At 36.5% G+C, this 72,089-nt stretch overlaps 2 protein-coding genes and 1 long non-coding RNA gene across 3 annotated transcripts; 2 read left to right on the top strand and 1 right to left on the bottom strand.

Moving 5' to 3' along the window:
* Positions 1 to 4,484: 4,484 nt before the first annotated feature.
* Positions 4,485 to 8,009, top strand: LOC134804649 (uncharacterized). Its single transcript, XR_010146172.1, has 2 exons — positions 4,485 to 4,619; positions 5,836 to 8,009. It is a non-coding gene; the product is annotated as an uncharacterized LOC134804649 (long non-coding RNA).
* Positions 4,613 to 12,230, bottom strand: LOC134804640 (mucin-2-like). Its single transcript, XM_063777751.1, has 3 exons — positions 11,780 to 12,230; positions 10,581 to 10,727; positions 4,613 to 5,694 (listed from the first exon to the last, which is right to left on the bottom strand). The coding sequence occupies exons 1-3, from the start codon at positions 12,011 to 12,013 to the stop codon at positions 4,636 to 4,638; spliced, it is 1,440 nt and encodes a 479-aa protein (XP_063633821.1). The 5' UTR covers positions 12,014 to 12,230; the 3' UTR covers positions 4,613 to 4,635.
* A 10,705-nt stretch (positions 12,231 to 22,935) lies between these two features.
* On the top strand, positions 22,936 to 50,955 carry LOC134800334 (juvenile hormone epoxide hydrolase-like). The gene is made up of 6 exons (XM_063772837.1): positions 22,936 to 22,947; positions 23,082 to 23,228; positions 27,061 to 27,406; positions 27,933 to 28,164; positions 28,391 to 28,565; positions 50,806 to 50,955. The coding sequence occupies exons 1-6, from the start codon at positions 22,936 to 22,938 to the stop codon at positions 50,953 to 50,955; spliced, it is 1,062 nt and encodes a 353-aa protein (XP_063628907.1).
* The last annotated feature ends 21,134 nt before the right edge of the window (positions 50,956 to 72,089 follow it).

Here is a 72,089-nt window from a genome sequence, read left to right as displayed (position 1 = left end):
GTACTCGAACACGTGTGACAATATTTTGTGCCTCGACCTTCACAAAAATGCGATCCGCCCTAACTCACTTAAATACAAATAAAACCCAGCCCCACTTGAACTAGCGAAGTTCCAGATTCCTGGCAAATTAGATTTATCACAGAGCGGTTCGCTGATTCGATTCCCGCGCGTGACACGGACGCCCACGAAGAATAAAAACGTGTAGAAGCGAGAGCACCAGGATCTACTTAAGAATAGTAGATTGTTAACCAAAGGATGACAGGCACCTATTTCTGACAAGATAGTTCATCCATTAGTTCGAGTTTGAATGGGTGCGTTTTACCCGAGTTAAACACTCTCCTTTTCATTTCGAATAGGAAGAAAGTATAATAAAATTGTTATTATGATAATTATTTAATTAATCTAATACTTTTTATAACTTCAAGCTACATTGAAATTTATTTCTCTCTCATTTATATCTTAACGAATAATTTATTCATGCGAAAATTGACCCGGGTATTCTTATGAATTGTTGGAAATCCTAAATTCACTGTACCTACCTACAGTTTGTGACTTTGAATAATTATAATTATTTTCTTTCTTTACTCTTTTTAATAGGTACGACAGTTATTCCAGATGGGATTATTGAACTTTCAAACATCACAAAACAGATCGAATGCATTTCGGCTGCAACTTATTTGGGAACTGTGTGGCAGGCATGCATCTAACGTCATTTTCACTAACTAACACAATACTTATTGCGCAAACGTTTGCATTGGCAAAGTACATTCTGCTTAAAGTCAGCAAGGAATGAAAGCGAAAATTCTTTTCAGAAATCTTATTTACTGTTAAAGGATGGCTCACGCTAGACCGAGCCGTGCCCGGGCCAAAGCGTCCGACATGTCATTTTCTAGGTTAGCTGATTAGTGATCACGTGGTGATTTCCATAGAAAACGAAGCGCCGGAAGCTCTGGCGCGGCCCCGGCCCGGTCTAGCGTGAGTCATCCTTAAGGATCGCTTCTGCTCGGCTAACGTTTATTTTATTCTTTCAAACGTGTCGCAGTAATGTGACAAACATTGATTTACAGCTATTGGGTACGACTCGGGTCTGGTTTGAAACGTGCTGACAATTTCGCAAAAAGAGTACTCACAGTGTGGGTACATACATAAAATATAGTTTCTAAAGCATTATAAGTTCTTCTAGATATTGTATAACTCTGTACCTACCTTGTTAATTACGAGCCTCGTTATTTTTGATCCGACGTCAAAAATGTAATAGGTTCTATTTTCGGGTGTGACTCACTTGGTTGGTGTAGTTTTTTATGTATGGTTTATTAACATTGGTCAATTATTCAAACCTTGGCTAGGCCCCCTGAGCGGATCTAAGTAAAGGTAATTTCATATTTTCTGTTTTTGATAATTTTTGTCGTAGATTATCAATTAAACATAAGTACAAGTACCTACCTACGACGAAACAAACAACGATATAAACTTTAGTTTGGATATCAGTATAGTACTTACGTACAGGAGCAGTACTGAAGCCAAAAAAATGTAACACAAATACAGCCTAGTCATTTCTAGGGTTGCACCGACTCAATTTACATTTTTACGTTTCTATTCAGCATTCAGAACTTGCAGATTGAATGGAAGTCACCGTTTCCTCTGTAAATAAAATGATCTGGATAGGAATCCAGATCATTTTATTTGAATCTATATTGAGAACAGGAGTTCTCAATATAGATTCTTTATCGGCTAACTTCTTTCTATTTTTATTACCTCTGTCATTATACCTAACAAGGAATGTCAGTGCCACTGCATACATAGTATCTACCTGTGTCTATATGTAATAACGTCCTTCTAGCCTAGTCGGTAGTGACCCTGCCTGCGAAGCAGGAGCTCCCGGGTTGGAATCCTCGTAAGGGCATTTTTTGTGTGTTTATCACAAATATTTGTTCCTGAGTTATGGATGTTTTCTATGTATGTAAGTATTTATATATAATATGTGTATATTATATATATCGTCGTCTAGTACCCACAACACAAGCCTAATTGAGCTTACTGTGGGACTAGGTTGCTGATCTGTGTAAAATTGTCCTATAATATTGCTTTATATAAAGCATTACGTTTTGGGAACTAGACCCCTACTTCGGATTGGATATAGGTAAGATAATTGCTAATAATATTTTAACCTGTTTTTTTAAACGAATTATAACCTTCATTTATTGTCTTGCTATTATAGTCGGATGAGAATATAGGTAAGGTAGAAGTACTAGTGCTCGACGCTGCACTAGTATTCGACATGGACACTTTATGTCAAAGTGACAAGGATTAAATTTGTATATAGAAAAATCTTCGCCGTTCAAATTTAACCTATATTACTTTGACATAAAGTGCCCATGTCGAATACTATTAGTGCAGCGTCGAGCACTAACTAGTACTTCTACTTACCTTAGGTATAATAATGTTATTCTTCCTCCACATTATACATTTTCATACCTGACTTTTGAGGAATCGATACTTGGCAAATCAAAATGAGATTGCTGTTCCATGTATGGAAGCTCGGAGTAAAGTATGGAAGGTAAGCCACCTCTGAACCCGCATTAAACCGACTGTAGACTGTATCACTGTCACCTTATCGGGATGAAGTCGAAATAGAATTTAAATGTTCTATTTTTGAATGACATCTCCATGATGCTGTACCACAATCGAGAGAGTTGTCTCCGCCATTCTAAGTCTTTTACGCCTTATTGGCTCAAACAATAAGAATAAAGAAATCGCTTTCTATCGAATCAGTTTCCAAATGCTTTTTTCCAGGACTATTCGCTCAGTTTTCTCGTCACGTGCCAACCCTAATGTACTGCATAAGGGAAAAACAGCTTTCAAAGGATCGCTGTGACGTCATTAGTGGATTCCAATACAGTTGAATCTGAAAAGCAGTAAGTATATACAGATTCAATAGTGTTTCCTATCTTTGGGATTTGGTCGAAATAACCTCTCCAATTAATAGAGACGGGTATTGACTATTGAGTGAGTCGAGTAGTTTCCTTTATGGTTTGTGTGTTGTTACTTGTTTTGGTTGATAATTATGGAGGTACTTGCTGGAATCCTGAGCTTTATTAATTAGTATCGTATTGGAGGGGTCCATCGATTTGTTTGGTAACCCTTGGCGGAAGTTCCCTTTGTTGAAATTTTTATTTACCAGTCAGATTAATCTCATGCTTAGCACACTAAATATTTTGTAGGTATTCAATTCGTATTTGAAAATTTGTCTAATACAAAAAAGTTTTCTTTTCTAGTCTAAAAATACTTTATACCGTTTAAATTATGTACTTAATCAAAAGTGATATTTAGACAGTAAAATTAACTCTCTAATAAATTTAATGCTAACTCCATTAATATAATGTTCATTATTATTGGTCAGTTAACGACCATTATTCAAACATGCTATTATTTAGAACCCATTGAAACTGAACGTTGTTACGATAACAGTAAAGTTCAATTTGCCGTGGGAATAGGCGGTAGATATTACTATATAACAAAGCCCATAATTCATACAAGTTTGCCTATTTACTAGCATGGAACATGAATTGTATACTGTTACACCCTCGTATCTATTAATTGTGACAGTCAAAAAGGATTTTTAACAAGCAGATAATAAAGTATAATTTCCTATTGATGCAAAGTAACATACGATAATTATAAAGCACGTCGACGTTGCCGTTTATCTAAACAATGGTTAGTGTAATTTGGAACTAAGTAAAACTATCATATCTCGCTGCTAGTTTCCTTTTCGTTTTGAGATAAATATGAAAACCAGATACCTACTGAAAACTTGAGAAGAAGGTACCTACATAAGTTAACCAGCGATCCGGCGCCCCTTGCCCCCAGTAAATTAATATTTTGTTTGGTTTTAGCTAAATTTTGGAATTTATTGACTTAAGAATTTATTGACGCAATGAAAAACATACACTCCAAAAGTTAATAATATGTTTACTGTAACTCTCTCGGGGAATTAATTTTCTGATGAAATCTTTTTTCTCAAACATACTCCAAAATGTATGCGTTAAACGCCTTCTACACGGTCGCCGACAAGCCTTCTAACCGTCTGACCTTGGTCTGTCCTCTGTATGTGGGTCCGTCTGAGTTGGCTGGCTAGACGGTCGCTGACCACAGTGTGTTCAGAACTTGCGGATGGACTACACGCGCACAAAATGGCCCCTAGCCTTTCGAAATTGCAAAAAGTTGGCATGGTTTTAGTACTTATAAGTACTATAGACAAAATAAAAGAAAAAAAGAAACGAATATGGATGAAACGGTGGTTAAAAAAAAGGCAGCTGTTGAGTCATTGGAACTTAATAAATATGTTGGACTACGGGGACATTCATAACTTTTTGAGAATGGAGAAAAAAGTGTTTTATGAATTGTTAGAAATGGTGCGTCCTCTAATAACCAAAAAAGACACAAACATGAGACCTGCAGTGTCTGCCGAGGAACGGCTTATCGCGACACTTAGATATTTAGCCACCGGAAGGGATTACAAAGACCTTAGATACAGTGCAATAATTTCACATCAACTGTTGTCGGAAATAATTCCAGAAACTTGTTGGGCTATCTACAAGGCATTAAGAAAAACAATTAGGGTAAGTTCAAAATTATTTATTTTTTAAAAACCAATAATTCTTTTAATAGTTCGTTTGCCGGACCGGAGTATACGACCGTATTGTCGATGATATTTACACCCTCGTTATCCATAGAAGAGGCGGTGAGTGATGAGTGATCTTGGGATTCAGGCACATGTATGGTAGGTGGTTCTGTGTAAGTAGGATGTGAAACTTGGATATGAATGGGAGAATATGTGATAGGTGAAAGTGATGCGGGATTAGGGTTTTGCATTTGTGTTGGGGCCGGCGGCGACTGGACGCGAACAAGTGTACAGGATGGCGAGCGATTCGGAGTTGGAGGTGACTGGATGTGATGAGGTGCATAGGTGACAGGTGTGTTTTGGGAGAAATGAAAGGATGGCGAGGGATTAGGGGTTTGCGTTCGAGTTGGAGTCGGAGGTGACTGGATGTGATGAGGTGCATAGGTAACAGGTGTGTTTTGGGAGAGATGAAAGGATGGCGAGGGATTAGGGGTTTGCGTTCGAGTCGGAGTCGGAGGTGACTGGATGTGATGAGGTGAATAGGTGACAAGCGTGGGATGAAAGGATGGCAAGGAAGGCGGAGGTTGAGTATGGGTGTGAGCAGGTGAACATACTACAGGTGAAAAAGCTCGTTGTATAATTTGTGGAGCATACACAAATTTACGTTGGTGCATCTGGGGTTGAGGTGATGGATTGAAGGAAACATCAGATGACGAGTGAGGTGACTGGGAAACTTCTGCCGAGAAAGGAGACTGTATGAAATAGGGAGAGGAATTGTATTGAGGAGCATGGGTGTGATAAGCATGACGAGGATTAGCTTCTATTTTTGAATCAGTGGTTAAATTGTTTCTTCTGGCGAGAAAAAGTACATCAGAAATAAGCTTTTCTGCTATTTCTCGCTGATCAGATGAGATTTGCTCTAATGTATCGCCTACGTATATTCCAAATGGGTTCGTTTCCTTTTTATTTTCTTTCAATAAGTTCTCCGCTGTATTCAATAACTTCTGTTGTTGTATCTCTATGGCATTAAAAGGTTTCTGTTTTTTTCTTTTTGCACTAGTTTCGATTCGGCCCTGAAACAAAATAAAAAAGTAAAATTAACAAACCGCAAACCAAGTAGTTTGAACGCTGTAGATTGATACAGTCCTTCCAACTGACCCTCTGTTCCCTACCTTACGCTTCACAAGTAATACATATTAAATTTTATTTTACAGCTGCCATCTACGCAAGAAGAATGGAAAGCAACTGCACAGTTATTTGAGGATCAGTGGCAATTCCATAATTGTGTTGGCTGTATGGACGGAAAACATATTTTGATACTAAAACCACCTGGAAGTGGATCTGTATATTATAACTACAAAGGCACTTTCAGTGTTGTCTTATTTGCTGTAGTTAATTCTAATTACGAGTTTATGTATGTACACACTGGATCAAACGGAAGCATGTCAGATGGAGGAATTATAAAAAATACATTGTTTTATGAAAAACTCATGAAAAAGGAAATAAATTTGCCAGAGTCGTATCTACTACCCGGGACTGATGTTTCTGTGCCCTATGTATTTTTGGCAGATAGTGCTTTTGCGCTTGATGCTCATGTTATGAAGCCCTTTCCCGAAAGAAACATTACAAGGGAACAAAGAATATTTAACTACAGACTAAGCCGAGCCAGAAGAGTGGTCGAAAACGCTTTTGGTATACTTGCGTCTCGATTTAGAGTATTCCAGCGACCCATGAATCTCAATCTTGAAAACGTAGATGCAGTTGTCCTAGCAACTTGTGCCTTGCATAATTTCTTAAGGAAGAAGTCAAGAACCTATTTGACATCAACGTGTGTCGATAATGAAGACACAGATAGAGGTGTAGTAAACAATGGTGCTTGGCGTCAAGATGGCAATGTACTTACATCTGTCCAAAATAACTTTCAGAGACATATGAATAACGGAAAGCAGGTTAGAAACGTTTTAACCGGTTACTTTAATGGTGAAGGTAGCGTCCCATTTCAATATAGAATGGCAAATGTAGTGCCTACGTGAATCTATAATGATGTGTGAATTTATTCTACAAATATAAGTACCTACGTACTTTATATGAGGAATCCGTTGTTTAATTTTCGATGTAATTCAAGATGCTTCCTGTAACAGGAGCAATAAATTAAACTAAAGGCTGTACTCCTCAAACTGACCAACATTTGTTCAGCAACTTTTAAAAATTATGAATCCTTTAGACTTCCTCTTTTTCATACAAAATAAATATTGCCTTCATTGTACGCTGACATCAGTGTGTTTGACGTTACTTGTCACGCTTTTAACATGACAAAATTTGCAATACATTGCGTCTTAGAATAAACTTTAAAGTGTAATAAAAATCAAACCATGAGTTATTTTCAAAAGTTGCTGAACAAATGTTCGTCAGTTTGAGGAGTACAGCCTTCAGTTTAATTTATTGCTCCTGTTACAGAAAACACACTTTATAAATTTTACAGTTAGGTCAAGAAATGAATGCTCAAAAAACGTTGTAGAGGGAAATGCTAGGAACACAATTTTTGACTCCGTAACTTTGTTTGGACTAGTTAGGAGGTGAACATATCAAAAGTCCCTGGCTGTAGCCCCGCTGCTGGGGGGTAGAGGGGGGTAAGAAGGTCGAATTTTTCGGTTTTTCATTGATATCTTGGAAACTTTGCGTCTTAGCGACATGACTACTAAGACAAACCGAAAGCTGATAAAATTAGTTACAAGTTTTATTCAGTCAAGTTTTTCGACATCATGAATAGTTTTTGAGATACCCGCTCTTGAAAGTTTATTTAGGGATTTTAATTTTATCTTGATATCTACGTCAGTGAAGCTGTTAGGCCATGTTTGGTATCATTTTCGTATAAATCGGGGGTGCTGAATTCATTTATGGTATCACATTGACACTATTCCGAAGTAATACCAAAGTTTAAAAAAAAAATATTTTTTTAAATCCCTCTTCACGCTTAAACCGCTGAACCAATTTCGTTGTAATTTGGTATAGAAATAGTTTCAGTCTCGACACAGAACATAGGATAGTTTTAATAACCAAAAGCATCTTTTGAGGGTGTGAAAAGTGGGGTGGAAGTTTGTATGGGGAGTCAATAACCGCTGAACCGGTTTAGATGAAATTTAGGACGGAATACATCTGTGATTTAGATGAAAATGATACCAAACGTGACTTCAAACCTTACCTTGAGCAGTATTAACCTCAGGAATTCAGTTTCGTCGACGAAGTTGAATTCCCCCCATACTCCATTTCACAACTTTAAAGGATGATTATTGAGATAAAATGTATCTTATGTCCTGTCTTGGGACTCGAAATATCTGTATACCAAATTTCAATTAAATCGGTTGAGCGGTTTAAGCGTGAAGAGGAATTTAAAAAAAAAGGTATCTGTTTAAAGTTTATATGTTTTTTCTTAGGAATGGTGTCAATGTGATACCAAAACTGAATGATACCAAACACGGTCTAGCAGCGTCACTAATGTAGATATCAAGATAAAATTGAAAGCCCTAAATAAACTTTCAAGAGCGGATATCTCAAAAACTATTCAAGATATCGAAAAACTTGACTGAATAAAACTTGTAACAAATTTTATCAGCTTTTGGTTTGTCTTAGTAGTCATGTCGCTAAGACGCAAAGTTTCCAAGATATAAGTGAAAAACCGAAAAATGAGACCTTCTTTCCCCCCTCTACCCCCCAGCACCAGGGCTACGGCCGGGGACTTTTGATATGTTCATCTCCTAACTAGTCCAAACAAAGTTACGTAGTCAAAAATTGTGTTCCTAGCATTTCCCTCTATAACTTCTTATTGCTTGGCCTAAGTAGGTACTTTTACATATGGTGCTACTTTACCGCCCTAGAGTGGGATTAAGGAATATACGCGCCTTTGTCAAAAATTTAAAGGGCCATGTACTGTAAAACTTTGTACAGTCACCTGCAATAATAATATGTTACTCTTCGAATGCCGCAAAAATATGTATGTGACACGCCCTTAAGGGGCCCACTGATGATTAACAGTCCGCCGGACGGTATCGGTCTGTCAAAACAAAATTTTGACAGTTCCGAACAACTGACAAGCCGATACCGTCCGGCGGACTGTTAATCAATGGGCCCCTTTATGGCTCTACAAATAAGATCGTGTCTTATATTTTTACGGCCTTCGTTGTGTAACATATTATTGCAGGTGACTGTACAATACAAATGCGAAAAGGTAATTCGCGACACATGTCGATTTAAAACACTCCCTTCGGTCATGTTTCAATTATCGCCACTCATTGCGAATTTCCTACTTTTCCCACTTGTATCGTAATGTACTATTACAATACACGTGCTAAAAGGTAATTCGCAATTCGTGTCGATTTAAAACACTTCCTTCATGTTTCAATTTATCGCCACTCATTGCGAATTTCCTATTTTTCGCACTTGTATCGTAATATACTATTACAGTACATATGGTGCTAATTTACCGCTCCACTGCGGTAACTAGCACTATACGTGCGTAGGTATGTCGAAAATTTAAAAAGCCAAATGTACTGTAAAACGTTTTACAATACACGTGCTAAAAGGTAATTCGCAATTCGTGTCGATTTAAAACACTTCCTTCATGTTTCAATTTATCGCCACTCGTTGCGAATTTCCTATTTTTCGCACTTGTATCGTAATGTACTATTGAAACATGATAATTTCCTCGTAAAACTCGCGAGAACGAGACCACGAGAACAACGCCGTCCTCGAAACGCCGGAGGTAAAATTTTAATCCATACTATCCATACTAATCCATATCCATACTTAATACTGATAACATAGGGGCTGTCCATAAATTACGTCATCGATTTTTGACCTCCCCCCTAAAATCATCTAAAAACCGGGCAAGTGCAAGTCGGACTCGCGCACGGAGGGTTCCGTACCATAATGCAAAAAAAGGCCAAAAAAAACGGTCACCCATCCAAGTACTGACCCCGCCCGACGTTCCTTAACTTCGGTCAAAAATCACGTTTGTTGTATGGGAGCCCCACTTAAATCTTTATTTTATTCTGTTTTTAGTATGTTTTGTTTTTCTGTGAAGTCCCCAATCCGCATTGGGCTAGCGTGGGGACTATAGCCCAAGCCCTCTCGCGCTCGAGAGGAGGCCTGTGCTCAGCAGTGGGACGTATAAAGGCTGAAATGATGATGTTTTTAGTATTTGTTGTTATAGCGGCAACAGACATACATCATCTGTGAAAATTTCAACTGTCTTTCTATCACGGTTCGTGAGATACAGCCTGGTGACAGACGAACGGACGGACGGACGGACAGCAGAGTCTTAGTAATAGGGTCCCGTTTTACCCTTTGGGTACGGGACCCTAAAAATCATGCTTCAAATGACCCTGTTTCCTCCTACGTCATGCTACCATCATCCGATTTACTGGTGCACGATTTAGTTGAAATTTGGTATAGAGATAGTTTGAGTCCCGGGGAAGGACAAAGGGTGGTTTTCATTGAAGAAATCACCCTTTAAGGGGTGAAAAGGGGGGTTGAGGAATCAACAAAATGCAGATTGAATAAAATAATAGCTATCTACCTAAATTAATAATTCCACGCTGACAAATTCGCGGGCAAAAGCTAGTACTAAATACGCGATTAAGTATTTGACTAATAATTTAAAATTATTAAATCATCATCATCGGTGAGACACAGACATATTACTTAATATATTAAGAACGGGTCACTCACGTATTCAACTTAAAATACAGTGACCCGTTCTTAATATATTTAATATCATCGGTGAGACACGAAAAACTAAAAAAAATTACCCGCCTGTAGGTACCAGTTACCCCACGCTCCCCTAAGCATTATGGTTCTCACTGTACAGTCGTAAAGAACTGTAATATTACGTCCATGCACATGAGACATGACAGACAAGACCTTCACAATTGCATATTTTGCAAACACAAATATTACTTACGTCTTCGTCTTCGCTCAGGAGTGAATCTACGCCTGCTCTTTTGACTTCATCTTTTTTGTCCAAAAATGTCATTAGGTCAAAGTACCAAAGATTTGGTTTATAAACTTCGCTAGCGCCGGATCCTGTGCGGTTTTTTGATTCTTTAACCTGTAAAATATATGACATGTTTATACCACGGGCCAGGAGCATATTTATTACCAATTTAGTCCACACACACAGTTGACACAGTAGTTGTATACAGGGCGTCCCAAGACTATGGGACATTAAGGGAAAGTACCTTAAATATCGTAAATAGACAGGATATTTTACTGAAAGAAGACATTATTTTAATTTAAAAAACTATTTAAACTGCATTCTTAGATTTTTAAATAATTACATGGTTGAACCAGGAATCGAACCCGCTACACTAGAAAAAAAAATACCCTGTAGCTTTGTCATACCGATCGAAAGGCTTCATCATAAGGATTATTTTTTGCTAAATAACATAGTGTCAGAAATAAAAGGAAGATGTTAAAATTTATACATTTATAATTCAAAATTATTCGATTTAATTTATCAAATGCTCAAAATGAGTCCCATTCTGTTGAATACAAAGTCGCACTCTTTTGATTATTTCGCTAAATTTCACATCAAATGTTAAAATTCATGGTCTTCCTTTTATTTCTGATACTATGTTATTTAGCAAAAAACAATCCTTATTGATGAAATTAAACACAATCCACTCAAGCACCTGCATGAAAACTAGGAGCAAACTGCACCTAGCACACATTGCTCTCCTCATAGACGTATATGTCACTTCCTACTTTGTAATTATTTAAAAATCTATGAATGCAGTTAATATTGTTTTTTTTAATAACATAAAGTCTGTTTGTTCTATCTGTCTGTGTGTTTGTTGTACGCACTGTTTCGAGTACTGTATTGGAATATGGAATAGTAATATTGTCGTAATTACATTTTCAATGATAGGTACGAAATACTTAATTTGAAGCAAGGCACATCCTTTTGGTTTCACATATTTGTCACTGTTTTATACTTACATTACATTTTATGTCATGAATAACACTAAAAGTTATGAATCTTAATTAATGTAAATTCCTTAGCATAGCATAGACACCTATACAAAGACACAACAAAGGAAATATTGGAACACATAAAACAAAATCGACTGTTTACTTAACTATAAATGAGATAGAACTTACCTTCCTTACTTCCCTCTGGTAAGAACTTTTGAGGTTTTCTATTTTTCTTTTCACTGTGGCTTCATTGGCCTCGGGTTCAATTTCTTTATATTTGGTTACTAATATTTCCCAGGCATTCTTCTTAACAATTTTATCAGAATATAAATGCGACGACAGGTCCCATAAACAGGGTAGGTCACGATAAATTTCTAGTATTTCAGCGATCACATCGCGTTCCCGCTGCGGCGTAACCATGGCGAGTAACGTCACGAGCGCACACGGCGCGTCCTCCCAGCGAAATGGCCTAGTGCGGTCGGCGACGGGCGGCTACACGGTGCCGAACCGGCCGCTCAGACCGCGGTCGCTGGCGCGCGCTCGCATGCCAAGGGCGTCCGGAGGTCAAACGAAATTTTGTTGGTAACCACTGTCTACACGGTCCGGGACAGACCAAGGCCACGCGGTCTGGGGGCTTGTCGGCGACCGTGTAGCAGGCCTTTAGTGTCACGAAATGAAGACATGAAGTTGTTAATTTATGGCTCCTTACATTACTTCTTGACCTAGGCCAAGAAGTAATGTAGGGAGTTAGTATGAAATGTACATTATTGTCCGCTGCTCTAACCTTTTAAATTTGCTCATTAAGATTAGACTGACAAAGGAAATATTACATACAGCCAACGACCACTCTCACTCACATTAAAATAAAATATAAATCTATGGTAAGTACTATATTTATAAGCGGATAAACGTGGTGCCCGAATAGCTTTTTCAAATGTCAAGTTTAAAAAATAAAAAAGGCGGCAATTTAAACATTTTTATTTTAGGTTGTATTGTAGGAACAATTGCTTCATAAGTCAGAAACGCGCATGTGACACCCATAATACAGGAACATCCATAGACTACGAAAACCGCTTAGCGTTACTTGTTAGTCTCCATAGGCTACGGTGGCTAAAATCGAGAAATAAAACTGTTTCAAAATTTAATTTAGCAAGGAGCAAGTACCAGGACCTCATGAGAGTCATGAGTTACGAAAAGGTGTCGTTGACCAACCCGCTCTGGGGCGCGGGGCGCGGCGGCCGGGTCGCGTACGAGTAAGAAGGTATCCCGGCTGCTCGCGTATCTTAGCTGTATAATTTTGGTTTGTTTACCTATATGATTCTACTAGTTTAAAGTATTATTATTACTTGATTACTTAGTAGTTATTTTAATTATAATAATATTTTCTTACATTGTTTGAGAAAAGCACTATACAAGCCTTGGCCGGAACAGGGATTGCAAGACTCGCTTTATCTACCGCAATCTCGTCCTGCAATCCCTTACTTCACGGCGTCTGCAGTAATATACTATTTCTTTCCCTCGTGTTCTCATGAAATCCATCATCAGAATTTGACTTTAATAAAAATGTTGCTTAAAAACATAACTTGCTGAATAAACGAAACGAAGAAGGCATATCGCCAAACGTGAAATTTGTTCCGTTCTGGTCTTCATCAGCAGTTCCACTTCATCAAATATCACTTTCTGAATGTAAATGCTTCATTTGAGAACCTCTTCCTTTTGTAAGTAAGTTGTGGTATATTCGTACCATAAGCATTATGAATTCCAAAGGTTCAGCATCCCAACCAAATAATTTTCAAAATTTTCAAGAATTTTGTGAATCAGTGTGAAATTAGTTCGACACGGCGCCTGTAATTTCGCAACTGAATAGAGGACAATTTGTGACGTCACATGCAGGCATGTGCGAGGAGCGGTAATTTGTTGATATGGCATTAATATAAATAATACAAACATACTTTATTATTATTACAATACAATAACAAAAGAAACAGTATATAAATTAAACTGTGGTAGACATAAGGTTGTCTATGTTAAAGAGCGATCTCTTTTTTTTTTTTTTTTTTTTTTATGAAATAGGAGGCAAACGAGCAGACGGATCACCTGATGGTAAGCGATTACCGCCGCCCATGGACACCCGCAACACCAGAAGGGTTGCAAGCGCGTTGCCGGCCTTTAAGATGGGAGTACGCTTCTTTCAGACAACCTTTGGGTTTGAGTAAAATTGAGAATAAATTAATAATAATTTACTACATGAAACACGCATTCCCTTTGCTGACAAAGTTAAAAATGTTTATAAAACATGCAACAAGTTTTAAAAAGGATAATGACTGTATTAACTAATATACCTAATCTTAATCGCATAAATATAATTCAAATCTCTATCAGTATATCGTAGTCAGAGTAGTCACAATCATAATCTCTCACTTATTGAAGTGATTTTCCGTAGATAGTTTTGCTGATTTGTATGTATATTTTACTGTAACTGACTGTATGAAATTTGATTGATTGCATTGCATGTTATTGTTTGCATAGTTTATTGTTTGACTTAGTGCGAGTGATAACTGCCAGTACCAGTAGCAAGCTACGGTTCAAATAGAAACTGGGTCTGGGCACGTCTGGGTGTATTTACCTAAATTGTCCCGTGCTTTATAATACGAAATTGACAAAACTCGTCTCCCAGTAGGTATGGCAACGAAATTGGGTGCAGCAAGTTTCGCATCAATATTTTTTTTCATTTTGCGTTACCCTTTCACATGTTTCATACCTCACAGTGCTCTTATTGTGTCAGGTTGAATTCCACACATAATTATTTCTGCCCGCAGAGCAATGTGTTCCGAACGTGCGCGAAAATTAACGCACGCCAAAATGGGCCATAAGTTAAAGCCCGCAAGTTCCATTATTAAATTAAAATATTATTGTACAAGCAACGAAAGAGTATGTTCGGAAATATTGCTTGTGAATTATAAATTGGATGCAGATTCTGTACAGAATGTTGTACATTAAATAAAATAATAATGTAATGTAAATTGAGTGCCACTTTGTAGGTACGTTTTATTGATTGGGCTGATACTGTTTATATGATACATCGAACGTGACGAACAAACAAAGCATTACCTACTTATTGAAGAATGTACTAATTATAGATCAGAAGTGTTTTTATATTTCCTACCTACATTAATTAGTTCACGATCTGGTCTCTCTGAGGATCACCGTCAAATAATGAAAATAGAAATAGAAAAAAAGAGATTCGCAATTGCCGACTATTCGTTACTACGTGATTGGGTTTGGGCTCTACTATTATCTAAATATTAGCTTATAAGATTTTTATTGTAAATGTATATATATGTTAGTTTGTAGGGTATGTATCTACGGTATGGGCTTTATTTGCCTGATAATATATGATATTTGATTTACCCATTATATTTATTCATTCATCCACTAATACAAATAGAAAATAGCTATTTTGAGAAGTCATTCGTACCACATTCGTATTTTTTTATATATAAATAAATCGGTTTGTAGCATAGGACATCTACAACTGAGACGTGTCCTGCAAAATCCAAAAATAGCAACGCGAGTTTGGTTTATGAAATGTGTAAAAACGTGGTGCATTTTTCTGGCGTTTCGAGGTGAGCTCTGTGCCATGTGTCATGCGCGATACGCCTGATAACGCCGCGCGTTTTTGCTTCACACTGTTTAACAGCGAGACAAAACAAAATAATGCTCTGCTATGATATGATATCTATGCATGTACCTACCGTGTTTTTGTGCTTTGGTTTTTCGTTTGTACCTAAGCGTTGGTAGCTTAGCGGTAAGAGTGTGCGGCTTTCAATCAGGAGGTCACGAGTTCAAACCCCGGCTCGTATCTACCAATAAGTTTAATAAGGAACTTAATTTTCGTTTGTCGTGGTGGTGAGATGTACAATTTAATCTATTGAACTCGATTTCTACCGGCTTGCCTATCCCGAGACTACTGAGCAACTCTGGTTTGCCCAACGGCCATGTTTTAAGCTCTGTTAGTTGAAGATGGAGGAGTATTTTTGTCATAAACTCGCGTGCTACTGTAGTATTTCCAAACTAATACCGTCACCTCTGAAAATATCGATACGAACAAACTTCCAAAAATATGTATATACACGACCCATATACATATGAAGGTGTAGGTATACGTATTTTTGGCACTTCAGACGTGACCGTATATCGTTTTAGATGTTTGTTTTGAGCTTGTTTATTATCCTTTAGTGGAAACTAAGAGATCTAAATAGATAATTTTAATGTTAAGTTTTTTTGGGATAGGTCCTACCTCAGTAACAACCTTTGTTATATTACGTACTCGTATAGGTACGTACTAAGTACAAGGATAGATAGTTTGGGACTAGCTTGATCTCTTAAAATATTTATGCATTCACGCCGCTAGGAGTAAGTAAATATGTTAAGGATACATCTCTATCTGTGACCTACTTCCCGGCTCTGTTGAAATTGGTATATATAATATTCTATATTGTATGGACTTTCGATGTCCATTTTACAAACTCACACTCAATCTGTGTGCTTCGTATCACAGGATAACCCTACCCTTTAGGTTTGATGGTTTTGATGTAGGTTTTATAAGTTCTCCTATAATAGATATTATACTGTTATTTATCATAAGAGCAACAAAGTTGTATGAAATCAACACAATACTTATAGTAATTAGGCTCTTAAACACTGAAAAAAGTTACCGACTTTTGAACCTGACTCTACACACGGCCTAGATCACGGATTTAAACTTTATATGGATTCAATATCATTTTAAGCGACATTGTTTTATTTCTTTTGCATTTTTATTCACGTTATTGATCGAATTGTTTTTATTTTCACCTTTTTAGTAGCCTGCAAATAAGTAATCTCATCTTAGACCAGGAAACATCTTAGTCTATGAGCTGAAATATTCCATATATACTTACCTATTGAAAGTTTAATAGTTATTGTTACACTAGGGTCCGATGATGGAGCAGTAATCAGTCAATCAATCAATCAATCAGAATTTTGTATTAAATCAATTTTAATTTAATACAAAATACTGATTAAATCGATTTAACTCTATTACCTGGATTAAATTGACATGGTGACCATTGTTGTATAGAGAAAATACTTTCAGTTTCGTTTAGTCTCTTCTTCCTCGCGTTATCCCGGCATTTTGCCACGGCTCATGGGGGCTCGTTTAGTATCCATAAAAAATATAACGCATTTAGGATGTCCTAAATAAAAAAACAAAAAACAATTATTATACTGAACATATTATTATACCTACTGATAATGTATTATCCCATTGCGAATATTAGACGAGCGTCCTTTCATGCCTGTACTGTATGCCTACAACTATGTATTTATAAATAAGACGTTAACTAACTTTCTGTTAAGCAGCCTGAACCATAATAGACTAAGCAAACAGGCAAACCCTTGAAACTTTGTTAAGCTGTTGTTTATAGACTTATGATACTAATCATCATCATAACTTATGATGATGATTACTTATTTTATTAGGTTTTCCGTAAAATACGGAGATGAATACCTGGGCATTTTCATTTAAAATTGCACTTTAAAGCGCGACTTAAGTCGTGTTTCAGTAACGTCTAACCGTTACATTCCTGACAAAATGTATGGGATTTGACATTGACCGTCAGTTTTGTAACGATTGTTAACCGGCCGTTAAAGGTGCACAGTTAAGTGAAAATGCCCACCTACATTATGGGATACCTGAAGATGTCCAGGAAAATACAATCATACATCTTCACAAAACCTATAGAAAGATATTTAATTGTATTCTATTATCTGATTTTAAATAAGAAAGTTGTCTGGGCAGTTGCAACACAGTAATTTACATAAAGACAGCGTGCTATCACGGCATCTAATGAACAATTCGAAATATTGGCATTGCTAAATTTACACTTGATGGCTTTTCCTAGATTTATAATTCTGTATGTATCTTGGAAATCGATTCGTGAATTATGTATAGGATAGCGTGGCCTAATTGGACTGCGTTATCTAATAAGCGATCAAGCGACATTAGTTTAAACACAGAAAATGAGTTTCAAAGATTAAATATTACAATTGATTTGTTTCTTATTTATGTTAAAAAATGTACAATTTTTACTCTTAAGACGTAGAAATTTATAAGGTTATAATGCCTGTTCAAGTTTTGAAGTCATTGGCATAATTCAGCTTAATTCTTTAATGTAATGGTGAAGTTACGTGTCAAATTATGAGAATTTTATTCTTTGTTGTGAATACACGTTATTATTCTGTGTATTTTGCGAAAGCGGTTTAGGCGCCTAATTCTTATTTATATAACGAATATGTGGACAAGTATAATATGTGGAAAATTCTATTATTTTTATGTCCCTCAATAAACAAGTAAACAAGGCAAAATAGCACATTATTCCAATTAAGTATGTCTATACTTAATTGGAATAATGTGCTATTTTTGCCTTGTTTACTTGTTTATTGAGGGACAGCCGTCTGGCTGAGGGTTGGGATTTTTGATTGATGCTTTTCTCAAGAATACAATGAAACAAATAAAAAAAAACTTACAAATACATATTTAAATCTTACAAAGACCACAATAAACATTGAATCGCATTATACAATGAAAATGATTGAATTTGTTTTCATTTTCACACGGCATCAGCTACGGTGTGTGATTTGGCGGAAATTAATCCCTACACTATCTAGAAATTATGGAATTACGAAATATAATATTATTTTTCTCTTTATTTATTTCTCATCTTAAGTTAGGTTATTTTATAATATGAATATAAAAGTAAAATATAAAAACACTAACAAAACAATAAAAAATAATATAAACACATTATAAAAAACCTAACCTAGGGTGCCGCCAGGGCTACAGAAAGAGGAACCGGCGGACTATCCGCTATAAATATAATATTATTACTATGGTATTTGTGAATTAATGTTTGAGCAACATTGTATAATAAGATATACATATAATTATTATAATGCTACCCGTTGTCTTAATGGTTTACGCCTATAATGTAAAACTTGAGTGATTCTCACAGCGATGCTTTCCCAGGTCAAGACAAAGGTGTTGTCTGAGTGCCCATTACCATTTTGGAGCACGCATTATGTTCCTTTCTGGAAGTAGCTACTTTATTATCATTTAATAAGGAATAATAACATCTTATAGTTTTATAAAGTGGGGCACTGAGGGGAGATCCTATAAAATACATATACGTACAAGGAAACTGTCTTAGAGATCTTCATTTCTTTGTTTTACACGAATTTTTTATTATGGTCAAAATTGTGAGTTAGGTATCCCTGAAATCTTGAAAGATGTAGGTAAGTACCATATTACAGTAAAACCTGGATAATTGCAATTTCAAGGGACCGGCATTTTTTTGTCAATTAACCAGGTTTTTCATTTAAGCAGGTCGTGCCAATTAACGAGGTTCAAAAATTCGTTGTGTCAATTATAGAGGTTTTCATTAATAGAGGTTGCATTCTGACAAATTTCTTTTATGGAGGTGAAAATAACCATTGAAAGTAGATTTACAAGCTTACTTTCTGGGTTTCTGGTCCATGACTTGCACTTTTATACTACATTAATTACTACTTTATTTTCTTATTAATCATTTGGGTTTAAAAAATTCCCTTGAATTGAAGAAGAAAGTTTTATTGGAATGTAAAAAGCATACTTTGTTTTTGATTTAATCAAAACTATTTCACCTACCTACCTATTTGGCTGTGATAGATATTAGATACCCAATAAATAAATTGAATTCTGGATGAAGATTTAAAATAAAATGATCATTGCTATTAAAATATTGTTTCTGCTGTCTACAACTACATTATTTCAATTACAGAGGTAATCAATAAGTCTCGTTTCAATAATAGAGGTAATAAGAAGAGCTAAAATAACGGTTTTTTTTAGCACAGTGTCAATTATAGAGGTCTTAGTTGCGATGTGGTCAATTACAGAGGCAAAATTACGAAAAGCACTAAAATCTAAATTGCAATTATAGAGGTTCCAAACTTTCAATTATAGAGGCATTTTGGTCTCAAGGGACCGGGACCGGACCTTTCGTTGCAATTATTGAGGTTTTCCATTTATCCAGGTGCCAATTAACCAGGTTTCACTGTATTATTGAATTGCGGGTGCGGGTAAACTATAGGTTTAGAGTCAGACAAATCCAACTCAATGACAAAGTGTGGTACCTAGTGTTTTTTTGTATAAAAATTGACATTTATAATAGAACCGATACACTTTGTTTTGTCAAAGTCGGTGGGGACTTCGTTTAGACGGACTCTAAAATCTATACGATTCCGTTATTAATCTTTACTCGTACAAGGCGTTGTCTCATCTTTGAGCCTTCGTATTCTGGCCTACGAATATTCCATCCAAAATACAAAGCCATATATCATAACCACAATTTCAAATTTCGTAGGCAAAGCCAAGGCGCTTCTTTTGAGCGCAGATGACCTAAAACAACGTTTCTCCTTGATGAAGCCTGCATTAACCAGTGGAGCGCCCGAGGGCTCCACGCAGTGAGGTGTTGCTCTCCTTAGGGCGTCGGTGGCACTGACGGGATTAAAGTGTTGTAAGCAAGACGAGCATTTAGAAAGTGAAGTGCGGTGTAAAGACATGCATGAATGCAAGCAGATGACGCGAAAGTAATGATCGCGGAAAGATTTTTTAAGCTTATAAGAAAGATTCTTCGAATATTTTATCGAGTTTAATGTCGTGATACCTACTTATGTTTATATTACGTCGATTAGAATATGTTTCTTTTTATGTTAACAATGTCGGCTTCATAAAATATAGTGATTCGCATCGCACTAAATAAGCAATGAAAGGGTAGGGCAAAGACATATTATGTAACTCCGTATAAGATGAATAAAGTCTAAGAAAAAAACGTGCCTCGGAAATCAAGAAAGTCATTCTCGGATAGATGGCGCACATACCTTTGGCCTATGGTCGGCTAGATGGCGTTGACGGGGCACCGTTTCATATTTAACAATTTTAACAAATAGGTATCAGCGAATGAACATGGGTCAAAATGATATAAAAATAATAAAATCATTTATCCATATATATAATTTTTTTCGATAGTTTTATACGTTTTCATTTTGAGTTTTAGTCGTGTGTCGATAGATGGCAGTAAATTTACTGTGACTACAAAATTTACTATGACAGGACCCTCTATACTGTCTATTCTCTTTGGGGTAGGGTAATTCGTTTCTATAATTTACATGAAACTATTGAAAGTACGTACTAGGGCATTAATGTTTAAAGTTGTACCTGTACCTCCAACTTTTGTGTTAGAATTGAGAACTTCTTCCGAGTTGCTTCTTCTCTGAAATTAGAAATACCCAATTACAGCAGGTTTGACTCCTGCTATAATAAAATCTGAGTTTAATAAAATTATCGCGGCAGTGCACTTTTATCAAAGTGGTCAAAAATTTACTCCTAGGTCTCTGATTACGAATCCAAACAAAATTGATAAGGATTAGATAAGTTCATACAGCACTTCTTTCATAATGGTTGGTAGGTACAAAATGATAACAAATAGATAATATTGTAGTTAAAATTTATTAATTAGGTTCGAAAGACGTGCACAATGGAAGTCAGCAAACGAAAAAAACCGAAGAAAAAAGACGAAATAGTTGCAACTTCCAATACAAAAAAGAATAAGGATATTAAAACAAAGAGTTTTAATACTTGTGCTGTGAGTATTCTTTTTACATTTTATTTCATCAAAAATAAATCGAATAAATAAATAATTTGTACATTTAAAACACAATGCATACGTCGGTTTACTGTGAACGAATACTAGAGTCATTCTTTAGTGTATTATTTAAAGCAAAGTCCGAATTTCTGATAGCCTTTTTTTCGTCAACTCTTCAAAAATCATTTTAAATACCTACTTTTTCGTCTTTTTAGGGTTCCGTACCCAAAGGGTAAAACGGGACCCTATTACTAAGACTTCGCTGTCCGTCCGTCCGTCCGTCCGTCCGTCCGTCCGTCCGTCCGTCCGTCCGTCCGTCCGTCCGTCCGTCTGTCACCAGGCTGTATCTCACGAACCGTGATAGCTAGACAGTTGAAATTTTCACAGATGATGTATTTCTGTTGCCGCTATAACAACAAATACTAAAAACAGAATAAAATAAAGATTTAAATGGGGCTCCCATACAACAAACGTGATTTTTGACCAAAGTTAAGCAACGTCGGGAGTGGTCAGTACTTGGATGGGTGACCGTATTTTTTTTTGCTTTTTTTTTGTTTTTTTTTTTTGTATATGGTACGGAACCCTTCGTGCGCGAGTCCGACTCGCACTTGCCCGATTTTTTCTGTTGTAAAGTTGGGTGGCAGTAAATTTACAGTAGCAACATAATTTACTTTGACTATCCGCCTCTATACACTCTATTCTCTTTGGTACTAGTACCTATTGTTGCCATGATTTTTAGCGTACTACCAGATAATGTGTAATTGAACTATATTGTTATTAGTTTTCCTGTTGCTATATATATTGTAAACGTGTATTTTCAGGTTACTCTAACGGTGAGCTCCATCATCGTAGCAGCAGTGTTATATCATGTCTACACAGACGTTTTTCATATCCCCGAGCTGCCCGCAGTTGATCTGGATGTGTGGTGGGGCCCAAACCACACGAAACTCAGCCAAGATACAACGATTAGACCGTTCAGGATTGTGTTTAGTGATGCTGTAAGTTGAATATTACGTTCAATTTGATAACACGGAGCTTATTAAGGACAGGTAAAGTAGGTGCAATGTTCGTCGAGGCAATTGACTGCCTAATTTACTTTAACTGACAATAGTATTGTTTAATAATTCAAGTTTAAGATAATATGTTAAGTAAAATATCTTTCAACAGATGCAAGAACAGCTTGTGAAGAAATTTGATCACCACCGACGCTCAGAGAAACATAAATCATTTGACGACACCGCGTGGACGTACGGGGTGCATTCCTCAGCGCGAGAACAAATTTTCTCCTTTTGGCAGTACAAGTACAAGATAAAGGAGCGAGAGCGTTTTTTTAACCAGTTTCAGCACTTTAAAACTAACGTGCAAGGCTTGGACTTGCATTTCATGCGTGTTAGACCTGAGGTTGAAAATGTTAAGATGATAAGAAATACAATTAGGCATTAGCTTATAATAAATATAGTTAGAAATACACGAACTAATTCCTGTCTCCAACACCCCAAGGTATACATATATATAGGACACACAAATCGACCTAGTCCCACAGTAAGCTTAGGCTTGTGTTTCAAGTCCTAGAGGACGGTATATATAACATATATACCGTCGATATACATATGTATATCGATGGTCGTTATTGTATCGATGCATTGTTGATATTTGTGCGAGGAAAAGTACAGTCGGACACAAAACATGCTTCAAAAACTTTGTTATTGACAGAAAATAGTTCATGAGTAACTTGTTGACTGGTTGACGAGAAGTCTGTGTTTCAGGTCCTCCCTATAATCTTGCTGCACGGCTGGCCGAGCTCGTTCCGCGAGTTCTACGACGTCGCGCCTTTGTTATCAACTCAACGATCCGACTACGACTTCGTGTTCGAAGTTGTCGTGCCCAGTTTGCCGGGTTTCGGTTTTTCACAAGTAAGTACCGGTTAACATTTATATATTTAGCTAATAGTAGCGTCGAAAATGCTTAGCAAAAAAAATTCATAAGTACAGTCACGAGCTTTAATTTGGAACCCATTTCCATTAAATGTTGTTAGAACATTCGTAATGCAATAAGGTTGAAACTTCAGTTCGATGGTGTTGAAACTCGGAGTAATTAACAATGGAGCCGCCATTAACAGGCGTTCCCCTCTGTCGAAAATAGGCGGTCAATGGTCAACCACATGTCAACCATATGTATGGACTGACGTTTATCTGACATGACGTACCTATACATTTGATGTGCCCCTCCCCCGCAAAAAACGGCAGACTATTTTGTACCGAAAATTTTAGACATGGCGTCTCCGTTGGTTATCCTCTAAGTGTTGAAATGACAAAAGACATTTAAAAGTCATAGTGAATCGACCTTTGCAAAAAGATATCACTCCGGTTTTATAATCTGTTTAAAGTGACATTTTCAAAAATATTATTTCACAAATTGACGTAATTGAGTGGTTGCCCCTAGAAACGTAAACGTGAGTAAATGTGACGTTATCTATGAAAAGGTACCTTATTGTCGATGGCGCTTACGCCATTATTAACGATGCTCCGATATAAATACAATGCCTCGCGACGCTGTGCGGCGTAAGCGCCATCGACAATAAGGTCCCTTTTCATAGATAATGCCCCAAATGTCGATGGTAAACATTATGTCAATGAATTATGACACTGCGTTAAAATATTAGCTCTAAATAGCGTCAGTTTGCTACACGATTTTCAACCTTAGGTGGGTCCCAAATTAAAGCTCGTGACTGTACATAGTTAAGGTGGTTCGCCTAGGTTACTCAAAACTTAACTCTCGCTAGATGGCACCACTTTTGCAAAATTTCAGGTTTTATTTTTTTGTGAAATGGTCATGGTATTTGTATACTTAAAAGTATGTTTCGCGCACTCTTTAAATAAATATTGAACTATTAAAATAAACATTGAATACTTCATTGTGCAAAAACCACCTTTTTAATTCGACGGAGTGTTGCTGTCACGCTTTTTCCTACTATTACTCACACATGCAAACAGTGTTTCCGTGATCCTTGTAGTAGACAATTTCACACAACGTAAGTATGTTGCAATAACGTAACGGTATGTTCGTGGAAATACGTGCAAGAGGATTGGGGTTCAAGACTGGTGCGAGTAGGTAATTTCTTTTTGTTTATTTTAGTCTTTTTGTGTTATCTTACCTTTAAACGAGCAATTATTATATATATATTTTTATTTATATATTTGGATGATATCAGAAACGGCTCTAACGATTTCAATGAAATTTGCTATAAGGGGTTGGATCTCTTAGCTAGGTCTGATCTGTGAGAAAACGCGCATTTTTGAGTTTTTATATGTTTTCTAAGCTTTGGTCGGTCTCCCAGATATTCAATCTCTTCTTCCTCGCGTGGGGTCCGCTTGGCATCTAATCCCAGAATTGGCATGGGCACTAGTTTTTACGAAAGCGACTGCCCTGACCTTCCAACCCAGAGAGTTAACTTATTGGGATTAGTCCAGTTTCCTCACATTGTTTTCTTTCACCGAAAAATAGGTATCGGTATATAAATAGGTTTCGGTAAATAGGTATCAAATGATATTTCGTACCAAATATCATTGGTACGAGCTGGGGTTAGAACCCGCGACCTCCGGATTGCAAGTCGCACGCGCTTTCCGCTAGGCCACCACCGCTCCCCCAGATATTCAGTATTAGTTGGTATTAGGGTATGTGCGGAAAGAGAAGAGTCGTAGAATGTATGGGCTCCCCTACATTTCAAGACTCTTCTCTTTCCGCACAGACTCTATCAATAAATTACTTTATCAACGTTTTCAAAAAAAAAATTCAATACCTGATTTTCACAGCTTTTAGGGTTCCGTACCCAAAGGGTAAAACGGGACCCTATTACTAAGACTCCGCTGTCCGTCCGTCCGTCCGTCTGTATGTCACCAGGCTGTGATGTCACGAACCGTGATAGCTAGACAGTTGAAATTTTCACAGATGATGTATTTCTGTTGCCGCTATAACAACAAATACTAAAAACAGAATAAAATAAAGATTTAAGTGGGGCTCCCATACAACAAACGTGATTTTTGACCGAAGTTAAGCAACGTCGGGCGGGGTCAGTACTTGGATGGGTGACCCTTTTTTATAGATAATGGTACGGAACCCTTCGTTTGCGAGTCCGACTCGCACTTGGCCGGTTTTACCTAAAATAAAATGAAAACATTTATTTAAGTATTTTTTTTATTTTGAATTCAAGTACAAGTACATTTTTTTCATATTTGTTATCCGTAGTAGTCCCTGTACCTGAAAGAAATATAATATCATGAATCATGATAGGAAAAAATCTCTGATGTAATAGGAAGAAAGATGATGCAACAATATGGATTCTAATAATGTTATAATCGAGTTATAATTTACTTACCTGGTAGTAACTGTAATTGTGTTCTTCATTCATGGACAAAAAATCCATTATTTTCAACCACAGGAAATATTATACATTTCTTTTTTATTGCAGTGAGGATGTCCTGATTGTAAAAATCAAAGAGATTAGGTAGAGTACAATTTCTAATTATCTTTGTAAAAAATAAACGAATACGCGTAGTCATTCGCTTTTTGAAAATAAGAAAAATTAAATAAACATATAAAAAAAAACAATACGAAATTTAGGTGTAAAAAAATTACAAAAAGTTATATCCCAGCATACAATGCTGGGGATCGAACCGGGAACTTTCCGATTGAAAGCAAAAAAGTGACTGTTTGCAAAACACGCCATGATAGTTCTTAGCTAAGCTGACGAATTTCGGGTACTTATTCTCGCTTCAGTCAATTAAGTACCTGTCAACAAAATTGCACTAAACATGACGGCACTCCAAATTCGCGCCGTGGTCAGCCCGGCAACGTCGGAAATAGTATGGCAACGTCGCAAATGTATCTGTACACGACATTTGTGACACACACATACGTAAAATTGATGAAAATTTAACTATGATTATTGCATGATTTCTGTATGAAACATTGTTTTCCTATTAATTTCGCGCAAACGAATATTCGAAAGTAGATAAATGCGGAAATATTTATGTACTAATAGTGTGTAGTGACTTAATGCAATGCGATTGAATTTTGTATGAAAATCGAACCACCTTAAGGTGGCCACTGACGAGCCTTCCAACAGTCCAAATAGCGTGGCTGCAATCCAAAATCAGTCCGTGAATGTCAAAAACGTACAATGTTTAATATTAGGATGCCGTCCATTTGGATGAATCCATTGTAACCGCATCCATTTGGAAGGCTCGTCAGTGGCCTGCTTTAGTATGTACTACATACTTAGTACCAACTAGTACTTACTATTTCGTATATCCGATTTTGCTAGCCGGAAGTAGTAATAAAAATCATTTTTTAGGGTTCCGTACCCAAAGGGTAAAACGGGACCCTATTACTAAGACTCCGCTGTCCGTCCGTCCGTCCGTCTGTCACCAGGCTGTATCTCACGAACCGTGATAGCTAGACAGTTGAAATTTTCACAGATGATGTATTTCTGTTGCCGCTATAACAACAAATACTAAAAAGTACGGAACCCTCGGTGGGCGAGTCCGACTCGCACTTGTCCGGTTTTTTTAAATACTTTATACGTAAGTAGTTGATTTAATTAATGTCTAAGCCTAACCTAGGCGACATGTTTGAGCACCATTTTTTTTTATTGTATTCAATAATTATGCATAACAATTTAATAAAGTAAGTTATACTACTGTACGCATAATTATTTTATATTAATGATGCTTTTAACAATTGCAGGGTGCTGTCAGACCTGGTTTAGGTCCTTTTCAAGTAGCTATAGTAATGCGAAATCTAATGAACCGCCTGGGTTTTAACAAATACTACGTTCACGGTGGGGACTTCGGTCACGTGATTGGCTCGATAATGGCTACACTCTTCCCCAATGAGGTCTTAGGCTTCCATTCCACTATGCCGCTAACGTTGGCCAAACCTTCGGTATTTGGATGGGTGCTAGGAGCTGTTTGGCCATCGTTTGTCGATGCTCACCACTGGCAGAAGATGTATCCGTTAAAGGAAAAACTAGAGTTTTTGATTGAAGAGTCGGGGTACAGTCATTTACAGGCCACAAAACCTGATACAATTGGTAAGACTTGTGCTAAGGTGCGAAGTAGTGAATTGTTTTCTATATTATTATTATTATTCTACATTTACCATCGTGTTGGCACCGTAGGCTACCTACATAAAAAGCTTAGTATGAATGCAATTGTCTTATACTCAGGCTTCTGTCTGTCCCTCGTGCAGTTGTAATTGCACGGATGCAGTAATTTGGGTGCTCCACCCAGCGCGAGTTTGTTTCGAGACTACAGACCCCTAACTTTGCTCAGCATTATGGTTTTCTCCAAGCCGTTGTAAGAAAATAACATACCTATATATCCTTGTTGGGTAATATCTAATATGATCTTTTTAACCTTTATAATAATGCACGTATCCCTATGTAATATAAATGCGAAAAAACCTCTGTTTGTCTCTCTGTCTGGCTTGTGAAATTTAGTATGAAGCTAGTTGGAGCTCCGAGAAAGGATGTGGCGTATTTTATTCTCAGACACATATTATACGCAAAAGAAGCCACAGGCAGAAGCTACATAGTGTTTGATTTATTTTTCTTTAAGGTATCGCATTAAACGAGTCTCCGGTTGGATTGGCAACTTACATATTTGATAAAATAATGATATACACTGACGCTAGCAATAAGTATCTTGAAGACGGAGGTCTGGCCAAGTATTACAACGGCAGTGTGATGAATTTGATCGATAATGTGATGGTGTACTGGGTCAGCGAAAGTATAACTACTTCAATGAGAATCTACAAGGAGGTGTCTAGTGCAGAATTAACGTTAGAGCAGTAAGTATTAAAATAAATACTTACTAAGAAAAAAGTTACATTTAGTAGTCAAAAATAATCAAATATGTATTTATCACATTTAAATTAGTTGAATTCTCGGAGATATTTATCATGGAATGCCTTGAAATTCTAAAATGTTCCCTTTTAAATTAAAAAAAATAGTAAATTTAAATACATCAGAAATATTTCTATTTGAATTTAGCCCGGCTCAACAATTTTTTTTTAGGATCCCCACATCAGTGCCAACATGGTTCTTAACGAACGGACCATTTTATAACCCTGAAATGTTACTACGATGGAAGTATCCAAACCTCATAAACTCCACCACTTACGACGACTTCGGAGGACATTTTGCTGCATTAGAAAGACCTCAAGAATTAGTTGATGATGTTTTCTATGCTGTAAATTTATTTAAAAAATTAGGTTTATAAATATAACAAGTATTTTCAAGGCTATAGATGTGCTTAATCTTCTATACCATAAAGTTTCATATACCAGCCTTGGTGATAAATAAGGACTCAATATTGGCAGCCATCTAGACAGTGATACTGCTATTTCTTGAGCATACTTTGTAAACCTTAAAATTGCGATTAAAATAGTACAAGATTGTAAAGAACTCATCAACTCAGATAGGCTCGATACGTTTTAAGGTCGGAGGTCGTTCGTCGTTTAAGAATGACAAAAATGCATTAAAGTTCATTATAAAGTCCAAATAACAACATAATAAAGTTACACAATCCGATTGCTCAGCGCTGCCTGACGTAATCAGTTTGTCTCCTAATAAAGTCGAGGAATAAAAGTGTCGGCGTCCCGCGTCCCGCTAACTCGATCGCTGCTGAGTCGATCGTGGGCGATTACTGCAGCTCGCCTTGTTTAACTTACTCCTTGTCATTAAGCTGGGAATTAAAGTTAGTATTTTTATTTTATTCCAGCTAGCTTTATCTTTTGAACGCATATCTACACTACAATGTTGTATAGCTAAGCTTGGTAAAGGCTTTCTTTTTACCCGACTACGGCAACGCAAAAGGATGGTTATGATTTTGACCGGTATGTATGTGGGTATGTTGGTATATGTATGTTCATCTGTTCCCTCATAATTCGATTTCGATTTAAAATATATTGTATTTTATGTTTTTTTTTCTAAATACGAAATATTTGAGTTTTGAGTGTAAAACTCTGTCTGTAGTTTCACAGTGCTTAGGTTTAACTGTTATATTGTGTAATCAATTTACAAATAATAAATAAAATAGTTTTAAAATATTTAGTTAGTTAATGTAATTACTAACGGTCATTAATTTAACGAATATATAGATCAAAATAATAATAACAATGTTCAAAACATTGATTGATAAACAATGTAAGTCACTAATATTCTCCAAAATACTCATCACAAAAGAACTGGTATCAAAGTTTGACTTGACAAGTATTTGCGAGTCAAATGAGGTGTACAGCTTCGGATTCCGCTGCTTTGAATTGCAAAGCAGATGTTTTTGCCGAGCTTCAGCAGGGCGTTAGTGATGAACACGAGTATTCTGACAACACTAGGTTTGGTGAAACACTAGGTTCATTGTGAAATGTTTGGGTGAATGGGGAAATTTGATAAAACTATATCTTTCGAGTAAGTTTGTCTATAGCATAATCTTCAGGGTCTTTTATAGCTATATTGTTATTTTTATCATCATCATCATCATCATCATCATATCAGCCAGAGGACGTCCACTGCTGGACATAGGCCTCCCCCAAAGAGTGCCACAATGACCGGTCTTGCGCCACCCGCATCCAGCGGACTCCCGCGACCTTTACCAGGTCGTCAGTCCACCTTGTGAACCCGCCACTCGAGAACCTTTCCGCCCCAATGGCCATCGGTTCTACGGGCAATGTGCCCGCCCACTGGCACTATTACTGCTATTTTTATATCGGTATGTAAATCGGTGCCAGATACAGGTGGTATTTACTAAATCACTTTCAGCGCAGGTATATTTGTGGACATTGTGGACCATGGACAAAAAGTACCAGGAAAAAAAATCGAGATCTATTATTTAATTGATAATGATGGTTTATCACTAAGAGGACTGAGTCTTCGTGATATTTTGATACCTAGAAGTTTTACGTTTACAACAAAACAGCTGTCCATCTACAGAAATACTCAACTGCAAGATAGGTATCTAAAATAGCTGTTACTAAGTATTTTATACCTGTTCTTTTATTTAAGTATTTTGGGATGCATGCATAAGCCTCGTTGTAATGTCGCCGGTAATGAGTCGGGATTTATACCTATCCGCGATTCTGATATTACATTCTTAACGAATCTCCTCTGTCCCGAAATTGTCCTAGTAATGAAGCATTATCATAAATTGTTTATGATCGTTATGATCCATGTTTATGGATATAATAATATAGCGGAATAAAGGATTTTCAATATGTTTGCTTATAATCAAAAAGTTATTACACTGACAGAGATGTGTACCTACATAACAGTACCAACCTAAAGCTTAACAAAATATTCGTTTACTACTTACACAAAAATAGGATTTGCGAACTAAGTACCTATGTGTTACTCTGGTTGTAAAAACAAAACTGGTTTTAGATTATTGATCAAAATTTATTTCTCTATTACTTAATTTCACTTATGTTTTGATTACCTACCCATAAGTTCAGGTAATTATTTTTTTCAGTGGAATTATAAAAAAACGAGTTTTATCTACGGTACGGGTTATTCATAAACGTTTACTAAAGTTGACAAGCCGGTAATAATCGTTTGTCCCTTTCCATCATACCAATACGTCGGAAAGGGACAAACGATTATTTTCCGCTTGTCAACTTTAGTAAACGTTTATGAATAAGGGGGTTAGATTTTACAACTCTAATATATTAAATAACTCTATATTAGTATTAAAATATAGATCTTAGGTATAATTATTAGAAGTGTCAAAATATTTAATGGTACATATATAAATAAGTACAATATATACCTACTTTTAACAGAGTGCGTTAGTAAACTGTTCAACGCGGCTTCATCAAGTATCATTATAATTAAACTTCAAATGGAACATCGGCGCAAGTAGTGAACCACTTATTATAAAGTTTAAAACTGATTTTCTGCAGTTGTAAAGTTTTCAGGTGCATAATCTTATTTACCACCGCCGCGAGTTCCGGAGTTAGTGTCGTTGGCAGGCACACCACACCGAACTTGTACATTGTACAAAAAGCATTGTACTACATAAATTTACAATGCTTCTTGTTCTACACATTATAAAGTTGGTAAGGTAGATTTGCTCACAACGAGCATGTTAGAGCTTTATTTGGTCTGCACAAAACCTTTGTTACCGTAGGATTACACTGTTAAAAATTATGTAATTTTACATGCAAAAAAATTACATAATCCTGTAAAATTCCCGAAAAATCTGGATGTCATATTTTTCCGTAAATTTCCCAGATTTTTCGGGAATTTTACAGGATTATGTAATTTTTTTGCATGTAAAATTACATAATTTAATTTAAATAACAAACATAATTTTTAACAGTGTACGTATGTGTAGCGATATATTTAGCTGACACAAACTTTTTGATAATAAGTCAAGCAACCTATTATCACTGTACTTACCTCAATATGTAGATATTATTTAAAGTGTCTGTGGCTGATTTTCAAACATCGATTCCCTGTGTTCTAATTAAGTGTTAATATTGTATAATTGCTATTTTTTAATATAAAAAATTATAGGTCCTAATATTTTCTATAAGTAACATAAAAAATATAGGTAATATATGTAGTTAAAATTGCGAACACTATTTGCGCTTCTCTGCTACTCTAAAATCTAACTCATTGATGTAATTAACGACTACCAAAATGGACAAAGATAAACCTTTTTGATATCGAAATCTTGACTACGACTTATGTGAGGCTAAAAATGATATCTGTTTGTCACGTAAACATTTTTCCTCGAACTACCTTACCCAGTCAAAATCTCGTCGCAGTAATCTTTATTTTGCTGCCGTCCTGGTTAAATCAAAGTCTAAAAAATATCTTCCGTCCAAACTAGGAAAACGCAGTTTGGCGAATTAAAAATAAACAAACTGGTAGCAGACGCGGATCGAGTCCGCGCAATCGAGTTACCCGCGGCGTCGAGAGTTGCCTCGAATCTGCAGCTCCGATAAGTAGATGTAGCTATATACAGTATGTCCCTTTGCACATTATTTTATTAATTAATTAACAATTCGTTTTTAATTGTCTAATCGCTTTAAAACAGCCTAAATTTTGTTGTAATTAGTACCATAAACGCACAAACATAAAGTCTTAATTACATTCAAGTTTTTCCGCGTAATTAGTACGAGTGTGAACTAGGGTATCGGTATATTTATTATACCTACAGAAAAATATTGAGGAATATTTCGAACTGTCCTGCCCTGTGGTGGGGAAGATATTTCGTAGTTTTATTCTGGCCACCACTTGTCGGTAGTCGGTACATGGGTACTTTCAGATTCACAGTTTTAAAATGCTTCTAAGTTTGATGTTTTGTGACTCGTAGCATTGTTTTTAAGTCGAATTCTTTCTTTTGGACAAATATTAAAACTCTCTTACACAACGTTTTGTCAAAACTTTTCTCAAGTTTCATTTAAAACTCTGTCAAGTTTTGAATTGAATGTGGCCACGAAATTCTAAGCCAGTACATCAAAGAAGATGAACGAAGGTTGTAATTTAAATAAACTCGGTCCAAAAATAATGCCGTAATCCATCTCTGGGATTCCTCCTTCATAATTCCTTGGCAACGCAGCTAGGGTTGGCTGTTATTCAATTAACAATATTTATTTTTCAAGATTTAACAAATATTAATTCGACGGCCTGAACGGCTCCTATCTAGCCTAGTGATCCTGCCTACAAAGCAAGAGGTCCCGAGTTCAAATCCCGGTTTGCGCATTGATTTGTGTGTTTATCACAGATACGTGTCCCAGAGTTATGGATGCTATCTGTGTATAAAAGTAGATACTTTTTCTTTTCTTTAGATACGTTATTTTATCTAGATAGATAAAACTACACTATTTAATATAATATCTTTGTCTAAGTACCCACAACATAAACTTTATTGAGAAGGTACAGGTTGATTCAGGAAATATGAGCAGGACCCTACACTGTATGTGTATACTCTCCCCTTTTTTCATTAAACATAAATTAATTAATTGAGGTTTATAAAGTTTTATGAATAAGGACGTGCTCATGACTCTTGAATCAACCTGTATTATGAAGAACATAAAAATTACAATTCCCACTCGTATATTTTATTGATATATTCCCAACATTCTACAGCTGAATTGTACGTCTCAAAATTAACGTTAGGCCATCTCTAAAAATAATTAGCTCATTAAAATTAATGCTGGCAATCTGACTCAATTCCTTGGCAACCCTAGCATTAAAGCCTATGAAAAATGAACAGAAATTAATTCGGGAAAATTAAAATTCCTTAACCGCTTATTCTTTCTAAATTTTCGCCAGACATCTTGGATATTTATTTCAAACCGTGACAGAATTTGTTTAGATTGTCCATTACATGAAATAATATATTTAAATGAGTGTATTTTTTTATGAATAAAAGTATCTAGATTTAAGGATAAATTTATTATTAACAATGTTTTAAATGGGAACTGTATTTGTACGTATGTTTTAAGATCCTAGTTGTTGATCGATAAAATAATAGCGGTACAGTACAGTAAAAATAAGTTATAAACAAGTGTCTAAGTAAAGAGCCAGCTTATCTCAGCTAACATCATTCACACGAGAGAGAGCATCGAGGTCTCCCGAATGCATTCCAACCGGAGATAATGGGATTGTAACTGCCGCGCTCCTTCCATTTCTCATTCTCGTGGTTCCAAACACATGTTCTCGACAGCAACAGTGACTCAGTCTAATCTGAATTTTTGATGTAAATAGGTATTCAGTTTGTACAAAGATTTGAAGAAGATGCTCCTTGACTCCACCAGGGATCCTAGGGCTGGCTCATTCCTTGGCCAAAGAATTGGAGTTGCGATTCAGCGGGGGAATGTAGCCAGCATTATGGGCACCCTTCCGCAGGGATCGGATCTGGGGGACTATTTGTGTTAGTTGTAATTTAGTTTTTATTTAATTGTAAGTTATTTTATAAGGTTAAATTTAGATGTGTTGAAATGCATTTGTATTTGTAGGTATTTTGTGATTTGACAATTTAATTGATTAATAAGTATAGTTCAATGAAAATTTAATTTCAAAAAAAAAAAAAAATAGGTATTTGTGACTTTTTTAATATTAAAGGCTGGCACTGCATTCTCTGTTGTTGTTAAAATAAAGAACATTTCTTATTGAATCTATAAATTTAATTATATAAACCTAAATCTACGACCGTAAATCAGTAATTTCCCAGTCACAGTTATCACTTATCAACTGACCATTATATACTAAGACAACGTATTCATGTTTTTTCTACTATCAAGCAGCACCGTAAGAAATATTTGATTTAAAAGGTTAGAGCTGTTGTTTTGTGCAAGTTCCGAACTTAAGATGTGAGGCAATTGAGGCAAAGCAGACAAACTTTATATCATGAACGATGTATCAAGTAAAAGATGGAACTTTTGCTATTAGGGTATTTATAATGGATGCGGATCCGCATGCCGGTCCGGTGTACGAGCGGGACATCGCTACATGTATAACGCTTTCACGCTCACACACGGATCCACATCAGTCTGATAACCGAGTAAGATTACTTTGAATGTTAGCATGAAAAAAATGCCACAACCGAATACAGAATCTCCTTCTATAAAATTGAAGTCGGTTCAAAAATAATACATTCACCTAACTGTCTTGTTCGAGTTACGCTGGTAAGGTTCCATATTCCTTGGCAATATCCGCCCGACAGATGTCCAGGATTATCGCAAGACAAATTTAAATGGCAAATGAGCGGAAAGAATATAGATACCAGAACGATTTTGTGAAAGCACGCTTTGAATGAATTATTGAGCTTTTTAAAGGGCTTCAATATATTGTAAGCTTTGTAAATTATCATTAATGTATTTTCAATTAGAGTTCCAATAAACAAGTAAACATCATTGAGCACCACAAAGAAAAAAAGAAACAAAACCAGGCTGCCAAAGGCGATCTTATCGCAATAAAGCAATTTATTCTGTACAACTTTACTATGTATGAGTAACAATATATTAGGTACCTGTAGTTTGCATACACCGTGTCGAGTGTGTTCTCACAATATTCTGAATTTTTATGTTATGTTAATTACTAGGTAGTAGGTACTGAGGAATACGCCTTATTACCGTTGTGAAGCCAGAATATTAAAATCGTAATAATAAACCTACAAAATGTCTGTGGTAAAACATGCTAGTCCCAGAAATTTATATTCCACCGGGAAATATGCAAGATGAATTTCGTTGACATTACATTTATTACATCTAGATACCTCGGGGGCCGACTCAATCAATACCAATGACAATCACCGAAGGCCGGGTACGATTCGAGTTCAAATTTCAAGAATTTAATGACAATAACGTCTCAAAAGGAAATTAACTAAGTACATTTTAGCAACAAACGTAGACGCCTAAACGCCTTTGCGTAAAAATCACGTTAAATAAACACGATTATGCGTGGTGTTTTTTATTACGTAATATAATTAATATCTGGGAGACCAAGCATTGCTCGGAAAACATATAAAAACTCAAAAATGCGCGTTTTCCCAGAGATAAGACCTAGCTAGATCGATTTATCGCCCCCGAAAACCCCCATATAGCAAATTTCATCGAAATCGTTAGAGCAGTTTCCGAGATCCCCGATATATAGGGGAGACCGAGGTGAGTTGTGACAGAGGAGATTTGTGACATCGTCGATTTTTTGGATCTATTAACTAATAAAAACTTTTTACAAAAAAAAGCAAACCGACTTCAAAAAGGATGAAATAAAATATTATCCTTTTTGAAGTCTATGCGTTACCAACTGATATGTTTGAAGTCGGTGCCAAGCCAATTTTTAAGCATACCATGACTTTGGTGCAATTCGATAAGGATTTACCTACGTTGGATTGCCTTACACGACGACAATGAACGTACTTTCTGTAGGTACAGTCGACGTTAAAAATATGTTTACACTTTTCGCCTTATTACAAAGGAGTAAGGTGCAAAAGTGTAAACATATCATTGACGTCGACTGGACCTAAGAACACACGATCAAACCTTCTTGGCGCAGTCTGTACCATGTTTGTCGGCACATTAGTGTAAATATAAATGCATTTTTTTGCCGTCGTATTTTTTAAAGAGCATTTCTTACTAATGCTCGAACAGTCTATAGCACGCAAGTGTAGGATTGGGACTGAATTATTTCCCGTCCCTTATCCAGAGGACTACATTTGAAAATATAAAAAAATTCAAGGAATTTACCTTCTTGCCAAATTTCACCTAAGGCGGTTCAGTTATTTAGCCATGAAAAGGCGACAAAGAGGCAGACAGAATTCTTTACACATTTATAATAGTTATTAGTACAGTTCTAATGGGATTTATAGCCATAAAGCTGATTATTTTTGTCTGGTATTGTTACTACTTGTCTTGGCACCGACTTCAAACATATAAGTTGGTAACGCATAGACTTCAAAAAGGATAATATTTTATTTCATCCTTTTTGAAGTCGGTTTGCTTTTTTTTGTAAAAAGTTTTTTTTTTTCCATTTTTAGTTATAACGCATTGTTAAGAGCGCGACGCATGAATGAAAAACAAGATCATGTTTAACACTAAATTCGTGTAAGTACCTATTACTTTAGTAAATAGAAATCAGGAATTTTCTCGAGTCCGTCTGGGAAATTATAATTCCTGTCAACTAAATCCATCCGCCCGCCCCGCCACTGACCCAATCCCTCAGCCCCCCGATCACTCAACCTCACAGCACATCAACCCCTGATCCAAGAATCCCTCGATCCTGAACTAGCAACCCTTCAACCGCCATTCCCCGACCCCTTAATCCCTGACCCCTTAACTCCTAACCCCCGATCAGTAGCCTTACCAGCTTACCACGAGTTTGACATTGATATATTCGCTAGCATGTGTGTAACTTACTTCCTATGCATCTCGCTTGTACTAACCTTAATGTGAGCGAGATGCATAAAAAGTAACATTTAGATGCATAAGACGTTAGCAAATATGTCAATGTCAAACTCGTGGTAAGGCTACAGTTGCAGTACATCAAATTGGTGGTTTTCGGAAGCAAATGCTCGAGTTACTTTAGAAAACCCCGAAATTACTTAACACGTGCCTTTAAAAATTGAGGAGTTCCCTCAATTCCTCATGGATTCCATCATCAGACCAGAACCAAAAATAATACGGAAACACCTTGGAGGTAACTTCTTCCAAACAAAAAAAGAATTACTCAAATCGGATCGCAGGTGCCGGAGTAATCGCTTAACATACTTACATTTAAAGAAATCATCATCATTATCATCAAAATAATCATCATCATCAGGTCTGCTTCATCAAATTGGTGGTTTTCGGGAGAAAATGCTCGAGTTGCTTAAGAAAACGCCGAAACACCATGCATGTGCCTTTTAAAATTGAGGAGTTCCCTCAATTCCTCATGGATCCCATCATCAGAACAGAACCAAATTAAAATGGGACCAACTCGGAGGTAGCTCCTTTCAAACAAAAAAAGAATTACTCAAATCGGACTACGGATGTCGGAGTAATCGGTGAACGTACATAGAAAAAAAAAAAAAAAAAAAAGATAGCCACAACCGAATACAGAACCTCCTCCTTCTATGAAATTGAAGTCGGTTAAAAATCGACAATGTCACAACTCGCATCTGTCACAACTCACCTCGGTCTCCTATATATATAAATAAATAAATAAATAAACAAGAATTGCTCGTTTAAAGGTATTAGACAGATAAACAAGAATTGGTCGTTTAATAGTACATTACTACAGACGTAGACTCATAACTATAAAGTTATGAGGCCGACAAATATTTTTTTTGCTTTTTTTTCGTTTCTTGTGTTTTTTTAAATGTTATTAAGAGGTTTCCTACAGGGGAACGAAAATTTGATTATTTTTGCGCTACGACGTACGGTTTAGGAGATACAGCATTATAAAGATTTTTTTGTTCTTTTTTTTTTTTTAATATTAATTAAGGGTTTCTTACAGAGGAACGAACATTTAATTATTTTTGCGCTGCGACGCACGGTTTAGGAGATACAGCTCTATAAAGATTAAAAAAAAAGAAACCGTACCATAAACCATAAAGCATAAACTGCCTATAGTTTTTTTTTAAAGCGGTGCGATAGTGTGTTATCACTTTAATGGCTGAATGCCACGATGGTGTGTCACACATATCTGTGAAATGGAAATTTAAAAAAAAATTACTTCCCGGCCTAGGCCTTAAATTTTGTATGAAATTCCTTTACAGTTCTCTGGAGTTGCTCCGCCCTAAACGTGATACTTCGAAGTCGGGTCCATATTGGGTTGCATACTAGTTTAGGTCATATCTTTGATGCGAATAACAACTTGTGTCATAATCATCATTGCGCATACAAATGAAAAGTCATATTATATTGTGTCATACATTTTCAGCCATAATATTTGATGACATACTCAGCAGTTGTCATAATTTTTTTGTGCATATAGGTTTTGATTATAATGAATCAAATGTCATACCAGCTAAAAGCATAATTATCGATATTTATAAGGTTTTTACGTATTTTAACGTTTTGTAGCATAATAATTTTCAACCATAATGGTTTACATAAATAATTTAAGAAACTAATTTTAGCTTCTCAACAACTCCTCGAATAAAACCTTTTCCCTAATCTCCGTCCAAACACTTAATTCGACGGAGCCCCGCTCACGCGGGGCTCCTATTTCTGCGCAGTTTGCCCTTCGGGCATGTAAAGCAACCTAACGAACCTAACCTACCTATTATGATTAGTTTCTTTTATGACCACTAAATATATGTCTTAATTTTTTATGTCTACATTAATACTATGCACTGCAATACTTCGAACGAAAAACAATTATGGATATCAAGCAGATGCCTTATAATTTTATGCGAATTAAATTAATGAGTACAAAAATTATGACAACTAATTTATGACAAAAACTCAGTTATGCTCTGGAATAATTCTGACTAAAGATTTTTATGACTTACAATTTTATACATAAAGTGTTATGACAATTTAAAATATGACAAAAGTTGTTATGCGACCAGAGGGAGTCCCTTCGAAGCCTGATATAACGCCAGTGACGACATTTCATTGCATGTTTGAGAAAAGGTATTATACCTACGCATACAAGGTAGTATACGCGGGACTCCCTCTGGTCGCATAACAACTTTTGTCATATTTGAAATTGTCATAACACTTTATGCATAAAATTGTAAGTCATAAAAATCTTCAGTCAGAATTATTCCTGAGCATAACTGGGTTTTTGTCATAAATGAGTTGTCATAATTTTTATAGTCATTAATTTAATTCGCATAAAATTTTAAGTCATATGCTTGATATCCATAATTGTTTTTCGTTCGAAGTATTGCAGTGCATAGTATTAATATAGACATAAAAAATTAAGTCATATATCTATAGTGGTCATAATATGTTTTTTTCATAAAGTTTCAAAAGTTTTAAAATTTTTGTAACCAAAGCATGAATAATAAATATGTATGGTTGTGAGCAACCTATGAAGCAAATATTACTTTAGTCATAAATGTCATAATCGTAACCACGCAAAGACCGTATAAAAGAGGAGATCGAAGGAGAGGAGCCCCCTCCAGTAGGAGAAACGGTTTTATAAAAGAAACTAATCATAATAGGTAGGTTAGGTTCGTTAGGTTTCTTCAGATGTTCGAAGGGCAAACTACGCAGAAATAGGAGCCCCGCGTGAGCGGGGCTCCGTCGAATTAAGTGTTTGGACGGATATTAGGGAAAAGGTTTTTTTCGAGGAGTTGTTGAGAGGCTAAAATTATGTAAACCATTATGGTTGAAAATTATTATGCTACAAAACGTTATACGTAGAAACATTATAAGTATCGATAACTATGCTTTTAGCTGGTATGACATTTGATTCATTATAATCAAAACCTATATGCACAAAAAATATATGACAACTGCTGAGTATGTCATCAAATATTATGGCTAAAAATGTATGACACATAATAATATGACTTTTAATTTGTATGCGCAATGATGATTATGACACAAGTTGTTATGCGCATCAAAGATATGACCTAAACTTGTATGCAACCCAATATGGACCCAGTATACGCACATAAGTAGTTTTGTGACATGGCCATGGCGTATGAAATATTTGCATACATTCCAAATTGAATATAGAACTCGCTTTTATTAGGTAAGTAACAAAAACAAATGCTGGTCTTAGAAGGAGGAGTGGATATGACGACCAGACCACGACCACTCTGACAAGTGTGTGACGACAAAGAAGAAGAAGGATGGGCGCAAATATTTTTAGCTGTTTTGACTTTACTGATAACGTGATATGATAACAGTAACTACAGTTGGTCAAGCAGATCTTGTCAGTAGAAAAAGGCGGCAAATTTGAAAAATGTAGGCGCGAAGGGATATCGTCTCATAGAAAATTTTAATTTCGCGCCTTTTTCTACTGACAAGATTTGCTTGACGATCTATATATGTATACCAGACAGATTTTAAGAACATAACGTTAAAAGAAAATAGGTGTGAGGAAAACGTCTGACTTTCATGAGAACATTGTCAGCGGGTCCAAGATTGCATGGTTTATTTTCGCTTGTTTTCTTAACTTGATTTGAGGATTTTTTGTTATCATTTGTTTATAATAATCGAGGATTTTTCAGTGTGCACATGTATAAATATATACCGACATTATATTTATCGATATGAAATCTCTAGAACCTGCCCCGAGTTAGCACAGGTATGTTAATATTCATTACTAGAGTGTTTCCCTAACATAAACTTTATTTAATTTACCGGCACTACCTAATTTTAATACAACTCAACCTATTTCCATGAACATAATTTTCCATATAGAGAAGCTTGCAAAACCTGAACTACGCTGTAACTTTTTGTTTCAGTTTGGAAGCAATATAAAGTTTTTATTTACAGGGAAAATTGTTAGGAAATTCCTCGGTAAACATCTGATTCAGTTTTCTTTGCTGGATACAGCCTATTTTTAAGCCAGAAGATGCAAATGTAGCATCAGTTACCAAGACATAATTTGTTGTTAGCTTAATTAGTAGGTAATATTTCACTTTAATAATATTCGCCTTTTAGCGCTTGCGTACCCTGAAATCACCTCAGTAAGGACGCCACCCAATAAACATCTATCAGGAACAAAATGGAAATATATAAAGGCTTAGTAAATGGTTACAAAACTAATGGGGATAAAACTGTCAATAGCTCACTAGAGAGGGCGTTTGGAATTGGTTCCAATTTCAATTGATGCATTAGAACCTTTTTTCACTTCGTCTGTTTCGACCCTATTTATTTGTCATGTCTCATGCCACTGCATGCGATGCATATAATGCATGAAATACCACATCATTTTTAACTGTTTGATTTAACATTCACTGCCAAGTTACATAAATAAAATGTAGCTCTCAGAGTGAACCGACATTTACAAGCTTTTCCACGTCGTTGTGTCAATACGATGAATTCTGACATCTTATTCCGATATCGGCAATATTCAGACTTCTCTATTAATGTTGACAGCACTTTATACTTGGCGAAGCTGTTTATTTCTCTTCCCTTTGAATTTCAGCGAACTGGTTTGATTCGGAAGTAGAGAGAAATGAAAGCCGAGTTTATTATACGCTTCACTCAATTTTGTCTAACTTACTGATTTTCAATTTCATGTTTTAGTCTCACTGTTATATATGATAATATCACGGATATGATACTATCATGGATATTATCATATCAAGACCAGACACTTTTACTAATAACTAAACTACAGCAACCCCACGTTACCTACCCGAGTACTCTTGGAGGAACTCTGTCACCCGAAATCTAGGTGGGTGGGACAGGGTTCACCTGCTTCTGGTGTGCCTTAACCGGCGTGGAGTCGCGTCCAGAGTGGAGTCGCGAGAGCTGCGGTCTCGACGGTAGATGTGAAAACGTAAGTGGGGAGTTGGCTATATTACCGGCTCGATTCGGGAAATGAAATAGTAAAGATATGTGAGGTTCCACGGCAAAAGGTACCTTATGGCGGATGGCGCCGCGATTCGGGAAATGAATTAGAGATTCACTAGATATGAAATAGTAAAGTTATGTGACGTTCCACGGCAAAAGGTACCTTATGGCGGCTGGAGCTTACGTCGCATAATACCGCCAATACCGCAATAAAGTACCTTTACTCGTGGTACGTCACATATCTTTACTATATCGTATCTAGTTAATCTCTAACGGCTCGATTCGGAAAATGAATTAGATTTCTACTAGACTTCAACAAGTTACGATACGGATAATTTAAAGATATTTGTAAGATAGATATGTCAAATTTGACGTTTCCGCGATTCTGGAGGTCCTCTTGAACGATTTCGACAAGTTATGACTTAGATATCCAAGTCACATCTAGTCGATATCTAATGTAAATCTAGTTGATCTCTAAATCGTCTCAAGATCTTGTGATTATCTCGAAATCCGAATAGGCCTGTAATTCATTTCCCGAATCGCGCCGTATGTTTCAAATCCAGTGATACCTCACTACCCTCAGCCCTTACACCGGTGTTGCCCTTGAGCCATCCTAGATGTCGCTTTTTGTGGGGATACATCTTATGAGAAGGGGCGTATTTACCCTAGGGCCATCCGGGCCATGGCCCGGGGCGCCAATCCGCCAGGGGCGGCAGGGGCGGCGTCGCCGCCCCTGGCCGATTGCATTTTGTTTTGGTTTTGGCGCCATTCAACCAACTTTTCACTTCTTACTTTTGAATATTTTTCTTGTCAATCATAATAATAACATTAAACCTGCCTCGATAACGTGTTTTAGCATTGTTATGGCAGGTGTCCGGACTTCTCTACAATAGCCCAGTCTCATTGTCCATCCAAACTTCAATCCATAGACCGGTATACTATTCACTTTTTCTACAATAGTCCCAATGCCTGCTGCGACCGGTTCATGGGTGTTTATTGTTGCGCCTGTGAACGGGTTCCAGCAGGCGTTCTACATGACATTAAAGCTCTCCAAGGGGCCTCTACGTGTTGGATCTATATCCCCACGCAAGCCTATCAAAAGACCGGGATTTGTAGACCCGTGAATTCCAAAATGGAGAAACAAACATTAAAAATACCCCTGTACCCCTTACATTTCATTAAAGTGTCAAAAGGGCCTCTACGTGTTGGCTTCGGCTCCACGCACGCCTCCCAAAGGTCCGGAACACCATTGTTCCGTGATGGGAAAGACATTAAAAAAATGGGGATAGGCTGTATCAGAGAATCAGCCGCAGTGGTTTGCGTGAAATGTTGCGTGGAAAGTTGTTGCAAACGCCGCTTAGGGCCGCTTATAGGGACCCCATAGTGTAAAGGGTGCCCTGTATTGAAAGAACGCGCTCCGCGCGACCTTAAGCCCCCTCCAGACTATGCGCGTGAATCGCGGGCGAAGCCGCGAACGCGAGTGTGGCGTCGATTTCGCAGATTGTTCACGCCTTCGCGCCTTGTTCTCCGTTTTTTGTCGGTATTTCGGCCCGCGTCAAAGGAGACGCGAAGCGCGAAGTTGCAAGACTCCACATTACACACTATTTTGGCTCTTCTGTGGCAAGATAATTATACGAGTATTACGATTATATTATATTAAGCTGCTATATTTTACGGTTTCACAAGAAAACAAAATGGAAAAACAGCTAAATCACGTATGATGCCATAGATAACTAACAGTTAAACTCGATCAGCTGATGCTTTTCCGCCATCTTGCCGCAAACCAAACTGCGAAATCGCCGTGAAGTGTGCGAGTGTGGAGTCATACGTCAACTTCGCGATATGTTCGCTCCGCGACGTCGCGGCGCGATTCACGCACATAGTCTGGAGGGGGCTTTAGGCGCCTTGTAAATCAGAGCGTGCAAAGCTTACAGCGTAAAGGGCGCCTCAGGCGCCCTGAATGTAAAGGCCCCTGTACATATTGGGCCAGCGTGGGCCAATTTCATTAAAATTAAATATTTAAGATCTATCAAATGACACCAATTTCACCAGAATCGGTTTATGGACTGATGAATAATTACTAAATAAACACTGCAAAAAGGGTCGCAGGTTCGTTACATCTGGTCTGGGTTTTGGCTTTTTTTAATTTTTTTTTAAATACACAAAATAGTTTTTTACCTATAGATGACAGGAAAACCTATTACAAATGGGCAGTCAAGCGTGAGTCGGACTTAATTACTTAGTTTTTGAACCGACCCCTATAGGGTTTTAAAGACACGTTCACGTTCCACATAAAAAAATACATTGTTAAAAATTGGGTAATTTTCGGATTCGGAACCCTTGGAACGCGACTCCGACTCGCACTTGACCGGTTATATTTTTATTTAGGTAAATTATTTATTAGGGTTACGAACCCCGTTTTTACCGTTTGGGTACGGACCCAAAGGGTATAAACGGGACCCTATTACTAAGACTCCGCTGTACGTCCGTCTGTCTGTTTGTCACCAGGCTGTATCTCATGAACCGTGATAGCTAGGCAGTTAAAATTTTCACAGATGATGTATTTCTATTGCGGCTATAATAACAAATACTAAAAACATAGTAAAATAAATATTTAAGTGGGGCTTCCATACAACAAACGTGTTTTTTTTGCCGTTTTGACTCGCACTTGGACGGTTTTTTTCCTTGACTTCTGGGGCGGCGAAACTTATTGGCCCGGGGCGCCAAATTTCAAAATACGCCCCTGCTTATGAGGGCGAGTCTTTTCTTTACAATTCTACATGAAAAAAAAATCACTTAATCCGGTTCCTCTGCTTCCAGTCCTATTCATATGAAAAAGAAACACCATCTATTCCACCATCTCACTTTTCCCTATAGAAGTTGTATAAGGGAAAACAGGACGGGAGGCATAATCTGTTAACAAGGCGCCCTAATTGCACTCGCAGCCGTCGCGGGCTTTGCGAATGCTCTGCCGCAGATTAAACTATAGGTACTATACTCGAACAGATAACGTCACTTTAGTTCCAAACACTTACGTGAATCATAAATTCATAAACACTATAATAAAAATTAAATATCGTTTGTAAAGAGAGAAAAGGAAGTTCGATTTTCCATTCTTGGAGTGTTAATAAAACCACTAACCTCAACCAGTAATCTACTTTTAGTACCTACATTCGTCGAAGTGCATGTATTCGTTGTGATGACGTATCTAAAGGCCCTGTACATATTGGGCCAGCGCCGGCCAGTCCAAGGGACGCAGCCATGCGGTAGAATGTGATAGCAATATCATTTGCTTCCTCTAACGCATAAATGCGTCCCCCAGACTGGCCCACGCTGGCCCAATGTGTACACGGGCCTTAACAGTATGTATGAACGTAAGGAGCTAAATTTTGGGAGATTTCCCGAAAACATTTAATTTTCGGGTCAAATCGGGAACTCCTTTAGATTTAATTTCTATCATTGCTTTTCTTTTGAGCAGAACACGACTACCTATGTTTTTAAAATCTTATCAGTTTGAAGTTATTGCGATCGTTCTTTCTTTTCAATATTTCAGCTCTACCTTGAAAATTGCAAAATAACCACTTTTACCTTTAGGTACATTGACATTTTATAATAGATATTATAGTTTGGTACTGTTTCATATCTGCTTTATTATTTAATCTATGGCCACCGCTCCACGAACGCTCTGCGTTAATTAGTCGGAATATTAGATGTTCAAGTAGTGTACGCGGTCTGCCACTGCTACTTCTGACTAGCATACACGCAGTTTTTATACCGTTTAAAAAATTTTGCTACACATCAGTAGAGTAGCGTAGCGACAAGCAGTTAATTAACCTTTCTATTGTTAATTGTAAAAAAGCAACTGCTTTAAAATAGGTTCGCTATTGCTGTAAATAAAACAAATGAATTAAGTATTTGTAAACACACTTTTTCATCATAGAGATTTAGTTAGCCTTTAGTTAAAGGGGTTGGCAACTGTCAAAGGATTGCGTAGATAGCCATCATAGCTAGCCCTTTCTCTAGTTTTGTTAAATAAAAAAAAACAAGAATTTGACACAATTCTAGGGATTGACAGGGCAAGCTATCCTGGCGCCATCTATAAATTACTTCGACCGGCCAACCCCATTGATTCCATTGTGTTACGATAATTATATAGATTGTATTTTACCTATTGTTTTGTATTGTTGAGTAACTAATTACTCAATTTATGTAAATTAATATTTACTCCATATATTTAATAATTAAATTTCATTGTACACAGTGGACCGGGAGTGAGAGCGTTGACGTTTTGCAACAAAATTTGCGAACATCCTTATAATTAAACTTAAAAAAAAACAATGGTGACTATTTTGGCTAAGTATTACTGCATGCTAACTGTAACAAAACTGCACATTTCTCGCAAAACTTGCCATGTTCAAACTACTTGCAAGCTCCAAACAAACCAAATTTATCCTTTAGTCATTTCTTAGCGGCTGAAGACAACCCGCTTTTAAATCTGAATTGAATTCGTATTGAATCCCGCTCAGTATTCGGCAAGCGCGCGCTTATTCGATTTGTTGCCAGTACGGGGTTTGAGTTTGTAAAGTCGGTGGATCTGGTTGTCACTGGAGGAGGCATTTTACTCGTTTTTAATTGTGACTCGGTAGTGAGAACTGGCTTTACAGCGGTCGGCCCTTCAGTCCCTAGAAAAATAAACCGACGGCTATGAACTTGAGCAGGAACTTCAAAAATCTATTCAGTCTCTCCGTGAACGCAAATATTTATTGTTGATTGGTCTTAGGCGTATGATTTATAACTCACTGTATATTTATGATGGTAAGTAACAATGATTTATACTATCATCTACCATATTTTAGGTATGATTTAACTATCATTAAAGCAGAAGTAAAACAAGTACTAAATTTAAGATTTGTTTAATAACTATTAAGAAAACGTCAGTAAACATACCATTATAGCACCTAGAATCCTAGATCATCTAACTTATAAATACTCAACAGAGGTACAGTAAGCATTAATAGTAGCGGATAAAACAACGCACCAAAAGTACCTGTCACCCTGGACAACTTTTCCAAATGAAGATAAATCTCTAGAGTTCGCGTTCAAAAGTATTTGTTACACTCTAGTTAATTGTCCTACATTACGAAATAATGTCTCTTTTTGTTACACTTTTACAGAATAGAAAGTATTCGTAGAAAGTATTTTTGACGCATAGGTACCTAATATCATACCATTAGCACTACCACCACTTAAGTTTATGGTAATTATATACCTACGTACCTACTGCGCAAAGTCCGCAAAGGATCAGACGAAATTGTCGACGGAATTATCGCTGACCAGTGAGAAGGAAGCATTTTTTAGAGCTCAGTTCTTTTCATACTCGCTGTCAAATCTATGAGAACCTCTCGAAAGAAGCTCTATTCAACAGGAACTTGGTAACTAGATATTCTAAGAGTGAACTTATAACAAGGATTACGTCTCCGGCGAGTTCTTAAGAGAAATGCAATCCACTCAAGAATAAATTAGCAATCTGTTATGAATAAACTTCACCGCGACCCAATGAACTGGGGTTCTGTTTAAGTAGGTAAATAATTTATATATTAAAAGAAAAAAGATGTGGTAAAAGTTTAATAAAGATTACTGTATCGTTGTTGAAGTACGAATGGATACTTTATTACAAATATTTTTACGGTCCCTAATATCTGAGGATCGTGGTCAGTATCAGGGTTGCATCTGGAGCGAATGATCTGTCTCCAGCTCCACCGGTATCTGTCCAACGCGTCTTTGACGACCGTGTAGAAAGCACAGGATGACGAGTCTTGACGAGACAGGAAACTTAAGGATTTATTACTTACAAATGTTCTGAAGTTTATTGTGCACTAATGAGTTACTGACTAAAAATTTATAAGGAGAATAAATACGCCAAAGCATGTAAAAAGTCAACATATTTAGCACTTAGCATGTTTTTTTATACCAATGTATAAGATAAGTACGTTGGGCTTGACGCAGTAATTTAATGACAAGTTGAATGTTCTATATCTGCAGTGCTGTTCCAATAAACCTATCAGCAAGTTGTAACTAGGCTGCTAAGTTTCGATTGCTTCTCAGATACCTAATTACAAAGTGTTATGTACGCCGCTTGACTAGGCTAGTACCCATAATAACATTCATTGAAATTATAACTTATAAGTTTTAAATATATATTATGAATTTACACACATGGTTCGAATAAATATAGTAAGGCGATGATATAATTACGTTTATGACACAAGGACAAAAAGTATACCATGCCAAAATACATTATTATCACTCATACTTTGCTAATATACCTACGATTATCCTACCTAATCTAATTGCACATGCATAAAATAATAATCTAAGGTTATTAATTTACCCTCAACAGTAATAGCGTATTATTAAAAAAAGGTTTATACTTATGTATATACATAATATTTATTCCTTAGTTCAAAGACTAGTTACAATTGCCCTTAATTATTCATTATTAAGTAAATTGGCTTGTTTTGAATGTACGAGTATATCAGATTAAGACATTGCTCTGATATCCTGCCCTGCTAGAAAAAAAAAATATTAATATTAGTTTGCAGTATTTTAAATCTTTGCAGCTAACTAAAACAAAAATACATGGATGTAGGAAACATTACATTTTTGTTGTTTCAACGCTGAGTAAATGCTCCCTCGTTTCCGCCATTGGTCACGGCAGTATATTACATAAACTTTATTTTCTTATAGGTAATAAAACTAAATAAATAGACAACTTAAGTCCAGCTGCAGCTCAAAAACGAATCTAAATTAAATAATTTAGTGCAACGGGAGCGTCGGGCCTTTAGCTGTAGCAAACTTGCGCCGTCCAGACGCGGCCGACGCTGCTGTCGCACAACTCGCACAATTCCCGCAACTAGGTTATGGAACCGGGGAATTAGCTGCAGCCGCTTTCGAGTCTCGCCACTCCACTCGGGCTTTGTCGATTTCATTTATCTTTAATACTTCACGTAATTGGATGAACACCTGTTAATATACGTTATGTATAAGTCTTTATAATTATAATGACAGTATTACTCTGCTTCTAAACACTACACTCATTAATATAATATTTAACAAAAAACAGCTTCACTAATATTACTTCAATACTCTCTAAAATTGCATTATTTTAAGATTCCATCATTGGCCTGATGAAAATAGGATTTCTTTAATTAAATCAAGAAAGGAAATTTCCAAAGTACACTTAGTTTTATCAACTTTTATCACGTCAAATAAATGGATTGTTTCATCCTAATTTTACTTAAATACATATTATTTGATATTATATTATAATAGTTTTTCCGAGGGTTAGAGTAAAAAGCGTATGTAGGATCATAAGCTTCCTCTGCATATAAATATTACCTGAATAAAATAAAATAACCTACAGATTGAAATTATGAAATAGACTATATAGTATTTAATACAAAATCTATTTATTTAATAACCTTAACTGAAAGTATAATTAAAAAAAAAACCATAAAAAACTGTTTTTTTCCTGGTTATATTTACTAATCGTTTAAGTACCTTTAATAAGTAAACACAAAGTAAATAAAATTGAAAATAAATGCGGAAAGTTTAATCTAGTTCTGAACCTAAGTTTTCTCTATATTACGAGAGTTGCAATTTGTTCCAGTTCTGCCAGTTTAAAAACCGGCTACACTCTAGTGTGCATCATTTTACCAGCGAAAATAAATTCTTAGAAAACTTTCATTAGGTACTAGTATTTAAAAGTGGTAAAACGTTGCTGTGAATTTGTAGAAACGAAACGATGCAGTACCTACATGCAGTTTACTATTTCGAACATGGGGTTCTATATACATAACGAAATAAATCAGTGAATGGAAATTAATCTTTTTACTTTTAATTCTAAAATATAATTATCATAGTGATGTGGTAGGTTTGTTTAAACAAAATTCCTATTGAAGATTTAAGAATAGACCCAAATAGATTTCTTCCTGTGCTGTACGAGTAAATTCTGCTACTTATATTCTTTGACGATAGGACCTTGGAATTTGAAAATGTTATTTGACAATAAAAATGATTTAATGAAATTAAACCCACTCAACGGGGGGTTAAACTAAAATGTAGGTAACATTTTCGATGACTTGTAACGCGGATGATGTTGCGGGCGGAGGCTGGTAAAAAGGCTGGATAGATATTTAAAAAAACAAACATCTTGGACAATGGAGCAATGATGTTTCTTATGAGAATACTTTCGTTCAGATATATTTGATAGTTCCATGATATTGACGAACTGAGAAATGGACGAATTGAGACCGACTAGACGAACGGAGCATCGGACGAATGGTGCAGAATTGTGTTTATTACTTACAAACATTTTACGTCTTTTTAAAATTGTAGATCTTCAATATGAAGGATTACTACGAAATCGAAATTCCAAGCCAATACCAATACCGCGACATTCGCGAATTCTGGCCAAAGATGTTTATTTAGCTTTCATAAAATAGCTGGAATATTGTACAGGTTGGCAGGTTACCCGATTGCCGTGCGAACTCGCAGGCAATCAGGGCATTTACGCGCGCAGTCACGACCGGGGCTACTGGAGACGTGACTGTCAATCGACGGGAAGGGCGTTCGAACAAGAAAAAAGCGGTGGTGGCCGAGTGGATATGACGCCCGACTTTCAATCCGGAGGTCGCGGGTTCAAATCCTGGCTCGTAATACCGATGAGCTTTTTGGAACTTATGTACGATAAACTTCATTTGATATTTACCACTTCTCGGTGAAGGAAAACATCGTGAGGAAACCTGCATACATCTGCGAAGAAATTTAAAGGTGTATGTGAAGTCCCCAATCCGCATTGGGCTAGCGTGGGGACTATAGCCCTCTCCCGCATGAGAGGAGGCCTGTGTCCAGCAGTGGGACGTATATAGGCTGTTATTATTATTATAATATAAATCTCAAATAACATACGTATTTATTCCAAAACACCAGTCATGGAAAATTATGATTTTTTAATAAGCTTTTATTTAGCTTCACCTGTCCCGTTGTCTGTTTGTGTGTGCGTCTGTAATCAAATCTTGTGAGCTAAATTTGACTCACTTCCCGGTCCCGGATCGGTTCCGTGAATCTAAAAATTTGCATACTTACATATGTCGGATGACAATGCAATATTATTATACCTATACCATCGAGCTGATCTGATGATGGAGACAGGAGGTGGCCATAGGAACACAGTGATAAAACAACGCAACCTAATAGTGTTTGGTTGTTAGAATGAGTATTAGTTGCCTGTGCAAAGAAAAATACAGTCAGCGATAAAAGCTTGTACCAAAAATTAATTTTTTGCCAAAAACTTATTTCTATTATATTCGGATCAGGCGTTTAGGATTGAAAGAAATCCGAAACAGTGAACTCTGAATAGATTCTGAATTAAAAGGTGTTTTTACAGAGGCACTTTAGAATTTTCAGCTAACATTTTTGGATAATTTTATTAAGATGTAGTGTCTTGGTCATGTGCGATCACCCGAACTGGATAAAAATATACAGGACTTAATAAAACCGTCTTCAAAATGTCAGGGATAGCAATGATACCCGAATTTCAATAAAGGTATCTGATAGAAAATAAGAAAGAATTTTCTAAGTAGGTATTAGCTACTTTTTATATTTACTTACTCAATCCAAGTAAGAAATTGAATGAAACAAGTCGGAGACGTGATTTTTATTATCGCATATAATGAATTTAATATTCGTCCCGACATTTAATAGTACCTAACATTACGATACAAGTGCGAAAAGTAGGAGATTCGCAACAATCGGCGATAAAATAAAACATGACCGAAGGGAGTGTTACATTTGGCCCTTAAAATTTTCGACATACTTACGTAATGTCCGCATTATCGCACTAGTGCAATAAAGTAGCACCATATGCAACTGTAAATAAAATTAAAATTATCTGCGGTTCATGATTTTCATTTTACTTGGTTAGAGTTAGTTCCTTTTGGTTGGAATAACTCTTAAAAAATATCCTTGATTAAATCCGCAATATTCGATTAGCCATCATTACTCGAGTGATGCGATAATGGCGAACAATGGCATTGTCTCTGCCGCGAGGATATCAGTTAATGCATCTGCCTCTGCACACCGTTCACTAGGTAACGGTGCGTGCATGCACGCCTGAAGACAATACTCGTAGAAGACTGACGATGTAAATACTAAATAGGTAGTGTAATGGTATCAGGCGCGGAGCGTCAATCATACCCGTTAAACAACCCGGACCAAAATTTGTCGGTTTATTATTATTTATGCCTAGCGACCTGCCCCGGCTTCGCACGGGTTGACAAATTATACACCTAAACCTTCCTCAAGAATCACTATATTGATAGGTGAAAATCCGTTCAGTACTTTTTGAGTTTATCGCGAACATACAAACACACAAACAGACAGACGCGGCGTGGGAGTTTGTTTTATAAGGTGTCACTGATTTATGGGACTAGATATTTAGTTAAATTCTGGTATAATCGAGTTTTATGGAAAACATCGAGTTATCTCCCCGAAGATAGTACTACTTTCATACTTACACTATACTGACTATAACTACGTATTTATTCGTATGTGTATGTGTAAGATAAATACATATTTTGTAACCGGCGCACACTATTGATGCGAATGTACTGCACCAGTTCAGAGCAAGGGTTTGAATGAATGAGCGACTACTAAGAGCTATATTGTGTAAGGGAAACTTGGGGCAACCTCCATTGTCTCTGCGGTCCCGTAGCTTTGTCCGACACGAGGATTTTATTGTTTATCGTCTGAGATATTATTGTAATGGATCCTTCAGTGTTTGTTCAAGACCTAGAACTGTAAATGTTGGTGAAGATGAGCTACTCAAAACTTTACTTTGTACGTAAGGTAATAAAGGCGTTGATATTTGTATATTCCTATTAAGTAATCAATTGTATATTTTGTTGTAATACTGTTTTAGGGAGTAGGTAGAGATAAATTATTTTTAATCCGCGCGCCCCTCCCCAGGGCACCTTTGCAAATATTTGAAATAACCTTACAGACGTAATCCACACTAACACGGCAGAACCTATTTAAAAGTAAGCATGAGTTGTTTTAATTCCTAATATTCATAGTACGAGTATCTGAAAAAAACCTGAATTAAGTTGCTTCTTTTAATGCTTCGAATTCCTGTCAACTTTATAATGTGGTTGATCTACGCACTTTACAGATTTTATAAATGCTGCGACACAAAATACCATGGCCCTTTGTTTATATTGTATCACCGTAACAAGCGGAGACTTACCTATCCCAGGATTAACTCTACAGTTGATACTTACCTATACTTATCTTACATGTACGTTGCAACCACGGTCACCCTGCGAAAAGTGAAATAAATGTTGTATTTAATAAACTATATAAAACAAGTGTAAAATACTACGTACCTAATAATAGCTTTTAGATGTGGTTGTAAATAACAATACAATTGTTGGACATATAAAACAATATGCGCGATATTTTTTCGCTTGGATATTTACTTTCATAGCCCCGTAAAATAAAACTACAGTGAAATTTAAACAATGTCTATAATGATTTGCCACGGACTTTTTTAATGCAACTCATTCTTCCGTCGTTTAAATATGCCAAAGCGATTGAAACAATATCCCTGAGGTGATCTCGCCGACTAAAGGATACCTAGTCATCTGCCACTTTAAAGTAACCCTTACTGTACTAATGCTAAGCTCCATTCGATAGCAAATAAATTTGTTGAATTCTGACAACATTTCGAAAATACTTCGTCTATTATAAATTGAGACTTATCTCTTTCGCTTAGGGGTCACAACGACCATTTCATAATTTTGTATATCGCTCCCAAGTGGTGGTGAATGCTAAAAACTGGGCTCAGACAAACGTCGCAAACCTTTTATCTAAATTGAGTCCTACTTTGCACTAAGTGAGGGAACTTTAGGCATTATGGGTACGATCATTTCCTTTTATTTTTCTTGTAGTTGAAAAGATCTCGAGTTGGGGTTCGACACCGTTTTGAGTTGGATAGAACATCGCGATTGCAGTGCGCGGGTTGCGTGATTTCTGTTTTAATTTGAAAGTGGTTTTGAAGTGTTTGTTAATAACGAATTTTTGTTATGATGGTAAGTATATTTTTTCAGTATGTTATTTTGTTGAGATTTGGCATGCTAATAATTCCAAGAAACTAAAAACAAAATACAAATAAACTATGACTATGGTTTAGGCAAAAGCTTCAAGTGCGAACTAAATTAAATTAAGCTTAGAAAAAATCTACAGCACGGGGCCAGTTTCACGCGATTTTCACCCTAATATACTTATTTAAAGTCTGTGCGGAAAGAGAAGAGTCGTGGAATGTAATATGGGGCCCAATACATTCCACGAATCTATAGTTGGTCAAACCAATTTGTCAGTTAGTAAGAACCACGAAAACTATACTCATCCTTTTCTTTTGGGTGCTAGTACTAGTGTAAGACAAAGATAGTATGATTCTCTCTGTCTATGATTTTTACCAAGCTTTCAGTTTCCATGTTTTTTCCGATCTATTTGCGATGAAACTCTTTCAATAACATGATTGACGTAAAAATAGACGTATGTTGTCATTATAACGCTCTTTGGTTGTCATTTTAACTAGAATTATTTTTTTCCTTAATTTAAAGGATTACGTCATTTAAGATTTTAATATAATATAACAGATTGCCTTTAGAATTTAAAAGTACGTAATATGTATACTTTATCTAAACTACGGTACTCAATGATGCATCGTTTTTGGAATCGTACGAACTACCGTTCAATAACAGCTTGCCCAGACCGCGAGCCTCCATGCCCGCCTCCTCCTGTAGAAAAGAAGCAAATCAGTCAAAACTGGGTAAGCTACGGTTTCGACTACGAGAACTGCCACGACGATTACAATTATCACAACGCATCTTTCTTCTTTACTATTACCTTGTGTATAATCTTTGGAGGGTTTGCTTGGGTGTACGCTCCGGACGTGTGCCTGAGGGACTGGGCACAGAGAGAAGCTTTTCTTGAACTCCGGCGGCGTGAGGCAGGCGGTATGCCCGCCATAGACCCTAACTATGTCCCCCCAGGTCAAATCAAGTTTCCTAGCCAACAAGAACTATGTGACATAGATTTTGAAATCCTTATATAATTATTTGTTGACTACGTACATAACGTTAGGTTGTCAATAAAAACATACTACCTCGTAAATGTTTTTTATGACTTAAATTTCGCTTCTTTACGCGTAAAAAATATCATTTTTTATGTTTTTTCATGAGAAAAACCATGGATATAAAAGATGTTACATAAAGGTTTGGTACATGGACACCCTGCAAGGGTGTAACACTGTCTTAGAAACTAGTTAAATCCTAAAAAGTTTATTTATACAAAACAAAATATGTTTAAATTGGTAGTTGTAGTGGAAATGTAATAATATTAATAATAATCAATTGGTAATAAATATTGAACATTGGTGATTTATCGTAATTATCGTCAATAAATTATTATCGTAAATTAGAATGATAATAATTAAATAGTAAAAATTAGTTAAATGTCAAGTCGTTACAGTTAGAATTCGTTAAATTGCCATCAAAATACTCAGTAATGGTATAATAACATTTTGAGACAAGTAATTGTTTTAGACTTCTTATGAAGGTTGAGTCTACTTCTTCGTTTCTAAGTGAGTCTGGTAATTTATTGAAAATCTTAAACCTTAAACGAATTAAACTCAGACAAAGTGTAAAATGCCAGTAAAAACCGTTAGCCCACAGCCGACAACTCAGTCACGATGCGGCCGTAAGCCGCTGCCAGGCGTTATCGCTCGCAACTGTCAAACTGTAGCTGGCTTACTCGAGGGCTCCATTGAGATTACACCCGCGCCTGCACGGCTGACGGTTGTTATGGCGCTAATTCTAATTTAGACTATTATATTCTAGAAAACAATTATATACCATTATTATTTTAAAATACTTAAGCTTTTGCGGAAACATGACACATTTAATAAACAGTGTATATAAACTTTCTATCCCTCTATTGCTACTTAAAAAAGTACACACCAACTCAAGATGCTTTATTTTAACCAGGATACTATCAGGAAATCCACAACTATAGAAAATATAGGATATCTAAGAAATTATTATCATTAATTTTATCTAAGATGAATGTTGACCGGTAGATATATTCTAATCATTTTAGTCGTCCTTAAAACATGTTAATAAGTAGCGGTCGTCAACTGGCAAAGCGTTCGAAATAGGAGATTGTAGTGGCGAACGAAGTTGAAAGAAAATGAAAAATTATTTGTTATTTACCCGTTCTTTTAGTGAAGAAAAACATCGTGAGGAAACCGGACTAATGCTAACAGTTATTGAAATTTCGGTGCTGGATCCAAGGCCACTTCGTAACGAGTCGTGTTAAAAAGTCGGTAAAATAATATTAGTTACATTAAGATATAGGCAAGATGGTTTTTATAACTGTCATTATCATTTCTCATTAGGCATAAGTCGTAGGCAGTTTATTGTCTTCTCAATAATAAATATCGGCGCTGTTGTCATGTGAAGCTCTTTAATTCACCAGTATAGGTATGCATTTAGATCACACAAGAATACTTTTATGTATATACTCAAGCATTTATTATAACAATCATAAGTAATACATAGGCAAAGGATTAGATAATACTTTTATGTATTATTGTGTGATCCGAAGGAGTTTCGTATGGTACTCCCAAAACCTACAGAATAATAAAGTAAGTGGTTCTGAGCTATATAACTAGATGACAGTCAATAAACAAATGTTCAGCATCTGAATTTAATATAAAGCTATAGCCTCCCTGTCTATTCAAAGCCAAGAATTTAATAATTCCCTAGCTAATTAAACTGTACTAAGTCAGGACAGTTTAAAACTTAACTCCTTATTAATAAGGTGTATAGTAAGGTTTTCATAGCTTGGTTACCTCAAGTGTTGGCCTGTGTCAGGCCGCTGTCGAGATGTAGTGCAGGGTGTCAACCATGACAGGGGATTGCGTCTGTGAGGCGTCGACCTTATCTATGTTTAACAACAATAATAACTCAATAATAAGCCTTGGAAATTATATATACGAGGAATTCATAATCAAATAATAATATAGTTTAAAACCAATACGCCGAATGTTATTCGAGAATTGATAACAAGGGTTAAGTTACTTGTAATAATACAATTCGAATTGCCATTTTTTGTCTACAATTGGTTTATTTTCATAAAGCAGTTAAAACCAGCTTCAATAATTATATGTGTTCAAGAGTACAGTAATCTGATTGCTTCTCTGCAGACGAGGCCAGAAGGCGTCTTGTTTAATTAATTTTCATAAGTTTCCAATTCAATTTCTTGTCTGGTAAGATTTACTGTAATAATTATACTCCTGATGTTTCCTAAAATTAATATTATTTTTTATTGATTGAATTTTTATAATAGAGAGTTTGGACGTGTACCTACTTAACTATAATAATTCATCCTTCGAATTGCAAGGACACTTTACAGAATACATTTGCCATAAATTATATGTTATCTTATTGTTTATTTAGTCGACCTGTCTGGCCTATAAGTGGGTAGTGACCCTGTCTATGAAGCCGATGGTCCCGGGTTCAAATCCTGGTAAGGGCAACTTTGATAAGAGCAACCTTGACAAAAGCATGCAAGAAAGGGTGGGCAATACGAAAATATGCAATTAATACAAATCTAGTGGCGTGACAACGCTGTCATCTTTTAGCCGTGTAAAAAATAAATAACTTCGGCTCAAGATAAGAATGGACGGGTATAGTTTTCTGTACTTCAAAAGGTATTTTCAATGTTATCTAGAGCAGATATCAGTCAGTAGGCCTCACTCTCGTAACAGTCAAATAAAAAATAAATAAAGTCCAAAAACGATTAACTAGGTTAGTGCTCGGGTGCTTTCTCGCCCGTACGCGCCTGTAGCGCTGCGCCTAGCGGCGCCGGCGTGAGCGAAATGCAAGCGATGGCCGACCGTCAAATCGCATAAAATGGAGCGCCATTAATTTCCAATTCACACTTCGACAAGCACGCCAGAGATATAGAGTGGACACAACTTTTCAATATAAAGTTGCAAAATACCGACCGTTTTTTGCGTTTTGTTGCTTTTTTTTCTATACTGAATTTAAGTGTGATGAAATTATTAATTAAGTAAAATTAAATTATATGAAAGCAGAAATCAGGTTCAAACGTACCTAATTAACAACATCGACATATGAAAGTCAAGACCGACACCAAACCAAGTAGGTACCTATTTATCATCAGATTTATGACTATCCGTCTTTCTTAAAACTAATCTAAACTGACAAACGAATAAAGCAAGGATGTCCCACAGAAAGTCATTTTAAGAATGCTATATAATAAGTTTGACGGCGCCAGGAACCCGTGCCTAGAAAAGACACATAATTATAAAAATATGTCGCAAAATGGTATGATTTTCTCCTCTCTTAACAAGACACCGCAGTTTCCAAGAAACTTTAAGTAAAGTTGAACATTGGTTTTAAGTTCGGTACCTTCAATTTACAATGTGGCAATTAACAGTTCAAAACTCTTACCGTTCATGTAGAAATAATTAGGTAGGTACTAACCTGTACAAGTGTACAGGATTAGGTATGTGGTCTTAAAAAGTTACTGATCAACCGCTAGAAAAACTATCTGTATTTTCAAAGATTTTATACATACCTAATACTTTTAATGCAAAAGAGATTAATGATGCTTTTTTGCTAAAATTTTGGCCCGTCATGCTAAACACATTGCCCCATCTATCTCTCATAAATCGTCGGACATTCAAAATAACAGTAATCTCCATAATTTGGACGACGAATGGAAATTTCGGTAAATAGGCCGCGTTTGACGTCCGATGGAAACGTTCAGATTCATGAATTATTACAATTATTGATTACTCGGAATAATTGAGTCTACCGATTTTTTTAGATTGTAGATTTTCTGTGTTTATTCATTATTATAAAGACCAGAATATTTTGTCACTCTACTTAGCTCTATTTCCTTAAAATTGTAAGCAGATGTAGGTACAACTTTATTATCTTTACTTGAAAATAGTTGTTTTGCATGTACGAGTATAACCAGCCTTAAAATTTATAGTTTTTTTGGGTAGTTTATTTTTATATGTGGGTAGTTTTGCACTTTGTAATCAAATTGAAATTTTTCCTCTGTCACCCGTTGACCAGTAACACTGTAAAAGGTTCGAAACGTCGGGATGGACATATTCGAACGAGTGAGCGAAGCGAACGAAGTTCTTACATTCGACTTGGGACACGCGGCTGGCTAGGGGCACGTCCCGGCATTTCGATGTTTTTAAGCTGAACTATCAGAGGATAGTTTGATACTCAAGAACTTAAGTAAATTTGTTCTAATTTAAATGAAATTGGGTAAACGTGTAGTTGAGGGCATTATATTTTAGTCATTAAATTATGAGCAGGCTCGATCAAGGGGTTATTGAGCTAGAAGAGCTTAGAAAGCTAAAAAGCTATTTGTGAGGGGTCTTGCTATTCTGGTCATCTTTTTGCAAGAAAGTATGGTCGAGTTTGGTATCAAATGAAAGTGCTCGGCTTGCACTTTTATAATATCGTTTTTAAATTTACCATTTTGGAATAATTAGCAAGATAAAAATAAACATAATATAGGTATTTGACATTTGACAGGAAATATTTCGGCTTACCACAGATACAGTATCAGTTAAGGGCTCCACAGACCTTGTAATATATCCACGCGAGTTTTGATCCATTGCCGTCTATAGTGGGACATAAAATAGTAGAAATTAAATAAAATGGAACTCTAAAATTTCCATACTATAGTCCGGCGGTCGGCAACCTGCGGCCCGCGGGCCGCATGCGGCTCGTGAAACTGTCACTTGCGGCCTGCGAGCCTCTCTGGCTATGTAATATTGAGAAACGACAATGTCTGATTAAGTCATAAATATTAACAAAGTGCGGCCCGCGTCAACTTACTCATCGTTAACTACGCTACTAAAACTACGCAAAAAAAGGTTGCCGACCGCTGCTATAGTCGGTCAAACAAGTTTGTCAGTAGAAAAAGGTGCGATATTCAAATTTTCTACGGGACGATAACCCTTCGCGCCTACATTTTTAACCGCTTTTTTCTACTGACGGAAATGGTTTGACAGACTATAAATTGTTGCCATGTGTAAGCATTTTACGTCAAAATGTGACAGCTACGTAGAAAGTAGCGCCCTCATTTATTAACCGACTTCCAAATCTCAAAAGGAGGAGATTCGATTGTGATTTTTTTTTATATTTGTTACTCCATATCTCCGTCATTACTGGACCGATTTTGAAAATTATTTTTTTGATTGTATGTATATGCACCAGTTCTGATGATGGTATCCATGAGGAATCGAGGGAACTCCTCAAATGTTAAAGGCATATATATAGTGATTTATGTGTTTTATCAACAAATCAAGCCCATACATTGAAAAAAGTGACATTTGATGAAGTGCAACTGCTGATGATGATCAGAACGGAACTCTTCAACGAAGCATAAGGGGCTGTCCATAAATTACGTCATCGATTTTTGACGATTTTTGACCCCCCCCCCCCCTATAATCATCCAAAAATCATGCTTCAAATGACCCCATTTCCTAAGGGCTATTCATAAATTACGTCATTTCAAAGTAGGGGGGGGGGGGGGGTCTGGACATCGGATGATGGTAGCATGACATAGGAGGAAACGGGGTCATTCGAAGCATGATTTTTGGATGATTTTAGGGGGGGGGGGGGGCGGTCAAAAATAGTCAAAAATCGATGACGTAATTTATGGACAGCCCCATAGTTCACGTTTGGCGATTTGTCGTCTTCGTTATGTTTGTTCAGCAAGTTAAGTTTTTAAGCCACATTTTTGTCAAGCTCGAGTTCTGATGATGGGATCCACGAGGAATCGAGGGAACTCCTCAAATCTTAAAGGCATGCGTATAGAGATTTTTGTATTTTCATCAGAAAATCAAGCATTTTCATTAAAAACTGTCGCATTTGATGAAGTGGAACTGCTGATGATGATCAGAATGGAACTCATCAACGACGCATAGTTCACATTTGGCGATTTGTCCTCTTCGTTATGTTTGTTAAGCAAGTTAAGTTTTGAAGCCACATTTTTGTCAAGCTCGAGGTCTGATGATGGTATCCATGAGGAATCGAGGGAACTCCTCAAATCTTAAAGGCATGCGTATAGAGATTTGTGTATTTTCATCAGAAAATCAAGAATTTACATTAAAAACTATCGCATTTGATGAAGTGGAACTGCTGATGATGATCAGAACAGAACTCTTCAATGACTACACGTTTGGCGATTTCGAATTTCACGATTTTGACGGAGCTGGCCCTGGAGCCAGACCTGACCCGGATCCGGGCTCTTATCTGGACCTGAACCCGGACATGGACCCAGACTTGGACCTGGACTTGGACCCGGACCAAGACCTAGACCTGGACCTGGACCTGGACCTCGACCTGGACCTGGACCAGGAACTGGACCCGGACCCGGACTCGGACCCGGACCTTGACCCGGAAAACCACTGATACCTAAGCTAAATAAACCACTATGATTACCTACCATAAAATGTAGGTATAAAGTATAATGATGCCAAACTTACTAGCCCCTCCCGCTCAAACCCCCGTACACCGCACCGCACGCGCCGTTAAGTGGGTTAGGTTAGGCTTGAACTGCGATCCACACAGAACCGAACTGCTATCAGAGAAGTGGGTTCGTGAGGCTAAAACTGCGACCCTTACAGAAACGAAATGCTACCTACTAGAAAAGTGGGTGGTTTTACTTCATTTTCTACATAGTGCACCATCTATGTACAATAAGATTATTAAAGATTTCACCGGCCCCCATAGAACTCGGTTTTTTTTTCTTGAAAATTATTTTCTACTATTTTATGTCGAACTATACGAGTAAGTAGGTGCATAAAAGTCAATCGCTCTATATATTTTTTGGCAAACCGCGAGTTCTCAGTTCGGGGCAAACTACTAGTATACATTAATTATACGGGATATATGTAGTTCGATCCAATCGTTTTATTTCATGAGTAACTATCGTGGTAACCGAAGACGATGTTAGTGGTAAAGTGTTAGGATAGACGTTCCATATTATATTACTTAAAATCTGTAATATGACGTAAATTTTGCAGACTCATTATTTATTTTGGTAAGAAGATTTGATTAATCCTGTTCGATTATAAGTAACAAACAGCTTTTTAAGAGTATCCCATCTTAACTCAAGATAACTTGATGTGGTGGTGTCAGGATAGTCTGTTTTTGATTTACAGAAATTTTAGGAATACATGTTAATATATAATAACAAAAAAATATAACTTTAACCATTATTAAATCAGCATTATTTATCACTAAAAGTTAAGTGCTCCGTTATGCCCCTCCCGCCCCTATCAAATCTTAAAACGTTTCACGACCAACAAAGGCTTAGACCCTCAGGTGGCATTGAAGTAGTTACCATCGACATTTCGATAGAGCATGTAAATGATCTCATCGGCGACCGGGGCATCCCAGGGGAACTGTGAATGTGTCAAACTAGTCCAAGTGAGCTTTAACATAATGGTTTAGTTAAATTGAACCGGGATCATTTACATTCAGATGGATATAATGTTAGGTAACATTTTGGTAAACTTGTGAAAATGTGATTCATAATATTTAAATTTGTACGACATGACTGTAGAGAACCATTGATATTACCAACAATAATAGCCAAAATTATGTTAGTATACACATATGACGTTAAGCAGGCCACTGACGAGCCTTCCAAATGGATGCCGTTACAATGGATTCATCTAAATGGACGGCATCCTAATATTAAACATTGTACGTTTTTGACATTCACGGACCGATTTAGGATTGCAGCCACGCTATTTGGACTGTTGGAAGGCTCGTCAGTGGCCACCTTCTTTGTAACTAAGTATTTAATAATGATTTCGCTTAAATTTTTGTTTTTTCTTCACAAGTGTGATGAAAAACATGGTGTGTAACTCCGGGGGTAATAATATTGCAAAGTCGAGTCTTTAATTCACTCCAGCCTGCGGCTGTCGTGAATCTAAAGACCTCGTTTCCAATATTTCACTTGTTGCACAATGTACTATTGTCGGATTGCCAACCAATGTTGAAATAAATGATAACAGAAAAATCAAATTACCTACTTATATATTTGCTAATAGGGGATATTACTGCAATGTTCTACCTGCCGCCAGAGTGCAGCACTACCGACTCAGTAAATTCATAGACTAACTTATACATACTGTGCCTTAAACTGTTATTTGACAAGTTTTCACAGACAATAAAATATGACAATGATGCATCAAGGTGGTTTGTTAACAAGTGCCTACCGGTAAACGCGAAAATCGAAATTTAGTTATCTGCCTCTTTATCGCTCGAATATGCAAGAGTGATAGAGAGATTAGATAACGAAATTTCGATTTTCTTGTTTCGCGGTAGGCCATGTGATTGACGTGACATGTGTCAATGTGGTTTGTTTACTGTATGTGCCACAAAGGTGCCACCTACGCAGAGCTTTGCCTAATATTCCCTATTCTAGCCTGTCTTGCTACGAAAATATAATAAAGAGCTCCCAGTTTGACTTTATTGCGTTATGTCATCATTGTAGTAATTTTTTAGAGATATCTTAATAGATATCGAAAATGTGATTGCTATGTACGATAGATGCAGGTTTACCTAATCGTTTATTATTAGACACCTAAAACCATGGATGTAAGTAAAAAGAGGTAGATATGGTACCAGGCGCACGATTGTGAGCCATCAAATATAGGTTCCGGAACCTATATTTAGTTAGTCGTATGGGTGACGCCAACCTGTCAAGTTGTCAAAATCGTTGGATCAAATTTTAGTTTTGTCAACTATGAACGTCACACGTCTACATAAATAAAAGGTCATTGCCTAAAACGCTGTCACTAAAATGGTGATGCTAGTAGGTATTAGGTACCATTTGATTGCAGAGTACCCGCCTAATGCCAGTCAGCTCCGCGGCGTCGGCATTAGTTCTGTTAATAAAGTTAGTTCTTGTTACAGACAATAGACAGCGTAAGAGCGTAACTTGTCCTATGAGCGTTCATATTGCGTGACTAACTCCATCGAATCAGAACAATTCGTCGTCTAAAGGGGCCCACAGATTACCAGTTTGCCGGACGATATCAGCCTGTCAGTTAAACGCAAAAGGTGATAGTTCCGAACAACTGACAGGCTGATATCGTCCGGCGAACTGGTAATCTGTGAGCCCTTTAGCAATGTAAAAAGCATATTAAAGGAAAACAACCATCATTGACAAACTGGTGACAATTACATTTAGACATAAGTCCAAGTGTAAATCTGAGTAACTTAAATTCAATACGTACTTTATAAATGGTTGTTTTTGTGTTCCTTGATACACACGATAAGAATTAAACTAAAACCAAATCGCTGGGAATTTGTAAATTTAAATCACCCGTTCTAATATGCAAACATTTAAAAAGTTATTTCGCATTTTTGTTGGTGTTCTTAGTAAAGTTTAAACCGCTGCGTCTAATATTTCAGAAGGTAAATATTGGAGCCTGAGTACTCGAGATGGAAGGGGATTAAGGCTCAAGTCTCTAGTCCCGGGTGATTTGGAACCGATATTGCCTGTGTAGATATATATACATGTTCCATAGCTATGTACCTATATACTTTGTATCTTAGGCGGTGCTAGGTAAAGCCCTATCGGTGAAAACTTTTTGTGTCATAATTCATAATTGTATTGTGTCATGATATCAGATCAGATAAAGAAATATTCTCCAATTATCGAAAGCAGGTAACGTTTATGTCCCCTTAATAAAAAACGTAAACCTCTATAATTGTGTCAACAATGTAACAAGGCGTCATCGTGTCAAGCTTTGATCTTCGTTCTGTAATGCGACGCGACATGCAATATAGCGAAATTGTACGTTATCTAGTAGGTAAGGTACTGCCACTGTTACGTGGAGCACTCGAGCAGACGAATTACCAGGCCGCTTAGCCAACATGCCTATCGCTTACGCTGCGTAGCGATCGAAACGCAACTGTCACTGTTGCAATAATGTGGAAGAGTGATAGAGAGACACAAAGCGTTTCGTTTCGTAGCGATAGCGATTGTCACCTTGGCTAGGCCCGCTGATGGTAAGCGATTAAGCGACACCCGCAACCTGGTTGTAAGTTTGTTGCCGGCATTTAATATGAGAGAGAAGTTTTCAAAGATAATTGTAAAGATATTTATTTTTTATTAATTATTGAATCTTTATTGCACAATACATGAAGATACAAATGGCTTACTTAATGCCTTAAGGTATTCTGTACCAGTCAACCAAGATATATTATAGAGTTAGTATTAGATATATATTATAGATAATAGATCGGGAAAATAATAATTATGTAAGATGTCGAATGCTAAGAAATTTTGCAATACGAAACTACGAAACGAAACGCTTTGTGTCTCTCTATCACTCTTCCACATTATTGCAACAGTGTCAGTTGCGTTTCGATCGCTACGCAGCGTAAGCAATAGGCTTGTTGGCTAAGCGGCCTGGTAATTCGTCTGCTCGAGTGCTCCACGTTTTCTAATTCGTTGACCTCATGTCATTGTATGTAAAAAGTTTCATTACAATCCAACACGTAGTTTTAAAATGAGAACGAAACTCCGATTATGGGAAGGAGAAATTCGGCCGAGCTTGCTGGGGACTCTTAGGGCCGATTTAGACGGCGCGCGATTTTAGTTACATTGAGGACTATTGGTTACATCCAATTCAGCCGACCAATCAAATACCGCAATGTAATGAAACTCGCATGCGAGTTCTCGCACCGTCTAAATGAGCCTAAATTAAGCGGTCGCGTCTCGTCATCGCCTCGTCATCGTGAACTGTCACCGTCAATCACTTGTAGCGTGATTTTTAGAACACAAAAAGCTATAACAGCTGGCTAATTGTTAGTAAAATGTAGATACGTACCTACATACGTTTAACCAACATCCACCTTTACGTAAACAACACATTCAATTAATATGCCATGAAAAAACGGCAATACCTAAACTTTCCCTGTAAGAACAAAGTCTGTTGAATATTTTAGTGACAGCAAAAGACGTCGAAATATATTATTTCTCTCGGATCAAACGTATAGCTGTAATCTCTTCTTTGTGAATGTGAAGTAAGGCTCAACCAGCCTCTTACCTGCTTATCAGAAAATATCCTTTATCAGTTTTAGGCGGAGAATGCAAGGTGGAATTTCTTCATTTAAGACAAATTTTCCTAAAAAATCTGTAGCATTGTTTTTGTCTAAGTATATAAACTAACTCGACATATTTTTACAAGTATTTGTTTAAGTAGCAATGGTGCTATGTACCCTATATAGGTACCTACAAGTATGTAAGTTTCCTTCAAAAATTCCACTTTGATAAAATAGCAATATATCGCACAGCATTTTATCCGGATTGGCGGGAAATTACAAACGATAGGATTGAGTGGAGGAAGGAGGGGAGGCCTTTGCCCAGCAGTGGGACACTGAACTAGGCTAGCAAAAAAAAGTATTTAAAAACGTTTACTTAGTATTTAAATAAAATAAATTAAGATGAGGTTGTGCTAGGTACCTAACTGCTATTCTCCTCTGAAAATCGCATCCACCAACCGATTTTCCTGAAATTATGTGAGCAGGTTCGAGTGCCCACCGAGGTGTCCAGCTCACAACGCCACTATAGTTATATATAATAAATATAACTTTATATTGATATATATACACGGTGTAACATGAGGAAACCGAATAATTTTAACAGCGTGTTCCTGATCATATTTAGAGACAAAAATGTCCTATAAACTTTTTTGAAATTCGCCTAGTTTCAGAGATAATATTAATTAAAAAAAAACAAGTTGTTATTGTTACATAGTGTAAAAGGCCTTTTTGATGGTGATGTTGCTGCTATGGGACGTGGTCTAAATATCCTTATTGATAGATGTCAAAAAGTGACAAGTAACACTTTGCAAATAGTAGGTTTTACGAAAAAAAATTGTAAAAATCAATTTTAAGTGACAAGTTTACCAATAACATTTCTTTTTTTATGTACAAATACATTCAAAAAATTAAAAAAACAAAACAAAAAAAAAGTTTTTTTTTGGCGAAATTGACCTAAACTCATATTACATTTTTTCCTTCTTTTGACCTCAGAAATGCGTGGTTAAAGTTATTCGGTTTCCTCATGTTACACCGTGTATATACTCGTAGTTATTACCAAAGATTCATAGTATCTCATGTACAGAATATGGTGATCGCACTTTTATGGTCTACCTATCTATTTTATTCACTTAATTTTGTTAGAAAGTAACGTTGACGATGGCAGGCGATGAAAGCGAGACCATCTTAGGGCCCGATTCGGATTTTGAAATAGATATCTATTAGACATCTTTTAGACATCACCAAGATACGATAACGATATGTTTACGATCTAACCTGTCAAATTTGACATTTGCGCGATTCTGGAGATACTGTTGAACGATTTCCACAGGATATGACTTAGAGATCCAATTCACATCTAATATATATCTTACTCTATCTAACGTAAAAGTAACTAGTGTGTTATCGCGAACAGCACATTTTTCTCTCCTGTGGGCAATAGTTAACAGCTTGTGGGCATGTAAGCAATGATTGTATCATAGTTCTCTAAATAAAAGGAGGACCTTTTCACGTGGATAAGGGTTAAATAAGAAAATTAACCTTTATAGCCGTTAACTCTTGTGTATGTCTACAGGAAAGACATAACACAGTGATCTGTTTGACCCTTATCTAGATCCGAATTGTCAAATGTGACAGCGCTATCCTGTGTTGTCAGTAGTGTAAACAGAATTACCCGAACGTCTGAAATTTCTGTCGTGAATCGGAAGATATTGCTAACGAATAATTAATAAAAATGACGTGTTATTGTAAAATTTAAGATAAAATACATATAAATGAAAATTATAAAATTATAAAGAAATATTTTAACTTATTACCCATAGGTATATTTAATGTACCCATGCAACATGTTATGTTGAAATAAAGTGGCAATGTTATTGTGACGTAGGCCCGTGTGACTCTGGGAATAGAAGACCATGTTTTATTAGACCATGGTGAGTTCCAGAAGCAATTGTTTAGTTCTTAAATTTCAATATAAGTTCAAAATAAAATTTCCAATATATGTAAATGTATACACCATAGATATAACAGCGACGGTTTTTGGATTCCTTAATTGTAATTTTAAATGTTCACAAAATTTAAACAAATAAATTAGGGGACTTAATTGTGCACAATGAATCAAGATTAAGCAAATCTGTATACTTGTACTGAGGCGTCTGTATTTTGGTTGGTTTTATGGGTTTCATGTAAATCCTTTACTGATCCATAGAAATACAGTCGACAGCGGAAGATCGTGTTAAATTAAACTGAAGTAACAAACTACAGACTACTAGTAAGTTAAACTAAAACTGTCAACCTTCCCATATAACCATTCCAGTCGCAGAATCACAAAGTGGTAACTAAATGTCAGATGTGTCGTAACAGAGTCCACACAATGTGTCTAGAATTGTTTCGAAACAAAGTGTCGTCGCCGTGTCTACACTTTTCCGTAACAAGGTGTCGACACATTTGTGTGCACTTTGCGTGCGGTTTGCGACTAAATCTGACAGCAAATTTGTGACAGCAAATGTCAATATAAAATACCTCTTGAAAACCAAGGTTTGTCAAACTACTATTAGTGTCTCGTGTGCTCGTAATTCTAGTAAGTCTTCATGGGCAATGCAAATGATAATAATCGACCGAAACCATATAAACACCCAACACCCGTCAACCTTTTACAGAAAAGTTTTTAAAGAAATTCAATAAGCTACTTAGGTCAGGCAACGAATGCTCCAAAAGTTGTAGAGGGAAATGCTCGGAACACAATTTTTGACTCCGTAACTCGGTTGGACAAGTTAGGAGGTGAACATAATTATCAAAAGTCCCCGGCCGTAGCCCTTGAGCGGGGGGGGGGGGAGAGAGGGGGCTTTGAAGGTCCCATTTTCCCGTTTTTCGATTATATCTCGGAAACTATGCATCTCAGCGACATGGCCACTTATACAAAATGAAAGTTAATTTAATTTGTTAGAAGTTTATTCAGTCAATTTTTTCGATATGTTGAATAGTTTTTGAGATATCCGCTCTTGAAAGTTTATTTAGGGCTTTCAATGTTATCTTGATATATCTATATCAGTGAAGGTGCTAGGCCGTGTTTGGTATCGTTTTCGTATAAATCTGGGGTGCTGAATCCATTTAAGATATCACATTGACACCATTTCACAAAATAAAAATAAATCTTTTTAGGGTTCCGTACCTCAAAAGGAAAAAACGGAACCCTTATAGGATCACTCGTGCGTCTGTATGTATGTCCGTCTGAATACACAAAATAGTTCTTTACCTATAGATGACAGGAAAACCTATTAGAAATGTGCAGTCAAGCGCGAGTCGGACTTAATGTACGGAACCCTTAATACGCGAGTCCGACTCGCACTTGGCCGGTTTTTTTGAAACTCTTCTTGACGCTTAACCGCTGAACCGATTTCGTTGAAATTTGGTATAGAAATAGTTTGCGTCCCGGAACAGGACATAGGATAGATCTTATAACCAAAATCATCTTTTGAAGGTGTGAAAAGTGGCGTGGAAATTTGTACGGGAAATCAATAACCGCTGAACCGATTTATATGAAATTTGGAATGGTCTACATCTTTGATTTAGTTAAAAATGATGAAAAAACATGACTTCAAACCTAAACTTAAACAGTATTAACTTCAAGAAGTCAATTCTGACACCCTACACCTCATTTCACACCTTTAAAGGATGATTTTTGAGATAACTTATTATATCCTGTCTCGGGACTCAAAATATATGTGTACCAAATTTAAATTAAAACTGTTCAGCAGTTTAAGCGTGAAGAGGAATTTAAAAGAAAGTATTTTAATAAGTTTATATGTTTTTACTTCGGAATGGTGTCAATGTGATACCTTAACTAAATTTGGTACTGCGAATTTATACGAAAACGATACCAAACATGGCCTCGTAGCTTTACTGTTGTAGAAGTCAAAATAAAATTGAGAGCCCTAAATTCTTATTACTTGGCCAAACTTGTGTAGAAGGAAAAGGTAAAATAAAAGTCTTCGGCAGGAATATAAGACACAAATATATTTTTTTTTTGCGATACTATTTCATTCATCAAATATAAACATACCTTGATTATACTATTCTAGTGAGATCCTCATAGATAAACAAAAACATTTACTTAAAAAATTACAAGGTCGAAATGTCACGGAACTTGTGAGAGTAATATGTGAAAAATAAAAACTTTTATGACAAAAAAAATCTGGACACAATTTAAGAATCACCCAATTGCGTCGAGGAATCATCTGTATTTTTCTTGTTTCATTACCTCCTCGCTTCTTTTTTGTCCTTTGTATTCTGTAGCAATTTGTTAGATCTGAAAATAAAGATAACTTGCGTCGTCACGGATGTCGATTTATAGGTTTTAGGGAGTGCAGAATTCGAAAACGATGATCATTTTATAATCCAAGATGGCGGCTACGTATTGTCATAAAAGTGGAATCCAAAATAGTCATCATTTTCGAAATCTGCGCCCCCTAAAACCTATAAAACGATATCCATGACGACTTTTATGACATAGTGCATTGCCGCCATTTTTAAATTGAAAATGTTATCATTTTCGAAATCTGCGCCCCCCAAAACCTATAAAACGACACCCATGACGACTTTTATGACATAGTGCATGGCCGCCATTTTGGATTCCAAAATGGTCATCATTTTCGAAAGCGGGGCCCCCTAAAACCTATAAAACGACATACATGACGACTTTTATGACATAGTGCATGGCCGCCATCTTGGAATCCAAAATGGTCATCATTTTCGAAATCTGCGACCCCTAAAACCTATAAAACGACACCCATGACGACTTTTATGACATAGTGCATGGCCGCCATTTTGGAATCCAAAATGGTTATCATTTTCTAAATCTGCGCCACCCAAAACCTATAAAACGACACCCATGACGACTTTTATGACATAGTGCATGGCCGCCATTTTGGATTTCAAAATGGTCATCATTTTCTAAATCGGGGCCCCCTAAAACCTATAAAACGACATCCATGACGACTTTTATGACATAGTGCATGGCCGCCATCTTGGAATCCAAAATGGTCATCATTTTCGAAATCTGCGCCCCCTAAAACCTATAAAACGACACCCATGACGACTTTTATGGCATAGTGCATGGCCGCCATTTTGGATTCCAAAATGGTCATCATTTTCAAAATTGGGGCCCCCTAAAACGTATAAAACGACATCCATGACGACTTTTATGACACAGTGCATGGCCGCCATTTAGGATTCCAAAATGGTCATTATTTTCGAAATCGGCACTCCCTAAAACCTATATATCGACACCCATCTCGACTTTTATGACAAAGTGTTTTGCTACCATCTGCATGCAAGACATTTCTATTATTTTTACGTACAAAAATGGCCCCCTGTCAACTTTCAATCGAGATTTAATCGATAATTTATTCGATTAATATTCAGATTAATTCAATTCCAATCTATGTTAGGTCGACTAAACAAATCGCGATTAAAATTTGAGAATTAACTTTTTTTATTCCATTAATTAGTCGAATAAACAGTTAATCGATTAATGCCCATCTCTGACCACGGCAT

The sequence above is a fragment of the Cydia splendana genome, chromosome 2, assembly GCF_910591565.1.
Source record: "Cydia splendana chromosome 2, ilCydSple1.2, whole genome shotgun sequence".
Classification (NCBI taxonomy): domain Eukaryota; kingdom Metazoa; phylum Arthropoda; class Insecta; order Lepidoptera; family Tortricidae; genus Cydia; species Cydia splendana.
Note: the sequence above shows the minus strand (reverse complement) of the source record. Positions and strands in the feature narration are given on the sequence as shown.

Excerpts from the sequence above, each read along its gene's own strand:
- LOC134804640 (XM_063777751.1), bottom strand. The coding sequence starts at position 12,013 with ATGGTTACGCCGCAGCGGGAACGCGATGTGATCGCTGAAATACTAGAA. Across the intron at positions 10,728-11,779 it reads ACCAGAGGGAAGTAAGGAAG|GTTAAAGAATCAAAAAACCG; the intron begins GTAAGTTCTATC and ends TATATTTTACAG. Across the intron at positions 5,695-10,580 it reads TCCTGAGCGAAGACGAAGAC|GGCCGAATCGAAACTAGTGC; the intron begins GTAAGTAATATT and ends ATTTTGTTTCAG.
- LOC134800334 (XM_063772837.1), top strand. Across the intron at positions 23,229-27,060 it reads CGGGTTTCGGTTTTTCACAA|GGTGCTGTCAGACCTGGTTT; the intron begins GTAAGTACCGGT and ends TAACAATTGCAG. Across the intron at positions 27,407-27,932 it reads CACAAAACCTGATACAATTG|GTATCGCATTAAACGAGTCT; the intron begins GTAAGACTTGTG and ends TTTTTCTTTAAG.